This window comes from Lactuca saligna, chromosome 7, assembly GCF_052625555.1.
Source record: "Lactuca saligna cultivar CGN05327 chromosome 7, ASM5262555v1, whole genome shotgun sequence".
NCBI classification, from domain to species: domain Eukaryota; kingdom Viridiplantae; phylum Streptophyta; class Magnoliopsida; order Asterales; family Asteraceae; genus Lactuca; species Lactuca saligna.
Window position 1 is genome coordinate 173,672,647 of NC_136423.1, and position 72,089 is coordinate 173,744,735.

At 34.8% G+C, this 72,089-nt stretch overlaps 4 protein-coding genes across 5 annotated transcripts; all 4 read left to right on the forward strand.

Moving 5' to 3' along the window:
- Positions 1 to 25,945: 25,945 nt before the first annotated feature.
- Positions 25,946 to 27,623, forward strand: LOC145004603 (uncharacterized). Its single transcript, XM_078963554.1, has 2 exons — positions 25,946 to 26,420; positions 26,704 to 27,623. Exons 1-2 carry the CDS (start codon positions 26,130 to 26,132, stop codon positions 27,430 to 27,432), a joined length of 1,020 nt encoding a protein of 339 aa, XP_078819680.1. The 5' UTR covers positions 25,946 to 26,129; the 3' UTR covers positions 27,433 to 27,623.
- A 4,172-nt stretch (positions 27,624 to 31,795) lies between these two features.
- Positions 31,796 to 35,308, forward strand: LOC145004600 (Met-10+ like family protein). The gene is made up of 8 exons (XM_078963553.1): positions 31,796 to 32,708; positions 32,779 to 32,856; positions 32,997 to 33,283; positions 33,854 to 33,924; positions 34,060 to 34,202; positions 34,301 to 34,412; positions 34,519 to 34,631; positions 35,036 to 35,308. The coding sequence occupies exons 1-8, from the start codon at positions 31,890 to 31,892 to the stop codon at positions 35,177 to 35,179; spliced, it is 1,767 nt and encodes a 588-aa protein (XP_078819679.1). The 5' UTR covers positions 31,796 to 31,889; the 3' UTR covers positions 35,180 to 35,308.
- Positions 35,309 to 38,499: 3,191 nt separating this feature from the next.
- Positions 38,500 to 39,955, forward strand: LOC145005882 (universal stress protein PHOS34-like). 2 transcript variants are annotated; one of them, XM_078964994.1, is made up of 3 exons: positions 38,500 to 39,311; positions 39,511 to 39,553; positions 39,725 to 39,955. In XM_078964994.1, coding segments are annotated over exons 1-2 (708 nt in total). In that variant the 5' UTR covers positions 38,500 to 38,605; the 3' UTR covers positions 39,513 to 39,553; positions 39,725 to 39,955. The 2 variants fall into 2 exon arrangements, with proteins under 2 accessions (XP_078821120.1, XP_078821122.1); XM_078964996.1 differs by lacking the exon at positions 39,511 to 39,553 and having other exon boundaries at positions 38,505 to 39,311.
- Positions 39,956 to 53,822: 13,867 nt separating this feature from the next.
- LOC145004753 (G-type lectin S-receptor-like serine/threonine-protein kinase At4g27290) lies at positions 53,823 to 57,795 on the forward strand. Its single transcript, XM_078963739.1, has 7 exons — positions 53,823 to 55,122; positions 55,219 to 55,338; positions 56,011 to 56,168; positions 56,472 to 56,679; positions 56,769 to 57,006; positions 57,095 to 57,245; positions 57,326 to 57,795. The coding sequence occupies exons 1-7, from the start codon at positions 53,853 to 53,855 to the stop codon at positions 57,632 to 57,634; spliced, it is 2,454 nt and encodes an 817-aa protein (XP_078819865.1). The 5' UTR covers positions 53,823 to 53,852; the 3' UTR covers positions 57,635 to 57,795.
- The last annotated feature ends 14,294 nt before the right edge of the window (positions 57,796 to 72,089 follow it).

The following is a 72,089-nucleotide window of genomic DNA, read 5'->3' on the forward strand; positions in this document are numbered from 1 at the left end:
TTTATATCAAAGATATTTTAGATAAAATAATATTCTTATAGGGATGTTGATATATTGAAAAGTTTGACTAAGAAGTCAACAATCAACGCGAATATGATAATGTGAGGGTCAAAGTCTTCAACGACTCCTTTATTCAAATGGACGTAGCAATGGAGTGGGGAGTCGGTAGCCGTGGGGATAAAATTACGTGACCATTAATTAAAAATTAAACCAATAAAACTTGGGATAAAATCCTTGTATTTGTTGATTTCAACTTATAACCAAATCTAATTTACAAAAATTGTGGTTGACTTGACGTGTTCTTTTTATATAGTCCAATAATGATTTTTTTTTTTTAATTATTATTATTATTATTATTATTATTATAACTTGTAAGTCCATTTTCATCATATTTTCAGTGCTTAAAATAATAAAATAAATCAAGAGCCCAAAAATGAAACATTATTTTCATGTTCGTGGATTCCTTCTTCTCATTTGCTAATTCTATTTCCATTCCATACGATTCAAGATCTCATGCAATTTTGTGGCTACGCAAATGTGGAAAAATGATGTTTATTAAGTTTTTTTTTTTTTTTTTTTAAACGAAAATAATTTTATCTTATATGATGAATTAGTAAAACCGGCAATTGGTTGATATAGGATGGGTTTATCTTCAACTTATTTATTAATTGGGTTCGATATTTCAACTCAATTCAATCTATTTATTTAAATAGGTTGATGTTTTCAACCCAACTTTTATAAATTGGTTGTCACTGGATTGATTTATTTATGTAGTTTCCAACCCAACTTATTAATTTTTTATTAGAAAGTGAAATCATCAAATCACTTAATCAAATTTTCTTAAATAGATTAGTAGAATGTTGAATGAATAATTTTATCAAAATTTCTAAAATGGATTATTAGAAACTGAAATCATCAAATCAAATTATAGGATTATGTTTATTGTATAATTGTTTATCATTAGTTCATTACCACTTTATCATATTATTGTTATTAGTTAATGTTGAAATTCTGAAATTTGATTTAATGTTGCATAGATTATAATAGATTTTCAGAAACTGAAATCATATTATTAGATTATGTTAATTGTATATTTGCTTTTAAAAAAAATATGATTATTCCATTATCAGATTATCAGATTAAGTGTATTACTTGAATGTTGAAAGTTGAAACTAATGAACTTGTAGTGATGAAGTCTAAACAACCATTCAGTAGTACTGTTTATGTAATTTAATTTGTTACACGTTAAGGTTTAAGGTTTTTTTTTTTTTTTTTTTTTTTTTTTTTTTTTTTTTTTTCCAGTTCGTTCTAGGCAGTTGACTTCTCAGGACCGGCCCTGTCACCTAGCGTTTAGTTCAGATTTACAAAAGTGAAAACGGAGCTTGAAATGTAAAAGACATTGTTGAATAGGGCTGTAAACGAACCAAACGAACACGAACAAGATCTTGTTCATGTTCGTTCGTTTAAGTTAGCTGAACAACAAACGAACACGAACGGATAAACAAACAAGATTTTTTTGTTCATATCCGTTCATTTAACAAATTACTTTGTTCATGTTTGTTCATTTATGTTCGTGAACATGCTAAACGAACATAAACGATCAAATATAAACGAACAAAAAAAACACAATTGAACATAAAAGAACATATAATATAGCAATATAATAAAAAATAATTGAATATATATGAATATAAATAAACTTATACGAACGAACATAAACGAACGTAAACGAACATCATAAACGAACATTCACGAACATAAATGAACGAACGAGATCATTGTTCATGTTCGTTCATTTAACTAAACGAACGATAAATTTTGTTCACGTTCGTTCATTTATTAAATAAACGAACATAAACGAACTTGTCGCCGAACAGTTCACGAACGGTTCGCCGAACGTTCAGTTTGTTTACAGCCTATTGTTGAACACGTAAATGACGATGACTTTTGTGAAGGTAATTTTGTTTTCATGCGGTAAATCAAGGACATTTGAGATAAGTGTTCGCTTTACTATCGTATAGTTGGGAAGGTTTTTGTTTTCATACGTTAAATGGAATATTGGACAAAATAAGGAAGCCTAATTACAACCCATAATACTACTTTCTAATCCAGAATAAATATAAAGTATAGCTAGCAATAATTTAACAGTTTGACATTTAATAATTTGAAGTTATTAGTTTTTTTTTTTTTTCTAGTTAAATACAATATAGAAGATATAATAGACATCACACATGTCCCCTCTATTATGCTCCATTTTAGCCATCTTGTTTAATAGCGACAAGTAACAAAAGACCGATTTATTAATAAGTGATATAAATTTAAAGTCACAATTAGAACTTGTTGTATTAACTGTAATTGTTTAATGAGTGTTGATTCGTACAAACCTTTTTTATGATATATAATAATTTATGTTTTAAAATTGTTGTATAATATACAAAAAGAAAAAACTTATATTTATTCTGGTTTATAGAAACCATTGTATACGAATCTAACTTTGTTTTTTATAATATTTTAGATGTTGAATCATCTTATAATCATATTATTAATGTTAAATGATTCATTTAACATTTTTAGGTCATATAAATAAATTGTTAATATTTAACTTCGAGTATCAAACGTTTTGTATGTGAATATCACATGTTTTGCACATGTTCTTACTTTTAGTCATGAATTAGTAAAAATCTATTTAACGAGTTGTTTTCTGGTCACTTTAACTTTTGTAATGTAAAAAGGATATTGTTATAACGCATCTGGAAACTAGACAGTGTTACAGATTTTATTTTGAACGGGCCAATTCCTCATTATAATAATTTAAATTGAAAATATGAATGGAACGAATCAAATGAATTTCTAATTTCAAAATTTCTAATCCGTATAATTTTTAAACTATTTTATTTAAACAATCTGATGATTTTTTCAACAATATAGTTTATTATATATTTTTTGTCAAAAGTTGCTGCCGTCTATTTAAATAAAAAATTTATATATGAAAATGAAATCTGGTCCCTTCTTTAAGTTCATGAATTTCTTTTGTTGGAGGAAAAAGACTGTGCAATTAAGGGGTTACAAGCCAATCTTGAAAACTTGTATGGCGGTTTCTAGAATGTTTATTTTTGAATTAAACGGGATACATAAGCCGATAAAAGGGAGAAACACAGATTTTCAGTTGACCAAAATGGTCCCTTTATTATCGGTTAATCTACATTTACTCTCCTCGTGCATTTTATTTGTTATTGACGAGCCTTTGATGACTTCTATTAGACATTGTTGTCTTACCACTAACTTGATTAAAATGATTTAACTTCATTTTTATTTAACAAAATCTGGAGATTTTATGCTTTCGATGCATTTCATATGACTTTTCATATTGAGTTCACTGTTTTTATAAAATTATCCACCACAGTAGATGAACGGGATATAACACATTATAAATTGGTTTCGATTGTTATCGATACAAAACAAGATTAAAAAAATAATAATTCTTGTTACATACACTAACATTAAAGAACTTTCAGTCCAATGGTATCACGTATTATCTTCATTCTTTGAGATCGATGGTATAAATCATGAGACATATGTGATACTATGAGTAACTTAGGAGTAGATTATATATGACGTTCAAAAAAAAATCACATAACCAACAAGTTGAATATTGGACCTTGAGTTGTGTTGAGTATCTTACATCGGTGCGACACGGTACTATAAGTGGCTATATGCATAATGGCTCTTTTGGAGAGTTAATCTTGGGCACCACAGATATTTACATGGCTCTTTTGGAGAGTTAGATCCCTAGTTATGGTAAGCTTAGGATTCCTCAGCGGATTGATTATGGAATGGTAGCAAGTATTGGGATTTCTATTTATTGAGCATCAAGGTGTAAGCAGGATCGAAGTGGGGGAGAATCCTCCGAGTGTACAAGGGTAAGAGCACGTAAATCCAGAACGAGTACGTGATTTCTGAGAAGGAAAAGAAGTAGTTCAACGTTTGATGGATTGAGTGGTTAAGGGTTGGGAGTTTGAGAAACTCCCCATCAGTCCGTGCGTGTAAATGGTAATGGTGAGTATGTGGTACGGATTCCGGTAAAGGGTCGCCTGTAGGACTCGTGTGAGTCGGAATGGAGATGTTGAGGTCAATTAGCATGGGATGCTTTCGTGTTAGCAGTCAGTGGCAGAAGCAGCATGTAGAGCATGGAAAAGTGGCGGGAGAGCCTCGGCTTTCTTCAGCAGCAGTCATTGGTGGAAAGTGATGTAAGATTTCAGGGCGGCCGTAGCATTCACTAGCAGTCAGTGGTGGGAAGTGTTGTCAGACTACGGGGCAACCGTAGCATTCCGTAGTAGCTTCGTCGGCGGAGTCGGGGCGAGGCCCTTATCCCCTAACATTCAGATAGGGATCGGGAATGGGTGAGAATGGTAAGGAGTTGCCTGTATAGCCCTTGAGAGGTGAGACCTTGGGAGAGGCCGCTCTAGGATATAGTCGGGTGAGACCCGTGGGCGAGGCCCGTATGAGAATAGCAGTATAGGTGAGACCTAGAGCAGGGTTGCTCAATAGTATGGTTGGGTGAGACCCGTGGATGAGGCCCGTGAGTTTTAGCAGCACAGGTGGGACCTGGCAAGGATCTTAGTGTCTAGATGAGAGGATCGGGGATCCCAGGAAATTGTAGTGCCAGCATAGTGGAATAGATTTAGCAGCATAGGTGGCGGAAGTTTCTTCGAATGTCGCTGGGAGCGACTAGTGGTTGTGTTGAGTCAGCGATCGGTGAGAGCCGGTAATGCAGATATTGATAGGTTGGTAGGGACCAGGGTGGTCTCAGTTCATCCGGAAGCCAGATATGGAATAGTAGAATTTTCAGTCAGTAGCAGTGCGAGTATGCAACGTATGGTAGGATTCAGTCAGTTGTTCGTGGGGTGCGCGACACCGAATGGTAGTAGAAAGAATGCCTAGTGGATACTGACGATGATGACCTGTACTGGGAGTAGCGGGAGTAATAGATTTGGTGGAGACAGGGTCTTCACAGTGGCGGAGGAGATAGGTGGTTATGGAGCATCGCCTTGGGAAGGCAAGGAAATCGTGCAAGGAAAGAAAGGGTGAACCCCTACGGGGTCAGTGTAGTATTTGGAGATTATCAGAAAGATTGTCGGTTGAGTGAGTTGCGTTTCCAGAATGTTCAGGGTCAGGATGGACCCGAGATTATTATCTGTAAGGATTGACATTGGTCTGAATGACTGAGCGGAAGGCCAGCGAAGGTAGGCAACTCGTGTTAGAAAGAATGGTGGGGTATTGGAGGTAGATCGCAGTCGGTGGATCGTAGCAAACTTCGAGGACGAAGTTTAGTTTAAGTGGGGGAGAGTTATAACACCCAAAGTTTAGAAAGCCAAGAAAAGAAAAAAAAAACCCAATTTTAAGGGGAGACTCGGCGAGTCCAAGGAGGGACTCGGTGAGTCCGAGCGGGATCCGGGTTGAGGAGTAAGCGACCGACTCGGCGAGTCGGCCAAGGTGACTCGGTGAGTCTGGTCTGAGCGAGGAAAACCCTAAATCCGGGACTTGGTGCCTATTTAAACGTCTCATTCTCTCCCCTAGGGTTCCTTTACTGCCTCTCTAACACAGAACACTAAACCCTAGCCACCATAATCCTTTTGGAGCAAGATCTACCCTTGGTGAAGCTTTTTAGAACTTGAGAGAGAAGATAGTCATAGTGGAGCAAGAAGGGGGCCTTGGATCCAGAGTTGGTGGAACATTTCTGAGCATTTAAAGGTAATAAATCGTTACCTTCCCTCTTTTGTTTAATAGATCAACCTTGGCTATGAGATTTGAGGCTTTTATGCCATGCTTAAGAACTATTTCGAGTTAGAAGCCCAGATCTGAAGTTGCTACTCCATATCTGAGTGTATCTTGGCCTAGAAAGTCATAAAGCATCTGTTCTTGGGTTGATAGTGAAGCCTCTTTGTCTTAAACCCTAGTTTGGATTGTTTTAAGCCTAGATCTCTTTATCTACACGTAAAGTTTTCCACTTTACGTGAGGGATAGGCCTTAGAAGTATGGATCTATGAGTTGGAAGCCCTGTTTGGCTCGAAAAGCCACTGCATGGATTAAGGACTGAATAGACTCGACGAGTCCTTTGAGTGAACTCGACGAGTAGTATGAAGATGGAGGCGAACTCGACGAGTTGGATGAGCAACTCGATGAGTCTATTGAAGATTGCCTTGGACTCGGCGAGTTTGTTCTTGGACTCGGCGAGTCAAGTCGCGAAACCCCAAACCCTTCGAGTCAAGGCTCAGATTAGTGAGTTGAGTGGGGACTCAGTGAGTTGGATAGGACAGAACTCGGAAATCAGTGAACTCGGCGAGTCAGTAGGCTGACTCGGCGAGTAGGGTCAACATGGAAGGTTGACTTTGGCCAGGACTTTGACTTTGATCGGAGTTGAGTTACTTGACTTTTAGATGACTGTCAGGCTAAGTGTCGCTTTGTTATTGGTAGCTCGGAGAGTTAGAGGAGCAGCGTTTCAGACGGTGGTTGGTTAGCAGTCCGAGGGTTACCAGCAGAATTCAACAGTTCAGGTGAGTTTCCTTCCAGTAGGAACGGGTCTACGGCCACAATGCCGACCTGTTCAGTTAGCAGTAGTTTCCGGACTTCGGTCCGATGCAGTAGTTAGTATGTTTGATGCCTTCGTGGCTCAGACAGGATTTATGTGTTATGTGTTATGTGTTATGTGTTCCGGGCTATGGCCCGATGCAGTATGCAGTATATGTGTTCATGCTAGTTGATATGTTATACTATGCTATGTTCAGTCAGCTTCCGGACTTCGATCCGATACAGGGGGCAAGGCCCCAGTTAGTCCGGACTTCAGTCCGATGCAGGGGACAAGGTCCCAGTCAGTTTCCGGACTTCGGTCCGATGCAGGGGGCAAGGCCCCAGTTAGTCCAGACTTCGGTCCGATGCAGGGGACAAGGTCCCAGTCAGTTTCCGGACTTCAGTCTGATGCAGGGGGCAAGGCCCCAGTTAGTCCGGACCTCGGTCTGATGCAGTGGGCAAGGCCCAGTATGTGCTTTATATGTTATTGTATGGTATGTGGTAGTTTGGGGGAGCTCACTAAGCTTCGTGCTTACAGTTTCAGTTTTTGGTTTCAGGTACTCAGTTTTCAAAAGAGGAGCTCGGAGAGATTGCAGTGCACCCACCATAGACAGCTAGCCTGGGATGTTTTACTCTGATAATAAGTTTGTATTTCGAATTAATGCTATGAAATTATGTTATGACTTATGATACGGTTTCTATAAATATGGTTTTAGTAATGTTTTAAAAAGAAAATTTTAGTCGTGATATTTTGGACGTTACAACTTTAAGTCCCAAAAACTAACTAAGGTATCCAAGATCCTTAATGGCAAACTTGTGATGAAGACGAGAAATAAATGAAGAAATCATGTGTTCTTTATTTCCAATTAAAATAAGATCGTCAACATAAACGAGAAGAGACATGATACACGATTCACTCTTGAAGACAAAGAGAAATGTATCAGATCTGCTGCAAGCAAAGCCATTTGCGAGAAGAAAAGCACTCAATCAATGTAACCACACACGTGAGCTTGTTTAAGACCATAAAGAGTGTTATTCAATTTTAAAACATGATTAAGAAATCGAGGATCAACAAAACCCGGTGGTTGTTCCATGAAAACAGTTTCATTGAGAAATGCATTTTTATGTCAAGTTAATGAAGACGCCACTTATGAATAACTGCTAGACATAAGACAATACGTACGGTGGAGGCTTTAACAACAGGACTAAATGTGAGTGAGTAATCTAGACCCGGAACCTAAGTGAATCCTTGAGCAACAAGACATGCCTTTAATCGTTCAACCGAGCCATCAAAATGAAACTTCGTTCTATAACCCATTTGGAGCCAACAACATTACTCAAGGTTGGGTGAGGCACCAAGACCTAAGTGTTGTTGCGATGTAATGCATCCATTTCATCTTACATGGCGACAAGCCATTTTGGATTTTTGGAAGCGGACTTAAATCCTTTGGGGTCATAGTGAGCAAATAAGGCAGAATAAAGGTTATGAGTGGTCGTATGAGCTAAATCGACATGATATCGTGGTTTAAAAATACATGCCTTAGCACGAGTGATAGCTTCATTTTATTTACTTCTTTTTATAGTTTATTTTAGTACATTTCATTCGCATTTTAGTTAACTTTCATGCATATTTTCCCTTTTGTTATTTTTATGACCATTTCGGGGTACTTTCTAGTTTCTTGAGCATTATTGCAGATTTTCTTGGAAACTAACGGAGCGGCACTCTTGCGAGGCGATTGGGCTTGAAGGGAATTGGAGATTTCATGCTTGATGGCTATGAAGGTGATTCATGGGGTGGACTTGTCAATTGCTTGAAGGCTTGGAAGAATTGAGCTTTAAATTTGAAAGATGCGGGAGAATTCTTGAGTATGCAAGATCAATATTTGGGAGTTTGCGGAAGTTTTGAGTGATGTGGAAAGACAAATTGGGCTCAAATTGGAGAAACATTGAAGAAAAATGGGCTAGAAGCTGATTGGACTCGAACTGGGCCAATGGATTAGCTGTGGGGGCCCAAGACTTGAAGAAGCCCAAAAATTCCCGTCAGTACCCGTGGCCCGCGTAAGATTACCTGCGGCCCGCGTGGATTCCTGACAAGGGCAATTTCGGGATTTTGCTTAGAGCTCTATATTGGGAAGGTTGGTGTGCCCCTTTAGGATCATCTTGGAGATCTGATTTTGAGACTTTCTCTCTGGAGTTTGGAGCACTTTTGGAGGCCAAGAACACTCAAGAACATCTTCTTTTCACCTCTTGAATCTTGTCAAATGTTTGGTACAATCTTATCTAACTTTGTTCATTTGAGTTTAGCCATGCTTGGCTAAACAAATCTTGGTTGACTTTTTGTTGAATCCTTTTAACTTTTGTTGGATGTTGAAGAATCTATGAACTTGTTCTTGAATCTTTATGGAAATGTTTTGTGTTTCATCATATTATCATTACTAGTATGTTTTTATTCATGAGTTTAAATATGTTTGTGGTGATTAGTTGGCTAATTTCTTGATTAAGTAAATGATCCTCAAATTAGCAAGCAACAAGTGATTTTTGTGTTGTTTTTGCTTCACACAATCATAAAAACAATTCCTCCAACATGGTAGTGAAAGCAATTGACTCCTCTTGGATTTGGTGATTTTTTGGTTCTTAATGCTAGTTGACTTTCACTAATTACATGCTATTTGGAATTAGTGACTTTGACTAAGGAAATTGTTATGAGCTTCTCTAGCCATTTCAACAATTAAGAAAAGTCTAGGTAATCTCAAGCTCCTTGGATTACTATAACCAAATTAAGGATTTAAATCAAAGTATTGCACTATTGGATTCTAATGATATGTTCATCAAAAGTCAAAGTAAGGAAACTTTAAGTCAACCATCTCTCCCTTATTGATTTTACATCAAATTCTTATTTTTGTTGCAATTGTCTATTTAAATCATAGTTAATTCTAGTTTGTTTCAAGTATTTCAAAACATCAAAACCCCTATTTTTAATTTATTGTCATATTCCAAGTATTTTTACAAAGAGATTTTTCATAGAGTTATAAATTGAACCAATATCCGTGGATTCGATCCCTTTACCACTATACACTATTTTAGTGTGTAATATTTAGGGTTATTATTTGTGTTGGCCTCGACAACCACCAACGAGTCACCATATGATAAGTGGAACCAATTGCAGATGGTGGTATGGATGAGGATGGCATAGGAGTTTAGTCAATTTGAAGTGAATCATGTGAACCAGATTGTACAGATGGTGGCGGTTCATGAAGGGTAAAAGTCGTGTGAACTAGAGACCCAGATATAGATGGTGGCGATGCATTTGATGACTCATTGATTATGTGTTGCTCATCATTATGATGTGTAGGAATCTGATCTGAATAGGAGGAACAAGGCACTAGTGGGGAAGTAACCGAAGGAGAATCAACTTGAGTAACAATAGGGTGAATAACTGGTGTTGGAGTGTCATCTAGAAAGCTTGTTAACAATAGTTGAGAGTGATCTGTAAAAGATGATATACCCAAAGATGGAAAACAATCCTCGTTGAAATGAGCAGGCTATGTCACATAAATATGAGACGTAGTCGGATCTAAGCAACGATAGCCTTTATATGATGAATTGTAGCCAATAAAGATACATAAGATGCATCGAGGAGCAAGTTAGTGTGGTGCATAGTCTCTAAGATAAGGGAACACAAGACATCCATAAGTTCAAAAAGTACCATATGAGGGCGTTCTTGAAAATAGAAGCTCAAATGGAGATTTGTCGTCCAAAACTTTGGTGGTCAATCGATTGATAATAAAAACAGCAGAGCTAAAAGCATCTACCCAGTAGGTGGCTATAACATGAGCTTTAAAGAGCATTGAAAGACCCATTTCAACAAGATGAAGATGCTTGCGTTCCGCACGCCCTTTTTGTTGCGGCGTGTAGGGGCAGGAGAGACGGTGAAAAGTTCCATTTTCATCAAAAATAGAATAGGTTGTATGATTCAGGAAATCAGATCCTCCATCACTCTGGAACAATTTAATCTTTCGGCCAAACTATGTTTAAAAAAACTTGATAAAATTAGTTAGAACCGAGTAAAATCCAGATTTTGCTTTTAATGGATAAAAACAAGTAAAGCGCGAGTAATCATCAATAAATACCACATAATAAATATAACGGTCTCTAGAAATAACAGGTGTAGGACCCTACAAATCACAATGAACCAAATCTAAAGGTGCTCGAGAGAATTTATTATTAATTTCAAATGATAAACAATGTTCTTTTGAAACCTGAAAAGATGAACAAATGGTTGGTTTTGGTAAAACCGATGTAACTGAAATACAACCTATCTTATTTAGAAAATAAATGATATCAAATGTTGCATGACCGCGATGTCTATGCCAAATCTTGTAAGAAGCTCAAACAGGTTTGTGAGAATCCACAAGAAGAGCTTGAAACCCATCATGAAGCACATAAAGACCATTTTCATATTTTCCTTACGCTAGCACCTGTTTCGTTGCCCTATCTTGAATATGAAAGAAAGGTTGAGAAAATAAAACATCTACAAGATTATCAATGGTAAGTTTACTGATAAATAAAAGATTCTTTATCAAATGAGGTATAACCAATATGTCACATAATTTAATATTAGTATGAACTGAAGAGGATCCCATATAAGAGATAGGCAAAGATTTAACATTACCAAACGTCACTTTTGCATCACCATTATAAGGAGTGACATGTTGAACCGTATTAGGATAAGGAGTCATATGAGTAGTCGCACCGAAATCGACATTTTGGGTGGCATGACATTGAGCATGGAAAGCAAGAGCAAGGTTTGCATCCAAGGTAGGAGTATCCTGAGAGGCAAAAGATGCAAGACTCGGACAGGTGGTTGCATAATGACCATTTTGCCAACATAATTGAAAATGAGGAATATGTCTTCCACGTCCCCTATCACTAAAATAACCCCCTCGATTTGAACCAAAAGAGCGACCACGAACACAGTGGTGTTGAGATGTATACTTGGAAGTCTCGGTAGAAAAAGCAGCAGGTGGAGTAACAGTAATAGAACCATGTATTGACTGTAAGAATATCTCATGACTCTCGGATAGTGAAAATATATCTTGGAACAATGGTCATGTATTAGCAGCCCGAATAGCTGTGGAAAAAGGTTCAAAAAAAGGGTCCAAGACCACATAAAAACAATGAAGCTTATCCATCTCATCCACAATTTGCCCGGTCGCAGAGAGCTGGTCATAAACACCCTTGAAACAATGACCAAAAGCAGAAACAGAACTATTACCTTTGGTAGTTTGCCGAAGTTGATCACGGATATTTTGAATCCTTTCAACTGATGAGTTACTATATGCATATTCAATAGCTAACTAGATAGAGCGAGAAACTGTGAGGTCAAACACCTTAGTGGCTGCTTCTTCGATGAGGGATTCAGGGAGAAGAATTAGTTCACGTTGATCCTCATCAAACTAGAGAGAGTATGCGGGGTTCAGAGACTCTTTATCATCAGTAAGCAGCGTAGAAGGTGGCAAGGAAGAAGACCCATCGACATGTCCCAAGATTTTTTGATATGAGAGGATTGGAATCATTTGGTTCTTCTATAGATGATAGTTGGAAGAAGATAATTTGATAGTAATCATATACAAAACAGTAGCCATTGGTAAGGTGTCATCGATAAAAGAGGAAGAAGAAAGGGCTACCATGGTTGCGGCTAGAGTTACAGACGGAAAAAAAAGAAAGAGAAGAATCAGAGAAAATTTTTGGTTGATACCATGTGATAATGAGAAAATTCAACCTCTCCAATATGGGAGGTGATGTATTTATATTGGATAAATAAATATACAAAAGATATGGACAAATATTGTTTACAAATAAATATAATCAATTCTATATTTTATTCCTAATAGATCTCCATTTAGTACATATCCTTAATTAATGTGCTATATTGTTATATCATTCTAAAAAGCGTAATTTGATACAATAAAGTTTCTCATATACTCATGTTTGTAACATTATTATCATAAAGTCATTTTAGGTACTTAAAATCCATATCGATTCCAAAGGGAATTTAGGAGTTGTTTGTTTTTTTGCAAAAAAAACTCTTCTGATCACTTATTGTTGCGTGATGCAGCACATACACAACACTTTTCATCTTGCAGCATTTTGTTTTTTAAACAGCTCCAAGCTTAAAAACCTATGCGCACTTTAGCCCTATACAGCAGTGAGCTTACATCTTCCTAACCTAAACCTTAAAAAAATAATGGGACATAACATTGAAAAAAAACGCCGCTCATTCAAATAGATCCCATCGTTCTTCTTTTCTCATCGATTCATCACAACTCACAACTCACAAGTCGTCGATCATCGTTGCTCGTAGCTTGCAGATCTATCCTCGTCGTCGTTGTAAGCCCTTCTCGACGACATCTTCCTTGTGACATCAAAGGTAGGTTTCTTTCTGGTTTACGATGTAGTTGTTGATATAACTGATTTTATGCTCCTGAGTTGTTATTTATGTTTTCTAAAATCGTTTTAGTTGATTTTGATGGGTGTTGGTCATAAGACATCCTATGTGCTCATACAAACCCTAATGCTTCGATCTAGGTTTCTTTATTGTACATGCTTTGAATCCAAGACTATAAACCCTAATTCTAGCATTCAAGTAATCATATTAATATGTAATTAGGTTTAAGATGTTACCTTGATTGTTATGTAGCAATAACAATCCCAAATCTCCTTGTATTGACTTTGGAAGGCTTAGAGTCACAAGTGTCACGCCTCTAATGGTTCACAAACACCATAAGCAAGAGGATGAAGAGGAGAGAGGATGGAATCTGCCAAAAACGTGTAGAAACCCTAGAAAGAACATTAGCCACGTTTTTTATCCTTAAGGGGTCTTTATATAGTTGGGCTATTAGGGTTATCTAACAAGGAAACCCTAATTTGGATGCTTAAGCCCTAAGCAACCCATAGACTCCTTTAATTAAGCCCATGGACGATTTCCTTATGGGTTTCCCATTAGAATTCGTCCATCCCTTAATATAAGGCAATCCATGACCCAAATTGCAATTATCTTATAATTACAATTCCAGTCCCTTAAGTTTAATTAATCTCTTTTAGTCACAAAACTAATTACCAATTAATTATTGACTAATATTAATTAAACAATTTATCCTTTAATATATTATTCCCATAATATATTAATAAATCATATTTAATTCTTTCTCTCCATAATTCATCCTATCAAGTTGCTTTGGTGAAGGCAACCCAAAAGGACCATGCACCATCGGGTCAAGTACATACCAAAATAGTTATGGACTTAGACACTAATCCAACAGTCTCCCACTTGGATAAGTCTAACAACTATTTTGCGTATGACTTCAGATCCTGATCTGCAATCGTAGCTTTCCAAAGCCGCTGTCAACTCTGATCATATCAGATACGCGTGTCCTTAGATAAGGGATCATATATTCCTCCATTCTAGATATCGTATGAGATATGATTTCAAATCATTCTCTTTGTACTATATCTCGATTTCTGATTTATGACGACAGACTAATTGAACAAATCAAATTAGCCCTAGCCCGGCCGAGCATTTACGTTTGTCATCACTAAACCATCGAGGGGCCCAAAGATATCGCTTTTTATTCTTTGAATAAAAGGAACAGATAAACTTTGATACAATGCTTGCTTTCACTCACTAACCAAATCACACACAACAATATGTTTTATAACACCAAGTTACTTGTGCATTTACATATTATCAATGTGCAACCGATTAGCAAGATACAACTCACACATCTCGGTTTCAAGAATATAAGATGTTATCGTCTCACTAATCACTCGTGGAGTGATCCAAGTGAGCGTGGGTTTAATCCAATGCTCAAATCATATTCATAAGCACTCATGAACGTTGCAGCAAACATTTGCTTATGTCTAATACTCTTCTAGACAATCCACACACCAATTCACGACAGTCTTCATTCATATCTACTTCCAACATATGAATGACTGTGGTCCGTTCGAATAATTCGATTATTCTTAATAAACTCAATTATTCTGGAAGTCAACACATGCAAGGTGAAACACAAGAATAATACTAATCCCATATGGCCTCAAACCTTTGAGTATAAATAAAACACGTTTTATTTATCACCATATCGATTACTCATTATTTGTCGTTTCAGGTAATCAACTTTTTACTTGAATTCCAACACTTGTCCCTGATGGGTTTTAGCCATAAGAACTTTCCTATGTGCACATGTAAAACCCTAATGCTCGGATCTAGGCTTTCTAATTAAACATGCTTTGAATCCAAGACTTCTAATGCCTAATTAGGTTAAATAACAACATTGAAATAGATCTAGAACCATACCTTTGAATTCCTTGTTGATCTTGTTGTCTTGGAGCTTCTAGAGTCACAAATGTCACTCCTCTAATGGCTTACAAACACCAATAGCAAGAAAGATGATTTAGGAGAGAGGAGAGGGGAGGAATTCGGCCAGAGTGTCTCTACTTTAGATGGTGTATCGAATTCCCTCACCCCTAGGGTCTATTTATACTTGTAGACTCCTTAAGGATTACAGCTTTAACCCTAATTGGATAACTTAGACTTTAAGTTAATCCATATCCTTTCCTTGATAACCTTATGGACGATTTTTTGGCTTATCCAAGCCCTAGAAATCGTCCATCCTATCTTGGATAAGGATTTATAGTCTAAAGTGTAACTATCAAACAATTGACAATTTATACCCTCTTATTTAATTAATCTCTTTAAGTCACCAAATTAATTCCAATTAATCTATGACTTATATTAATCAAATAACCATATATTATTCCTTATAATATTTACTCTCTCTTAACAAATCATCCATCAAGTTGCTATGGTGAAGGCAACCCAAAAGGACCATGCACAACCGGGTCAAATACTTGCCTAATATAGTTGCAGCCTTAGACACTATTCCAACAGTCCCATGCTCCTAGAATGCACACAATGTTTACCTATGGTTCTTACTTTTGTGAGATAGACAAATTGAACATATTTCCAATCATTCTCATTTTACAACTCCAAATCCTTTTTCATAAGTGTAAGAATATCAAATTCTTGCTACTTATAGAATATGCTAGATTCTAACACTTTATGCAACGATCCTTTCATAATGTCACTGCACCAAAGTCACAAAGACTATTGCCAATGATATTACAAAGTCCTCTAACATAGATTGTTACAAGACAATTCCTTAGATATGCTGTCTCTCACTCAAAGTACATTCCTTTGAACATCCTTTTGCATAAAAGTTTCTAATCTAGTCATAGATTTTCAATATTTACTTCCCAATATGGACATGCTTCCATATTTTCCATATGACAACTTATTCTTAATAGAATCTTATCTATTCATAATAATGTCAATATGGTCCATCCAATACCATGCTTCCAACTACTCACAAGCAACCAATCCTCGTCGAACTTTGGATTGTTCTTTGATAGTTGTTTAATTATTTTAGTCAAAACCGATTCTAGTCCCTTTTCCCTCTAAATGCGCTAGACATTTGGAAAATTTAAGAATGAAACATTAAAGCATTTGCAATCGATCCTATACCCGAAGCGTATGGGACACGATGCACATTGTTTTATTTGCTATGTTCTCAAAATTCGAATTGTGAAGAGAAATGTCGTAATCATAATCGAAATTTTAAGAACACACTATGTACCTTTGACTAAATCTATTAACGTTTCACAACCTAATCCTTTAGATTTGAAATGAAGCATAATATTCTCTCCCTTAATTATAGCAAAACAACTTTACAACCCTTACGACTTTGCAAGGTATAACTCTTGTTTTTCTATAATTAATATTGCCAACTTGCAATACTTTCCATAACAATCATACAATCATAACTTTTATGCTCCCACTATCATGATGATTACTATAAAACATAACACTTATGCTCCCACTAGCTTCGACATGTATTCATAAACATCTTAACTTTCAGAAAGACAATACCTATTGAATTTCTTAAGTCCATGTTTCTAATACTTAGTGCTTTGATAATCTTTTATCAAGGCTTCTTGAACTTATACACCTTTGCCTTAGATAGTTCATATGTGTGTCTTAACAATTAAGACTAATTGCCAAACCTCACAATTCAAATTATGGAAAGGGATACCGTAACCATGATCGAATTCGAGAATGCAATTTTACAATCAATATCTTCTTAAAATCTTTCTTAGTGAAAGCATTTCCTCACAATCATTTTCATGAAGGAGGAAATCTTATGACACTTAGATTTAAATGGTGTATTTGTTCCTATCCATGTGAATTTGTTAAAACCAATGTTTACGACAAATTCAAACTCATATGGACCGAGCCTTTTTTTTAATCTTGATTTCTTGCCTTATGGTAGCACAGCTGCCCACCACGTCTTCCAACTAGTTAAGCATCTCACCTTTTTCCTATCAATGTACCTTTCATTGATCAAGGTGCTTTGCCTTTTATGCGTTCAAAATGAGAACTCATAGGAATCATATGCATAATTAACTCAATTGGAATAGCACAGAAATAAAATAATGTCAACACGATAGGTTGTAAACCTCAACTCGTGTGCTAGAGATGATCAATAAGGTTTATTTGATTTGTTCTTGAAACCTTTCAAGACCATTAAGACTCCCACTGACTCCTTGACATATAAGATTCTCTTGTCATATAACCATTTCTTGACAAACAAATATTCAAGAGTTAGTGTAGCTTTTATCAAAACACTTCATAAATTGGTCCTAGTCGGTCTTTGTCTTATTCAAGACATCACAACTTTCCACATTTGATGAATGTTATAAACCTTTAATACTTTTCACTCATTGCCACAATCTTAACTTTAAGACTTGTTATTAGAACGAAGTATGATAGACTTCTTGATTTTTCCATTTCTTCAATTCTTGATTCCTCTTCTCAAACATACAATTGTACTAAGACTTACTTAGAGGATCAATTAAGATGTGGTTATTAATCATTAAGATCTATCATAAAGCATAAAAGCTACTCTCCCTTCTTCTTAGAATGGAGAAACTTTTATTTTTCTGCCTACTTGATTCTTCTTATTCGTTCTACTATTGATCTAAACCCTTTAATCAATTCAGAATTACACTTAATCATATTTACTAAACCTTTAGTAAATCATGACGAATGTCTTTGTTACTCTTATGGTGGACTTTGATCAACACGCAACTTTGTGTACTTGATCTCCTAGTCCTTCACTTGATACTTTGTCAATGAATTAGTCTAATTTCCAAAATATGAAATTTCTCATTCATCGTGCAACCAAGTTGCATGATTCCAAGTTTCTGTCCAATTGAAACTTGGGCGATGAGAAACTCTCCCTATTTGGTAAATTCTTGACTTTCCATAACACAATAAGAAACAAATCATTATTGCTAATAATTTTAACAACAATTTTTCATACACGTCATTGTAAGGATAAATAAATAAAATTTAAAATTCAAAATTTATTTTATTGCGGAAAAATTTTGTCCTTACAATGTAATTCATTGAAAAACTTATGCTAATACATCTTTCTTAGCAATCTAATTCTAACTCTAAGTAGTAGCTCAAGAATCTAATCTTATCACATTATGTATTCAGAATCTAGAATGAAGCTTAAAAGAGTTGGTCAATGGATTTTACCTAAATTAGAGCCATATGTTTCGACTCTCCCATCTCTTAGATCTCTTAGGTAAATAGGGCAACTTCGTCTCCAATGCCCCTTCTCTTGGCAATAAAAGCAAATTGACTCTTTTTGGAACATGACATGGAACTACTTCAGACATCACCTTTCTCTTATGATCAATCTTTTCAATCATAGCATGTCTTTCGTTGCCATTGTCTATATCCATAGAGGTCTCGAAGGCAGATTCACCAATCAACTTTGCTTTTCTATTGCGCCAAACCATTGCTGATTCAGCAGCAATAAGCATATAGGTGAGATTTATAAGGGTCACGTCGCGGTTCATCATATAGTACTCTCTTACGAACTCACTATATGAGTTATGAAGTGACTGAAGAACCCAATCAACAGCCATTTCCTCACAGACAACGGATCCCAACAGTGTGACTTCATCCCTAGGACGTCTGCACACACCGACTTTCCTTCTTTATGTTCACTTGCCAAAAGGGCTTGAGTGATCTTGAACTTTTCAAGCCTTTGAACTTGTGGGTTAGGGAGAATAATTGGAGGAGGAGGAGGAAGTGAAGCATGATCTCTTGTTCCTCGATCGAATCGTGGAATATCATCTTCATGTGGAATGCTTGTTCCACGGGATTTGGGAAGACCATAGTTGTCGAACTTTGACATCTACAAAACGGGAGAAAAACGAATTCAAGTTAGTTGATAGATTGAGTCCTTAGTAAATAACTCAAATGAAATACTAAGGCCAGGACCCAACACAATATTCTACAACTCGGGAGAGGGATGCCGTAACCCTAATTGCAGAATATTTGAAGGTAAGTGAATGACGATTCACTAATTTCCACCATGAAAAACGGAAAAATAAATTTAAGTTTTAAATCTATGAAAACTCCTAGATGCTTTGAGATTCATTGAACTTTCAATGGCATGTTTAAATCTCGATATGCCCCTCTTGTTTGTGACTGGGATGCCGAGGATCACAAAGCGGGTGTGAATAACCATGCAAACTTACATGGTGCCCTCACATGTTACAATCACCTATTCGATGTGCCGGTAAACCACATACGCTCCACCGAACTATGACAAACATTGAGTCACCCTTTGCTATCTTTGCTTAGAACCATTTAGTGTGCCGGTAAACCACACACGCTCCACTAACATCTTCGCAAGGGCACAAAGTGTAATTTCATGGAATTGCATCAATTCACTTTTGCCTAAGTAACTAAGATTGGGAATTTGCAAAACATTTAGTTACTTTGTATTTCATTATACTTATAATGGAAGGTTTCGTCCTATCCTACCCGTTCGGCTAACGACCCTCCACTAGTCAAGAGTGCGGTGGGTAAGAGTGGATACCCATTCAATCGCCATTTTATAGGCAATTTCCTTAAACACCCTTTATAGACCAGCTTCGTGAATGAGGCCTACTAACGGTAAGACTGACTTTTACTCATACATATATATAATGTTAGACTTTTAATGTTATATATAGTATAGGGTGCATTTTATACTTTTAAAATACTATGTGGTTAACTTTAACAATTACACTTTTAATTCAATTAAATGGTTAACCTAAACTTTTATGGATTTATTAAATCTCTTTTACTTATACTCCTTAATTAATTAATAAAACCATAAGGGTGTATTTGAACTTTTCAAAACATTTATAGGGTTTTAGAATTTAACATTCCTAATTAACTTTTAATCAACTTTTAACTTCCAAAACTTGAGGGAAAGTTTTGAAACATTTCAAAACATTAGGGTTAGAATTTAAATATACATCAAAATTAAACCTTTTAATCAAAATTTAAATTCCAAAACTTGAGGGCAAGTTTTGAAACCTTTTTCAAAACATTAGGGTTTTAACTATTTAAATTTCAAAACAACAAAACTTTTGGGTTCAAATTTAAACTATAAAACCCAAAGGTTAAAATATGAAACTTTTCATAACAACAAGGATCAAATAACAAATAATCTAAATTAACATTTAATCACATAATTATCTATATTTGATTTATTTAATGATTTCTTGCAAAACAATTTATCAATTTAATCAAAATAATCAATCAATTATCATATAAGGAAACAAATATTTTATTAATTGATAATTATCTTTAATTAGATCAAGGATATAGTCATATATATCATAAAATCGGATTTATATTGATCTAACATGATAAGGTAACTATCCTAATGCAAAAACAGCAAGAAATCTCGAGATAAGCACTATCTGACGATTTGACTTGTCGAGTCAAGCCTAGACTCGTCGAGTCACCCTGGACTCGGCGAGTTCAGCTATGGACTCGGCGAGTCCAACCTCTTGAACACCTAAAATCGAATTTTTTTCAGATATACAATGCATCAATACAATTGAAACCATCCTAGGCTCTGATACCACTGATGGGTTTTGGTCATAAGACATCCTATGTGCTCATACAAACCCTAATGCTTGGATCTAGGTTTCTCTATTGTACATGCTTTGAATCCAAGACTATAAACCCTAATTCTAGCATTCAAGTAATCATATTAATATGTAATTAGGTTTAAGATGTTACCTTGATTGTTATGTAGCAATAACAATCCCAAATCTCCTTGTATTGACTTTGGAAGGCTTAGAGTCACAAGTGTCACTCCTCTAATGGTTCAAAAACACCATAAGCAAGAGGATGAAGAGGAGAGAGGATGGAATCTGCCAAAAACGTGTAGAAACCCTAGAAAGAATATTAGCCACGTTTTTGAGCCTTAAGGGGTCTTTATATAGTTGGGCTATTAGGGTTATCTAACAAGGAAACCCTAATTTGGATGCTTAAGCCTTAAGCAACCCATAGACTCCTTTAATTAAGCCCATGGACGATTTCCCTATGGGTTTCCCATTAGAATTCGTCCATCCCTTAATATAAGGCAATCCATGGCCCAAATTGCAATTATCTTATAATTACAATTCCAGTCCCTTAAGTTTAATTAATCTCTTTTAGTCACAAAACTAATTACCAATTAATTATTGACTAATATTAATTAAACAATATGATTTCTCCTTTAATATATTATTCCCATAATATATTAATAAATCATATTTAATCCTTTCTCTCCATAATTCATCCTATCAAGTTGCTTTGGTGAATGCAACCCAAAAGGAGCATGCACCATCGGGTCAAGTACATACCAAAATAGTTATGAACTTAGACACTAATCCAACAGATTTGTTATCAATGTTTGCTAAAATCTTTGTTGAAATCATAAACATATGCTAGTTTACGTTGATGTTTGATGTAGTTGTTGCTATAACTGATTTTATGCTCCGAATTTGTTGTTTATGTTTGTTGAAATTGATTTGTGATTACTTGTTATCATTGTTTTCTAAAATATTTGTTGAAGTCAAAAATATATATGCAAGTTTATACTGATTTGTTGATTTTGTTATATAATCTTTGCTTATATTGATTTGTTGATTTTATTATATAATCTTTGCTTGTATGGTTTTTCTTCTGATTCATGATGCATTGTTGCTGAAATATCATCAACTTAAGTTCTTCTTATGTTGAAACGCCGTTATTCTTTGTTGAAATTATTTAGTTTCAACGATTGAAGTTATTCTTATAAGGTTGTGTTTTCTAAAGTATGAATTCCATATGTTTTTTTTTGTTATTAGCAATAGGAGATAAACATACATGGACCAATGAGTAGATAAATTTTTTATTGCAAAATTGAATTAAAGAAGTAAACATTGTGGGTAGAAAATGACTAATTTGGCACAAGCACTCATGGAACAAATTAGGAACATTTATTAAGGAAAAATATGGCATGGATTTGACTCAAAGACAATTGAAAAATGTTTTTTTTGTCACATATTATACTATCATTCAATTTTCAATATCATTTTGTGATTATTTTAAATTAAACTTTTTTCATGTCATTTTATGGTTATTTTTCTTTTATTAAGTTCCACATTATAATAATTGTAATAAACATAATAAAAAATAATATCAATTTCATTAATACAACTTTCTTTATAATTTTAAAATTCCTAAAGTAAAGCATAATTATTTCTTTTGTGTATTTGTTAAATTTATTTTTTAAATGAGCACTTTAATTTCAATAAATCAATATATTTTTTTATTTCTCTTAGGAAGGAGGGAATCATGCACGAGTTAAGGGGAATTTATTGGAGGTACTTGTGGTATCTCCAAAGAACCATCCATTATTTAGTGGGTTAAGAGTGGTGGGTTGAGTGAGTTTCATATGCGGATTCAGTAACCCGCTTCCAACATTTTCAACTTATGAAATAATCAGTTGTACATTAGGTATCAAAACTTATACCAAAACAATTTTATATGTTTTTAGCCAGTTTGTACATTTTTAGTAACTATTTTCATTGGCTTGGGTGTTCTAAAAACTATCTCATTCTAATACTTCCATGAAGCCCAATAGACATGAAAAATTACATCAAGACACTTCATTTGTAAGTTGGTAGTTGGGTGCAAACGGGTCGAGTCTAGCTTAAGCGTGCTCAAATCGTTTAATATTTTTATGCTCATGCTCGAGCTCAGCTCGTTTTGAGTTTTATTGTGATGTCCCATTTTCACAACCAAATTTTTTATTTTTAAATTAGGTAAAAACATTATTTCCATAAAACCAAGTCAAGCAAACCATAAATATCAAAATACAATCATCCCAGAGTATCATAATAATACGAAATCATAAAAGTTGTCGTTAAGTGTGTACAATCAAGCTTTGACCTTCCCACGGTCATATGAAGTACTCAAAACACATTTAAATCCACAACTATAAGCACGAAGCTTACTGAGTTCTCTAAAATATCACATACAACACATCATAATAAACAACTATGGGCTATCAACAACTTTGGGAGTATCAACAATCATGAGGACTATCAGCAGTCCTATGGGCTCACAACACCTCTATGGGTTATCAGCAACCCTGCAGACTATCAACAGTCCTGGAGTTACCAACAAATCAATAAATACACATAACAGTAATCAACAAATAAGACTCAGTTAGTCTAGCATGCACCCTACTATGACATACATAATATAGTGAGAAGACTCACCTTGTAAATAGAAGACTAACACAATAACTCTTTGACAACGAAGACTTGTACTATGAATCATCAAATCATCAATATAGAAGTACCCTCTTAGTTTGCTCCGTAAAACCCTCAAAATAACCAAAAGTCAGCCTGGTCAAAAAGTCAATAGTCAAAGTCAGCCCCAACTTACCTCCATATCATGGCAGCTGCACGACAAAACATTCGTGGTGACACCAGCCACTACGTCGTGGCAAGTAGACTACCACATCGTGGGAACTAGTCTCTCACATATTAATGGATTAAGCTCTTAACCCTTAACCCTATGAGTTGGTCTCTTACAGATTAATGGATTAAGCTCTTAACCCTTAACATCATGAGCTACAAATCTCATATCTGAACCTTCCCAATGTCTTGATGGATAAAGCTTCCAAATTTATCCATTATGATATCCCAATAAGCCAAGATCTCAAGTCCTAAGATCTTAATGGTTGCACCCATTGCATGGACACCAAACAAAGTCATGAAAGTCCCCTTTCTAACCACCACCATGGTCCAGAAGTTGTATAAGGCACATAAAGGTTATGAAGTTCACTTAAACTCCAAGAATAAGAAGATATGGACCAAAAAGCTCATAAAATGACCTAGAACTAGATCTAGAGAACTAATGAGCGATGTGAAGACTTTATGCCTCCAAAAAACCAGAAATATGATGAAGATGCAAGATCTAAGCTGGAACAAAGCACACAAGCACCAAAATGGACTCCTTCTTCCTTCAACCTTCACAAAAATGGCTTCATACTCTCAAAACATACATATGGAGCCTAGGGTTTGGATGAGGTATGATCTTAGAGGGTCAAGGCTGCCAAATGAAGCAACCCTAAGAGTTAGTGCCTTTAAATAGAGCACAAACCCGAAGATCTAGGGTTTTTCACCAAAGTAGTCCCCCCATTGTGGCAAAGGCGTTGTCATGTCGTGGCACTTCGTGGCTCCACGTTCTTAATTAGACGATGCCATGTCGTGGGTCCTTAGCCGCCACGTCGTGTCTCACCCTAAAATCCCCAAAACTTATATTAAAGTAAATTAAACTTGAAAAAAAAACAGTACCTGAAAAATGGGTTAACAGGTGTTACATTTATGGCATAAAGCTCGGGATCGGAAGAACTACACGGATTTGGGCTCAGCTTGTATATAATATACCAAAATTCCTTAAAATATATTTATTAAAATACGTATTTATTTTAATATATAAAAATAAAAAAATATTTTATTATTATACATATGTAAGCTTGTTTAGGCTTACAACCTAATCAAGCTTAGGAACACACGCTTGAGCTCAATCTTATTTAATAAACAAATTTAATATTAAGTTCGAGTTCGTTTAAAATCGATCTCAGATTTAGTTTTTAACAAGTCGATCCCGAGTAGTTAACGAGTATCTCGATTCATTTGCACCTCTAGTTGGTACCTGAATTCGATTTTCACATACCAATAAATTAGAAATAACCGGTATGTCAAAATTCCACCAACATGCCGTTTAAGACAAATGGATTAATGGAAATAGCAAAAGGGCACGAGATAAATAAAAACAAGGTCCAAGGTTTTTTAGTGTGTGAATCACACATCACATTCAATAACTTATCCAATTATATCCCCCCTTTGTGCAAGTTTTCTTTTGTTGGTAATTATAAAGCTTCATCCGATCAAGCTAACACGTTAAAAATTAATTGAACTATAGTTTGCGGCAAGAAGTAAAAAATACAATGAATGTGGAGAATTTGTGTTGTGATTTTGATAATTTAAGTAGTAAGTTTGGTGGGTATGAATCATTTTCATCCCTTTAATACCTAACATCATCTCTCTTCCATGAGTCACTTGTCAAATTTTTTTTCCCATTTAGTCAACCATATCAAAATACAAGATATCAAAGCAAGATTGTACAACCATGTAACGATGAGAGAAGAAGTAGGATAACGAAGAGGAAAACCCTTGGTACTGGGACACCAAAAATGGTGTTCCCATCGGTACCGAGCCCAACAACCATCCTTCACCGAGCCATCATTTGGGCATATTGTGTACCCTCATAGTAAATTTGAAAAGATCTAGAATGTATGCGGTGCCGTATGAGATTATCTTTTGAAAATCCTTAGTATATTGAGGATAGCTTTTAGTGAGTTGTCTAATAACATCGCTGACGATAGCTACTTGCATATATGTAAAATTAGCAGTACAACCATATATTTTGTTTATGCTTCCGTCACGTAACAACTTTAGCACGTCTTATGATTATGTCTAAATTATGCATGTTTCAGATATGAGAGTTAACATTACCTAAATAAGCAAAATGTGATATAGATGGTATATAAAATCATTGAACTTTTCACAAAACTTACAAAAAAGCCAATCCATTTAAAAAAAGGCAATTTAACATGGTACATATTCTTTGTTGATATTACCTAACATAATAGGTTTTGGAAAATGCAATGACTTTAGACTTTAATAACAAAGTTTGAAACATAATTGATCAACTATAGATAAGTTAAAGCGTGTTGTTATTTATTAATACATGACCAAAAGTGTCATAATGGTATAGTATAGGGGTAATATGTGTTACATCGGAGTTATTTAAATATAGAGGTTGGGGGTGGTGGGAGACTGGGAGTTGAGGGATTTGTAAAGAAAGGGGAAGACGAAGAAGCGGCAATTTCGGCCACTCTCGCTCTTGTACTTTGATTTCTCATCAACGTTTTATCTCTCTCTATTTCTTTCCCTAAATACATGCAACCCTAACAATTCGATCGATTCCACTCTTTCTCTCTCTCTCTCCCTCTCCTCTCTCTCTCTCTGGGGCTATGGCGGATGATAAGAGAAAGAAGAAGAGAGGGAGAAGCAAGGTTTTCAGGTCTTGCTTTCGGTCCTCCGCCGCCGATGAAGCGTCTTCATCTGGTAATAAATCAGATGGCCTGGAAACCAAAAACGGACGGTTGGGAAAACCGGTTTTGGCGGGGAAAGAGTTGCTTCCGGAGGGGAAGATGGTCAACGGTGGCGTCACCGATAGCGGCGGTGATTGCGTTGTGAAACGTCCGTCTCGTCGACGACGATTCTCTCGTGTACTTAAAGCCGTCTTGTTTGATTCAATGAAGGTTAGTTCTTCAATGTTCAATCGCTTTTATAAAAAGCGTCGTATTGTTTGTTTTTTTATTCAATTATGTTAACCGATTGATAGAAGTCAGCGCAATCGTATTGTTTTTCCCGCATTTTTAGAATTAATCTCAAAGAGAGTAATCCGCGTTTGATCATTTCTGTTTGAGTCTTTGAACATTCATCTTCTGTATCTTCTGAAATGATATATAGGTTCATGCTTTGTTATATCAATCGATTTTTTAACGTATTGACTGATGTTTATCTTCATTTTTTCACCGACAGACGAAGAAGAAGAAGATTCGCAGAAGTTCTTCCAAATCTTCGATTGCTTCAGATACGAGCGAGTCGTCTTCTTCATCAAGCGAGAAAATCGGCAAATCATTTGAAGACATTAATGCATGTAGTAAGGAATGTGCAGATTTGGAAGATTCTTGTAGTCATTCAAATCTATTCTCATCTTCTTCCCGAACAACTCTTTCCTCAGCCTCTACCTCATCCTCTTCCTCCATTAATTCTAATTCCCGATGGTCTTCTGACCAAAAATCATCATCCCGTTTAGATTCAGTCGATAACAGAGATTCTGTTCCATCAAATTCATCAATCTCAAACAAATCAAATCGTATCAACTCCACTTCTCGATCATCTTTTGAGCAAAAAGTATCTTCTGCAACAGATACACCCATCATTTCCATTTCAAGACCTTCCTCATATCAAAAGGAATTATCCCGACTGGATTCGAGAACTTCGGTTTCATCCAAATCCGATAAGATCAAAAATGGAAGCATCCACTGGTGTTTATTTCTTCTCTTTAGCCTAATTGTACTCGTGATTTGGGGCAGACTCTTCTCCATTCTCTGGACATCAATCTCGTTTTACTTTGTGCCTCGCCCCCGGCTAAAACGAGTCAACTCAGTACCCACCACGACCGAGTTTCTTGATTTTGACTCGGACCAGTACAAGAAAAAAGTAATCATGGCTGGATTGCTTGATAGGACTCGTCCGATCCGGTAACACTACAGGAAAAATATCAGATCAGTTTGTAGACTGTACGGAATCTGTATAAAAATGTGTAATGTATAAAAACTAAAAATATTCAAAGGAAAATTGATAAGTTTGATTTTCATTTTGTAATGGAAGAAAATTTGGAATCCTTTTCCACAATTATTATATTCATGAAATGATGGATTGATGGATTTTGATTTTGTCTTGCAACGGTTAAATGTTGACGTATGTTGATTTTGATGTGGTAATTGGATTTGATTTTTTTTTTAATATATAAAATTGTATGTGATTTTTTGTATATCAAAAATAAGATTATTTTTTTTTTTTTTATATAAAAAGGTCAACGAAAATTTGGTGTAGGTTGTAAAGTAGGTGGATACTTTGTAAGATTTTTTTTGTTTCCTTTTACATGTTTTTTTGCTTTATACTGAGTTCTAGATATCACCTGCTCCAGTTTGTTTCTTTTTTGGGGTAATGTAATAATTAATAGTGAATAATGACGACTTGTTGCTTACTCTTTTCTTTTTATTCATTTTTTCGACATGTAATAATTTTGTTTTCTATTGAAGTTTTTATCATCTTAAATAGTAAATTGGATAGATATTAGGTTAAATGATATAAGTCAAATTGAGTAATTTTTTTTATTATGTATCGCAAGTAATAAATAATTTTGTATAATTAGGAAATCTGTGATTAAAGTCAGAGTAAAATTGAACTTTTTAAAACTGTTAATTGTGAAATGTAACTTTTAATCGAAATTTACAATATTATCTTTTGGCAAGAAGCAACTATATTACTAAACACGTTTTTTTATTGGTAAACATAATGGGAACTCATTACATTACTTAAACATGCAAACATAAGGCATATCTATTGTAAGTGTAGAAATGGAATGAATTTAAGAGAAGAAGATTAAAATAATTTTCTTATTACATGCAATCATATATTAAATCGTATACACACATATACAAGCGCCATACTTGCTAACCTATACGTAGCAAACCAACTAACAAGTAACAAAGTTAATACTACCACTAACTAACTTAACTGTTACTTAAATACAACTACAATATCCCTCCTCATGATATATCCCCCCTCAAGATGGACTTGTAAAGCACTGTGTAGAGCCATCTTGGTCATAACTGGTAGCATCTTGAATCGATGAAGTGGCTTTGTGTTTGTGAATATGTCAACTAATTAATTGAAAAATGGTTTATATAAGTATCACTGTATCAACTTTATAGTTCTATGTCTTTCAAAAAAAAACTTTATAGTTCTATGCAATACTTTTTCACGAACAAATGATAATCAAGATGCCATTTTTTATGGCATAATTGGTGTCATAAAGAACCAAAGCGCGTCTTGAATTGTAATGCCAAAATAACAAAGCAAGTGTTGTGGTCTTGAATGGTAATGCCAAAATAACAAAGCAAGTCTTGTGGCCATATAACTTCACTTGTGACAACAATAGCTCGATATTCAACCTCAATGGATGATCTTTAAAAGTTGTCTAGTACTTTGATTTCCATGAGATCAAGAAATCACCTGTAATGACAAATCACCTTGTATATTGGCAACCTACCCAATCAATCAGAGCTATTAAACATCTGAAGCTAAAAACATGATTTAAGCGTATATGAAAATCCTTGTCTTGGGTTATGTTTTTAAAAATCATAATAACTGGTCGGCCACATGTAGATGAGGGATACTAGGTTTGATAACAAAGTTAATATATAAACAACATAACATGTCGACATATACAATAACAATCAATAATTAACAAATACATGTAGTCCTAAAGTCTACCTGTCTAACATATATCCAACAACACATGTAGTTCTACAGATCTCCCAGTCTAATCACATAACCAGTGAACACATAATCTCAACATAACATCACACAACAAACCAGGATATGTAATCCAATGGGTCGGCCTTGGTGCCTTCGACCCATAAGTATAGTAAGGAAAACTCACCTATCAGTCTGAACAGATAGCTGAATAGGTCACTGCTTCGAATATTAGCTCTACCAGTCACTTATACATCAAATAGTGACCAATCTCAACTACAACTCAAAATATCCTTAAGTTAATCCTGGTCAAAGTCAAAAGTTAAAGAAGTCAACCGAGACAACTTAGCTGAGTACGCCCATCATACTCAGCTTGTACGCTCGTCGTACTACACGTCTTGACCACGTAGCTCCCATCGCGTACGCATGACGTACTCCCATGTACGCCCATCGTACATTGTCTGAATACATTCCTTCCTTTTAAGGGCTTATTCCATAAAGTCACTTTGTCCAAATACAGATCAAGTCCTCAAATAATATCCATAATCATAAAGTTTCCAACTTTATGATCTTGCATGAATATTAAGTTCTCAAGACCAAAAACCGTAACTTAATACAAGGTCTAACCACTAAAGAGCATGCATGGTGTGAAACTAAGGTCCAAGATTGCATTTTTAGGACTCTGAACACTTAAAACGTCTGAAAGGACAAATCAAATGAATTGGAGTAACCCATACTCAAATACATCAAGCTTATGGGACCAAAATGAACACAAATCCATCAAGATTAGAGATTTTTACCTCCAAGTGGTGCAAAATGATGACATGCTTCTGGATCCAAAGTGCTCCAAGCTTCCAAGATGTTCTCATTTCATTCTCCTTCTTCTAAGAACACCAAAACACACACTAATGGCTCAAAGATGCTCTCAAAATGGATTAGGGTTTGCAAAGTACGAAATGAGGCTGGAGGCTGATAAATGAAGGGGTCTAAAAGAGTTAAGGATGTTTAAATAGGGTCCAAACCCTAAAAATTAGGGTTTGACCCCTGACCACGTACACCCAACATACTCAACTGGGTGTATTTTCCACTTAATTGCCATTTGTGACTAATTTGCAAATAATTCTCATACCAAGGGTCAAAAATTAAAATACTTGGAAATCGAGATGTTACAATTATCTCCCACTTGAATCAGACTTCGTCCTCGCAGTCTGCTCCCGTAGATAATTATGAATAATGAATTCTTGACCCACTAACTTAACCAATGGAGAATAACCATCACTACTCTTCCTGAAATTCAAAAATCTAATATCTTGTTTGACTCCCAAACAAGCAAAATAATCTCGGAACACCGTCAATACGACTCCACTCTCAAACTCGAATCATACGGAACCCTTCGGACCCGAATCTCCTTGATGATGCCACTAGTAAACAGAACCTCTGACTATTCACTGTTGTTGAACCTTCCATTCGAAAACAAAGCGACTCCCAACACGAGTATCAACTAAATAGTCGTTGAAGTGAACGTGAACAATGTCAACATATTCTACACACTCCCTTTAACCACTTCGAAGTCAAGGCATCTTATAAAGAAAATTTGATAGACTACTCGTAAACCCGTAGCTGTCAACAACAACCCAATAACCTAAGAATACTTAACACAACAACTATCTTTCTCTCCTTAACTGTAAGACCAACCTTCCAGTGAGAACTAAACAACCGAGAACTCTAAACTACAACCACCAACCAACTCCACCAATATACTCTCCGAAACAGGGAACCCATCAGTTCTAAATTTCATAAACCATACTCTAAGGCTAATGATTAGTCATTCGTGACAAATCATCACCGATCCACTGCTCCCACGAGCTTAATAAGGGTTCATCCAAGAATTTTGCGTTGCATACAAATCCCTCATCAGATCAGGTGTATCCCCACCTGATAAAATACTCGAGACATTCAAATGAACTTCGTGACTCGAGATTCCATAACCGATACCCAACATTGGTAACCAAACTCTTGATAAGCAGCCCATAAGAAAACGGGGTTCATAATGCAAGCACTCAAAAGAGACTTCCGATGTACAACTATTACTCCCAACAACCTTTTGAAATTCGTTTATGGGCAGGAGCTTGAAGAACTGATGAACGAACCCTAGATTATAGGGGTTTTTATTTTTTGGTTTTAAATTCTTTTTATTGTCAACCCTTAGGTTTGGATCCAGATTTTTGTGTTCATATATGTGTTCTAAATTCGTGTTCTTGTTCTTGACACGATTTCTAAAACCCTAGAAATCAAAAGCTAAAACTTATGAACAACACGATTTGGAACAATTTTTAAAATACATGCTTGTTTTTTCAAATTCACCGGAAAATTCATACATTCGCCGAAAGATTCATATTTTTGCTAGAGGTAGCTGAAAAGTTCAAATTGACCGACTAAACCTATTATAGCCGATCATAATATTATTTTTTAGACATATGAAACCAATTCAATGGTAATTAAAAAAAAAAAAAAACCTTCCTTATCTCACCGAGTCATTTTCCTAAAATATAATCATGACCCTACAAACTTTGCCACTATATTCTGGACTATGAACTAAAAAAGCTTGTTTTTTTCCGTTACCATGTGAATTCCAAACCTCGAAATTGAATCTTCCCGGCAAAATCATATTCTATTCGATGTTCACCAAGTTCATGCTCCGACCATCTTCCTCTTTTTCGCTTCCCCTCTCTCCTCCTGTTACACCTTTCTTCTCCAAGCCCAGCACCGCCATCACTTTCCGTCGCATCGCCGTCGTCTCCGCTGCGCATTCCCTTTCTGTGACCCTTGATGAAACTCACCCTTACGGGCCTTCTTTATCCAAAGGCCACCAACCCTCTGTGGAACCCAAATCGCTACATCAAGATAACGAAAATATATTCGATGAAACCCGTTTTATTCGTGTTTTTGACATTACTGCAATTCGGGTCTCCGCCGATCGATGCTACGCCCTCGAAAGCCAACTCCGTGGTCATCTCTTGAACTGGCCTCGGATTCGGAACATAGCTAGGGTTCCTGGAGACGAAATTGATGGTGAATTACAAAAGTATTTCAACTCAAATGACGGTGAGCCCTTAGAGTCTTTGAACCGACGAATTTACGGAAAAGCTGAGGGAGATGGGGAGCCATTGAGTCCAGTCTTATACAGAGATAAGCTTGCAAAAACTTTCAATTCGAGAGGTTATGAAAAATTCAGGAATTTGGCTAAGTTGTCGAGGCCAAAGAGGAAGACTAAAAAGGAGCCGAGTCAAATCAGAGAGCATAAAAGTAACGAATGTTATTTATTAGACGAGGTTGTGGAGAATGATGCGAGCGACCATGAGAAAGGGGAGGATTTGAGTGGGTTACTTGGAGACGATGCCTACAGATTAGGGAAATGGAAAGGCTCAACAAGGTTATTGCTTTTGGATGAGAAACATGCATATAAGTCGTTCGATGAAATGCCTGAAGCAATTAAGGTATTCATTCCAGCTTACTTAACCTGATTAATGAACTTATGATATGTGTTTGATCATCTGTTTTCTTCAGGCATGCTTAACGGGATCACCATTTGAACTTGTGAGATGCAAGCTGACTTTGTATTACAGTTATTGGCAAATGAATGAGGTATTTAAAACTCCCAACTAAATTTACTTTTCTGCCCCTCTATTTCCCCGATACTGCACTATAGCTTTCAACGTGACTTCCTTAATAAAGTTACTATCTTGGAATGTTTTGAATCATGTTTATTTATGCAAAAACTGCAGATTTTAGAGGCTTTGCTTCCAAAGGGTATAATAGTCCCTTCATCCTTTGAGACTGTGGGCCATATCATCCACCTAAACTTGAGGGAAGAACATCTTCCATACAAGAATCTTATAGCTAAGGTTGTTTTGGACAAAAACAAGCCAAAAATACAAACAGTTGTCAACAAGATTGATTCTATCAATAATGACTTTAGAACCATGTCACTTGAAGTTTTAGCTGGAAATCATTCTCTTGTGACAAGAGTAGTAGAAAATGGACTTCATTTTCATGTTGATTTGGCAACCGTGTAACTTTTCTTTCTTAAATCATTCTCTTGTTTCCCTCATTAACTCCCAACTTTCAGTAAATCACAGTTTTTACAGTTTTCGTCCGAAAATGTTTCTTTTTGCAGTTTGATCCTTATTACAAGTTTTCATATAGGTTTTAGTCCCTGGACCATTAATGATTAATCTATCTACTCAGCTGTTAATTTTTTTGAAATGACAATTTTGCCCTTGTACCAAAAAAAACTGTATACCATAGGTATCAAATTTCCAAATTTTTTCTATTTTTTTAATCAAGAGTTATAACATTTAGAGTAAATTACAAAAATGGTCCCTGTGCTTTTCTGATTTCAACAATGTTTAGTCCAAATTTTTTCAAAACATACACTTTTGGTCCTTATGGCACTGATTTCATCAATTCTAGTCCTTGTGTCTTTCCAATTGTGGTCCTTGTTTCAAGGTTTGAGGAACCAATATCCGTATCAAACCCTGAAATACGGACCAAATACGACAAAAAAAAAATCAATTTTGGACTAAACATGGTAAAAATCAGAAAGATGAGGGACCATCATTGACCTTTCTACATTATGCAGGTACTGGAGCTCAAAATTGGCAACAGAAAGGCAAAGGCTTTTAAATTCTTTTACAAGGAGTGATGTTGTTTGTATGTTTTTTTCAATCTTGATCTTATTACCTATTGAGAAGAGATGCTGATGTCATATTAAATATTTATGATTTTTGTAATTTTTATTTTGTTGATGAAAGATGAGAATAATCTGAATTCTGAATTCTGAAACAGGTGATGTTTTTGCTGGGGTTGGTCCTTTGGCTATATCTGCAGCTAAAAAAGTTAAACATGTTTATGCAAATGATTTAAATCCTCATGCTATTGATTATATTGAAAAAAATTGCGTCCTCAACAAACTTGAAAGAAAAATTGAGGTTTGTATCTAATTATTTCACTTTTTTTTTTTTTAATGTTTTTCTGTTTTGAATTATTTATAAAGTAACATGTTTATATATATATAAAAAATTTGAAGGTATTTAACATGGATGGAAGAAGATTCATTGATGCTATTTTCAAGAGTCAAAGTTGTCGACCTATCACACAAGTAGTCATGAATCTTCCCAAAGATGCAGCTGAGTATCTTGGTATGTTGTATAACAAATAACACGGAAATCTTTTTTTTTTATTTTTTTATTTTTAAATATTTTTATTCAGGAGTTTTATTTATTTTTGCTGATTTGAATTTGGCAGATGCATTTAAGGGAATATTTAGAGATATGGATATGAACAAAGAGTTGATCATGCCAAAAATTCATGTCTATGGATTCTCAAAAGCTGAAGATCCAGAATTCGATTTCCATGAGGTTTGACATATAAAATTTAGCTCAAAGTACAACATAAAACACTATTTTTTTATATTTCACTTTTTTTTTTCCTCGCAAAAATGTTAATATTTTGCGAAACGACCAATGTCATTTTGCATTAAAAAATAAGTTCTTTTTGTAGCGTTTTGAAACCTATTGTCAGTATAAAGTGATTTCGCAAGGTGGTAATATATGCTACTGATTGTTACATTTTTGCGTTAAATGTTACATATCAAAACCGGTATTTAAAAAAAAATGGAAAAAAGTATGACGGTTGAAATAATTAAGTGTCTAAAACAATAAAATTGTGAGAAAACGTTGTGTTACGATTTACATAAAAGAGTAACTATTTGTTGATAAATTTTAATATGTATATATATATTTTTATTGGTGGTGTTAATTAGCGGATAAGAATTGCATTATCGGAAGTGGCATTTGAAGTAAAAATGCATAAAGTACGTCTTGTTGCCCCCGGAAAATGGATGTTGTGTGCATCATTTGTTCTCCCTGAGCGAGTCGCATTTGCTGATCCTATCTTGGAAATGTAATTTGAATTCTATTTTAAAAAGTGAGATAATTTGTAGATATGTTTTTATTAGGGCTAATTGAATTCTATTTTATTGTATTATAGCATCCAAATTATAAATTTGCCTTTATCATATTTTACTTTTTTAGTATTTTATTAGATTATTCTACTTTGATAAAATTGTCCGTTTTTATACATTTTTTTCCTTGTTATTATTCATAGAAAAAGTTACCAAATTATAGCTGTGCAAATTACGTTTGTATTTGGATGATGTTGCTGGTGATAGATTTTCAAAATGAAAAATTAAATATTTTCCTACTCAAATAAGATTACAACTAGGGTATACTATTAATTTTGTCTCTCTTAATCCACTCTTTTGTTTTGATTTAGTAAGTAAGAAGATAAATATAAAGAAAATATATGAGATATTTGATTTCTCATTGAAAATATAATCTTATATGAAGATAAGGAATTGGGATTTTGTAATAAATAAATAAGTGGGAAGTAGTTAATGATAGTTGAATATGAAAATGAATAACCATAAAAGCCAAAAACACTCTATACCATCTCAAGGTAATTGATTTTAAACAATTTTTGTTTTATGGATATAATATCTCACCTTAAACGATATTACAAACAAGTGAACTTCAACTAATTTAGGAGTTGTTTATAGTATTTTTGTCGTTTCAAAAAAAGTTAAATAAACTGTTTTGAAATCAATGCCAAAAACACCCCATAGTATTTCAAGGTAATTGATGTTAAACAATTTTTGTTTTATGGATATAATATCTCACCTTAAACAATGTTACAAACCAATGAACTTTAACTAATTTATTTATTTTATATTTGAATATGAAAAAGAATAATCATAAATGTACTTAAATTAAGGGGGTGTTTGTGATTGTTTATTTAAGTGTTTTGTTAGTTTACTTCGGTTTGACATACTTGATAATGATTTTATTTAGTGTTTGAATGAAACTCAAATATTTTTTTATAAGTCAAAATCTTCTAACTTATGTAAAACAATTTATAACTTATTTAAACCAAATTATCATATAACCTCGTCATAACCCTATACTTTTATATACATATATCCAAGAGTATTTTTTTTGGACATTTTATGTGAGTAAATAGAAATTGCCAAACATTGAAAATAACTTATTAGTTTATTAACACCGAATAAACAAATAAAAAAAAATTATAAACAAGAATTCCAAACACTTAATGTTTTCAATTGTTTCGTTTGATTATGTGAGTAGTTGTAATTTTTTATTTATTTAATTTTCTTTACCAAAAATTAATCTGTGAATTAATTAAAAAGAAGGTTTTACATAGACATAACGGATAAACAAGCAACAAGCTGTGCCGCAACCCCTTTTTGAATGACAAAATTAATTTTTTTTGAAAACAACATTTGTAGATCTTGGAGTCATAACATTACTATGCATGACCCGTTGGATTCTATTGAGTAGTTGCACAACTTATGACGTAATAAAACCGAAAGTATCAAATGCAAAAAGTATAAACACGTGTTGATTTTCCATGCACACTTTCTTATGTTTTGTTACTTTGCATGATACAACATTTAAAAGAGTTTGCTCTACAGTGAAAACCCCACTCCCCAAGCTCACAGTAATTTGAATATTCAAAAACTTTGAAAAATCACTATTTGCATATGTATAAAAGAGGTATTGAATTTTGATAATTTTCTTTTGGAACAACATGATTTTAAGATAATTTTAGATTGGTTTACATGTTAAATTTATTACAGATTACGAAAATAAATCCTTTCTGAAGTTTGTTATTTCTACAAATTCGTTTGTATAATTTATTATAAAAATTGAAAGTTTTTACCAAAATTGTATTACGCGTATATGAAATAATTAAGAAAGAGAAGTCTAAGGCCTTTCGTACAATTCCTCTAGAATATTCGTTACCTTCCTTGACTACTTCCACCGGGGTCAACATCGTGGCATCACTTGGAAGGTTCCCTTTTGACAATTACAAATTAGGTTTATAAACAACTAAATGACTCATGATATATGTTTGAGTTAGGCATACCTTTTCATGATGGTATACATGTTTACCTTTTTCTATAAGAAAGTTGCATAATAATATATTGTTGTAAAAAATAGCTTTACTCATTATAGAAAATGTTAGCGGAAAATGGTTTTGTTAATTGAATTTGTTGGTAGTTATTAATTATAATTGGGATTACCTTTGAGACACATTGATTTTAGTTTTATCTATAATGTGCACTTGTGCATCACCTTGAGACAAGTTGATTTTAGTTTTATTTATAATGTAAACTTATAGGTGCAAATGTGAAATTTAGATAAACTAAAGTAGTTTTGGGAATGGAAACATGGGGTTTCAAGACAACGCCTCTGTTGAAGTTCCAAGGGGCATCACCTCGGGCAGGATCTAAAGTCTAGAAATATGATCCATGTGTAACGGATATATCCATTCGATAGTTTATTGCCAAAAATTTAACTGTTGAATCATTTGTTGCTAACAGACGTGACTTTCCTTCCAATTTCAATAAAAAATGAGTGGCGTAGATACAAGATTTCGGTTATTGCATATTACTTTTCGCTATCGTTATTCTATAAGTTTTAAGTTTTTTTGTCTCAAGAACATAAAATGTAACATGGTATTGTGTGTTTAGAATTTCAAATTTTGCTTGAAATCCACATTGAAAATTTTGGATTATACAAAATTTGGTTTCAAACCCCAAGTTATAGTGTCAAAATCATATAATTTGAAAAATGTTTTCACATATAATACTAAAATTATCCATGTTATTGTTGATATTGCAACCCTCATTTCTAAAAACTTGTGTATACGTCATCTTGCCGATACGATTGAACCTAACCTAAAAGTTGAAACAGACTTTTGCTGATATTTCGACAAACTAGTTACATTTTCAGTTATGATTATGTTTAAAAACCAAAATTAAACACAAATTCAATAAGTTTTATGTGTTTAATCTTCGTACGTTTATTGTTTCATCATTATGAGTCGATTACAAATTTGCACAAAGCTCTTACACCCACTTCTTATATCGTTGTGGATTTTTTTCGTTATTACACCAAGTTAATATCTAGATCTCGTTGCATTAAGTGGTCTAGAATAATTTTTATAAATAATTGAATAGTTTAAAAATATTAAATACAACCTAGTATGTTTTATAACTTTTCTATATTAAAATTAATTAAAATATAAAGTGTGTACTTTTTTTTAATAATAAATAATGAAAAACCAATCAAAGAAGGTAGGTGACGGAACGTAGTTTTCACGTCATAATCTTATCCGACCCGAATAAGTTGCCTTAAACCCCTCTATTTTATTTTCGTTAAAACCCCCCAAAACATCTCCGATCTATTCGCACATTCTCAATTCAACCTTCTGTCAACGATCCACAGCCCTAATTCTCCACTCCGAAATTATGCAACCCCAGAAAACCCTACCGGAATCCGACTTACCGTCGCTCGCCGCCATCAAAGTCAAGTCATCATCCCCTCGTTTCCGTCCTACCAATCCTTCTGCCACCGAAACCCCCACTGCCGGGGCACAACGCAGGATAGGTATCGCTGTCGATCTTAGCGACGAGAGTGCCTTTGCTGTAAAGTGGGCCGTCCACCAGTATCTCCGCCCCGGTGACGCCGTCATCCTGATCCATGTCCGTCCTACTTCCGTCCTTTACGGCGCTGATTGGGGCTCCGTTGATCTCTCCATTGTCGACACTGACAATGAGGAATCACAGCAGAAGCTCGAAGATGATTTCGATACTTTTACCACTACGAAATCCGCTGCCCTAGCGCAACCTCTGGTCGACGCGCACATACCGTATAAGATCCATATCGTGAAAGATCATGACATGAAGGAGAGGCTTTGTTTGGAAGTTGAACGCCTAGGGTTAAGTGCGGTTATCATGGGAAGCCGAGGTTTCGGTGCAACAAAACGCGGAAGCGATGGGAGGCTCGGGAGTGTTAGCGATTACTGTGTCCGTCACTGTGTGTGCCCGGTGGTGGTTGTGAGATATCCCGATGAGAAAGATCCCGCTGCTGCTGTTGAGCCGGTGGTTTCGGTGGCAACAGCCGATGATGAAGAAGATGACCCTGAATTCCATGATGCTACCGATGAACGAAAATGTTAGTTCCCCTTTTACCTTCTCTCTTAACGAATTCCACTTTCTGTGTTTCTAATGTTTAACTTAGTTAAATTATGGTATGAACTATCTACGAGTCCGATGAACATCTTTCCACCATTACCCACAAATAAACGACCAATTTGATAGCATCTGTAGGCGATTTTCAATTAATTAATCTTGTACAATCTTATTTATGACAGAAACATAGATGGAATGGTCTCTGTTTGAATCTTTCATTTAGAGGTAAGGACTAAAAATCGAATCTAATCAATCCATCCATTTTATATATCACAAGATCCAGTGTGTATATAAGTTTATGAACACTTGTAAGCTCCATTAAACAAATATGTTTCTTGTATAAGATTTGAAGGTGTTCTTGAATAATTTAGTTGGGATTTGATGTACCAATTGCAGGATGACCAGAAGGCATTGCAGTGTGCAAAGTCGAGGTGGGATTTAGTCATTTTTTAGTGTTTGGATTTGAATGGATGTCGTATATGATGAGGTAGCAACTCATGCTAGGTTTTTTTTTTTTTTTTTTTTTTTTTTTTTAATGATGAGTATGTTGTGTCTATTATCAGTTATTTAACTGGATCTATGTGACATAATACTTGAATGTAATATAACTATGTCTTTGATTATGTATCTTCAAAGATTGTTGCTATTGTTGAATTTGAAGGTTCCATGCTGGTTTTTGGATTATTTTGGGGGATAGATTTTCATAAAGACTTATTATGTTTTCAACCTTTTACTCAAAAAGCCGATCACTTTACTTATTTTTTTTTAGGAAAAGTCAATTGACATTTTGAAAAAAACTTCAGTTTATACATTGTGATTTTAAGTTTTTTCTATGGCAAAATGCAGAAAAAACACGAACATTTATCTAGCGGCATTCAGAAAAAATTCTTATATTTTGTTTTTATGCAGAAAAAATTCTTATATAAGAGTTTTTTTTTTGAATGCTGATAAATAATTGTTTGTGTATTTTAGCATTTTTTTTTTTGTTTTTGTTTTTTTGTGCTGTTCAGGATCTATTTTAAAATTTTATTTCTCGATGGTTTTCTTTTGAAAAATTTCCTTTTTTTAGGAAGTCTTTTTGAGGAAGAAAACTATCCCTCAAAGTCTTATACAATTCTTGGAATTTTTAAGTTGTATGTTGAATATTTATTAAAATGCTCCTTGGTAGCCCAAAACCGGTAATGTAGCATGTTTAGAACAAAACATTTTTAATAAATTTTTAATTCTGATACAAACCTGGTATGTAACTTCTATTCTTTTGGGTAATCAAACCTATATCGGTATCTACTAAATCAAACAAATATCTAAACTCACCATTGTAACATGTATTTATTTATGTATTTATCTTTTTGAATAATCAAACATATTTTACTTAGACCGAAGAGAGCGGTAACATTTCTAGTACACTGCCACATAATTTTGTTTATGGTGCAACGTTATTTTTTATGTTGCCACCTTGCTAGTTGCTAGCATCCTTTCTTTAACATTTCATAACGAGTGGTAGCATCCTAAACAAATTAGATTTTTTTTTTTTTTTTTAACTTTTTTTTTTCAAACTTAAATACATTATATTTTTATAAAACACAAACAATTCAGTATTAATCAAGAAACTAGCTATACTTTATAGACAAATTTACCTTATTTTAACAAGGATTAATAGCCATTCGTGGGATCTGCGAGACCCACTCCTTATATCTGGATTCATTCGTAACACGAAAGTCCATCGAATATACATTGACAATGGTAGTTGCTTCGATATACTCTAAGCATTGTTTTCGGCAACTACCAGATGCGTGGAAAGAGGGGCTACATCCCCCAACCGGTGGACCATTGGTAGGATTCATCGGACACACGCACAACTTGTGGCCATTGGGTACTATTCGGCTGCCCTTAACATTGGCCAGTTATGACGAGAAAGACCAAATCACAAGAACGATCAAATTCTCTGTGATACCAGCATAACACAATATTCTGCTCGGACGATCATCAATCTCCTTATTGCAGCTCGTACCATCGACGATCCACGACATTGTTAAATTTAGCACACACCAGGGATTAGCAATGGTCCTTGCCATAAACACCAGGGCACAACATTGCTACCAAATCATAGCCGCCCCAGAGCTTGTACGTGCACCAAAGAAGTCCAAGAAGGAATGTTCCACTGAACAACACTAGATAAACAGAGAGTACCCAGAATAGCTTGTGCGAATCGGCACTCACCTATCAGACGAGACCAGGGCACGACTGGTAGCACTCCTATAGCAATACTCCACCGTTTTCTCTTGGAAACCAACAAATCTGACAGGCATTGATCGACAGGTTATAGAACACAACCTTAATATCACGCCTAAAAGCAATCCGGTTAAACAAAAAAAGAGAGGCCAAGCGGAAGAACGGAACAAGGCAATAAATGCAGAAGTGACCGATCTGGTGAACGCCGGCATACTCAGGGAGATAATGTTCCCAACATGGATAGCAGATCATGTCATGGTAAAGAAAGCCAATGGGTGATGGCGAATGTGCATTGATTACTCGGACCTTAACAACGCCTGCCCAAAGGATTGTTATCCTCACCCAGAGATTGATTAGAAGGTCCAATCGCTTGAAGGCTTTCAGCTCAAATGTTTCCTTGACATGTACAAGGGTTACCATCAAGTACAGATGAAACGAGAGGACGAAACAAAAACTGCCTTCCACATTGAAAAGGGGACTTTTTGCTACTAGAAAATGCCGTTTGGACTAAAAAATGCGGGTGTTACTTATCAAAGGCTCATGGACAAAGTATTCGCCGATCAAATCGGTAGGAACATTGAAGTCTATGTCGATGACATGGTAATTAAGAAGTTAAACCCAACTAAGTTCACATTTGGAGTTGAGGAATGGCAATTCCTTTGGTACCAGATATCCAAGGGAGGAATTCTGCTCAATCCCACCAAAATCCAGGAGTTCCTCGAGTCGAAAACTCCTCACAACCTCAAGGGCGTGCAAGAGATTAACGGTAGATTGACGACATTGGGAAGATTCATCGCCAAATCCGCAGAAAAAAAGCTCTCCCTGTACCAAACACTAAAAGGGTGCATAGACAAAAAACAATTCAAGTGGACAGACAAAGCGGATGTAGCATTGCAACAAATCAAAGACGCCCTACACTAAGTACCGACTCTCGCCTACCCGCTACCAGGGGAAAACACTACATATGTATCTAGTCGCTTCTGAAGAAGCTATCTCCTCTGTGTTACCAGTGGAGAGGGAAGTTAAGCAGGTTCCCATCCATTTTGTTAGCGGGGCCCTACAAGGACCAAAGGTCAATTACTTGGCCTTGGAAAACTAGTCCTTACCCTGATATACGCCGCCAGGCAACTACGGAGGTATTTTCATGCCCACAAGGTGGATGTTCTGACCAGTTACCTAATAAAGCAAGTTCTGCTAAGGCCGGAAAAGTCCGGGCGCCTAGCCAAGTGGGTCATAGAGTTAGGCGAACATGATATCCATTATCACCCCCGGACTAGCATCAAGGCCCAAGCCCTCGCAGACTTCCTGGTCGAAATTCCAGACACCATTATGGGAGTGCCAACAACGATCTCCATCAACCCACTTGAGCCTGAAGCTGGTGAAGAACTCTGGAAGTTGTACACAGATGGCGCAACAAGCAAGGAAGGTTCAGGAGCAGGCCTGATCCTATAAAGCCTTAAGGGTGAAGAAATCACTTATGCACTGCGATTCGATTTCCAGGTATCGAACAATGAGGCAGAGTATGAAGCATTATCAACATATAAATAGTACATTCTATTAGACTGCAATAGTAAAATTCTATTAGAATGCATTATCAACATATAAATACTAAAATGTTATCTGAATACAACAGTAAAATTCTAACAGAATTTATTACCAACATAAAAATGACTAACGAAAACCATGATCTAAAGACATGTTTTGTAGATTTTTATTCTACCAATTTATTAACGACCAAATGAATAAAAAAAATTAATAGATTTATCCTCTCAATTTATTAACAATTAAATGAATAACAGACTATGTGATTTTGGGCTTAAGTGTCACACTAAAATGTCAAAATTTCAAAAATAGTCCATGTACTATTTAAAATTATGTGATTTTGGTCCAACACGTTTTGATGGTGCGAGAGAGAGGGTGATATATATATATATATATATATATATATATATATATATATATATATATATATATATATATATATATATATATATATAAGCTGAGAACGAGAGAATGAATCTGGGCCACTCATTTCGAATATGTCGCTTAAGCGCTCCAGCGTACCGTACCGACTGAATAGATCATATTCACATATGTGTACGCATATTCCTATATGAATACGTATGTTAATATATAAATAATTATAACGAAGTGATTATTCACGGGTGGTGATAGAGGTGACAGTTGTTGGTGGTGGTTGGTTGTGGAGATGGTGGTGGTGGTGGTTGTGGTTGGTGGCGGAGGAAGGTGGTGTATTCATATATGAATATTATTCAATCCTTGTCGGCCAGGTACGCCTGAATATTTTGCGGCAAAAATAAGTGATTAGTTGATAATGATTCCCCATTTTCATAATTTTTATTTTCTCAATTGAACTTATCTCTGTCTTTCTCTCTCTCTCTCTCTCTCTCTCTCTCTCTCTCTCTTTCTCTCTTTCTTTCTTTCTTTCTTTCTCTCTCTCTCTCTCTCTCTCTCTCTATATATATATATATATATATATATATATATATATATAATTAAATTAAAATAATAACAAAATTAAATATAAAAATTAAAAAAGAAGTAATGAAAGACATATTTTTCATTTCATGAGGGTTGGATCAAAACCATACAAAAATCCCAACCATAAGGATAAAAACCATATAAGGTATTCTAAATTGGAGCACAAATACATTATTAAATTTTTTGGACCAAAACCATATAATTTTGTAAGTACAAGAACCATTTTTGTATTTTGTCTACTAAAAAAATACTTTAATACTAAAGTATCTAAATCGTAACGATCTTATTTTAAATTAAAAAATGTTCCATTAGGCAAAAAAAAAAAAAAAAAAAAAAAAAAAAAGAAACCATATAAACATTTTATTTTACACAAAGTTGTCAAATTAGAAAAATTTGTTATTGTGAGATCCAATAATCCATTTTTATAAAAAATTTAGAGAAAGACAAGGACACAACAAAGTTGTCAAATTAGAAAAATTTGTTATTGTGAGATCCAATAATCCATTTTTATAAAAAATTTAGAGAAAGACAAGGACACAACAAAGTTGTCAAATTAGAAAAGTTTGTTATTATGAGAACCAATGATCAATTTCTAATAAAAATACAGAAAAGGAAAAGAAGGACAAAATAACACTACATTTAACAACTTTTCCAAAATTTTCTAACAACAAATGCCACGTATTAACAAAAAAGACAAAATTGCAAAAATAGTTCCTGTGATATACAAAATTTTGGGGTTTTAATCAAAACCACAACTTTTTTTGATTGGTGGTTCTTTTGAGCTAGTTTAATTGCGTTTTTGGTCCCTCAATAAACTGAAAAGACTATTATGCCCTTATGATATATTTTTTATGCTTTTTCTTTTTAATTTAAATGAAAAATAAAATAATTACCTAATTTAGGGTCCACCTCTCTCTCTCTCTCTCTCTCTCTCTCTCTCTCTAGTTTTCTGTGAAATCCAAAATGAGTCAACACCCTCCTACTCCTCCAATCAACCCCTCGTCGAACTCATCGGAGCAGCAAGAAAACGAAGCAGCCGTAGCTACCGTCGACTGCCATTACATCCCACCACCACTACAGTCTACCACCATCGCCTTACTGCCATTGGTAAGTCTGTTCAAGATCGTATATTTCTCATGATAGTAAATCCTTGAAACCAGATTAATTATATGAGCCAATGATAATCAATTAAGTAGATCAATGGAGAAAATCTTCATCCTTGGTGGCAGAGAACAGAGCAAATATGAAGTTCTAATCCCATCATCTTCTTTTGATTTCATCCAAAAATTAACCCAAATCAAGTTTCTTTTGGGTTTAAAGTCGCCCCACCGGATACCTGCATATGGAACTGTGGGTGGTGACAGGTGGTGGTGGGGACTGCCCACCACAACAACGACGACGAGTAGTGGTAGCACAACAGCTCCGTTGCTTCTGTCTTCCCAATATAACGGTGGTAAAAGAGGAACAAAGGAGAAAGGATTGGGGTTTGTTTGGGGTTGCTTAGATCAACAGAAAAGATGTTGGAATCCTAAGTCTTGGGGTCCAACCAATCTAATTTATGGAAAGTTTAGTTTATAGCAAGTTGGTCATAAATTTCCTAGTCTAATACAAGTTGGTTTGTTAGGCTATATATACGTGTCCATAATCGAGTTTATGATTATGAGAACAGAATGTAAAAACATTGGTTTTGAGTGATTTTCCAATTAATCAAAGAGTTGTTTTGGTTATTTTGTTTTGCATTCTTGTTTTCAAAACTTTAATTGGTATGAGAGCGAGTTGAAGACTGTGCCGGTTTGAGAGTCGGTTTCAAGAATACCGTAGCCTTTCACTGTGGGCCAGACGCAGCGGGAACCGAGTTCGTTTTAAGGGGGTGTGGATTGTTTTTGATTATGAGTTGAAGCATCTCAACAGCAGCCTCGGTTTTTCTTGATTGGGCTGGTTCTAAGGTAGAGAGAGACCAACCGGATGCACAAAATAAACAGACGAGAAGACGTCAAAGCGGGTGACTTTGATTCGGTTCGTTTTGCGAGTGACGGAAGACGGTAAATGTGGTCGTGTCCTAGTCTTGTTGTTAGGTGGAAAGTTGCTCTCAGAACAAGCTTGATAAAGAGGTTGGGGTGGTGTAAAGAGATAATAGGATGTTGATCGGGTTGAAGAATTCTCTAGAAGGACTTAGAGATTCGGGGATGATTGTTGGAATCTTAAGTCTTGGGGTCCAACCAATCTAATTTATGGAAAGTTTAGTTTATGGCAAGTTGGTCATAAATTTCCTAGTCTAATACAAGTTGGTATGTTAGGCTATATATACGTGTCCATAATCAAGTTTATGATTATGAGAACAGAATGTAAAAACATTGGTTTTGAGTGATTTTCCAATTAATCAAAGAGTTGTTTTGGTTATTTTGTTTTGCATTCTTGTTTTCAAAACTTTAAAAGAAAAAGAGATCGGGTGAGGCTGGAATGGTTTTATGGTGGGCGGAGATGTAGCTCTTCACGGTGGAGTTTTGTGGTCGAATGGAGGCTAGCAGGTGGTGCAGTGGCTATCTCCATATTGCCGGAGGTAGCAGCCCCATTCTTGTTCATTGAAATCGGGAACAAAAGAAAGAAATGGGTATACGACTCGGAGAGAGAGAGAGAGAGAGAGAGAGAGAGAGAGAGAGAGAGAGAGAGAGAGAGAGAGAGAGAGACTTTTTTTAATTAGTTAAATAAATAAATAAGAATTTAGATTTTTAAAAAAATAAAAGAAATGAAAAACAAATAACCTAAGGGTATTACAGTCATTTCACTATTTAGAGGCATAAAAAACGTAATGAAACTAGCTCAAAATGACCACCAATTTAAAAAAAATCATTGTTGGACTAAAACCTCACAAATTTGCAAACCACAGGGACCATTTTTGCAATTTTGTCTAACAAAAAAAGGAAAGATGATGTTACTATATTCAAATTAGAAAAAAATTTGTTAATTTAATGAAAAAGAATCATTTAATCATGATGACTTGTAAAATAGGCCATGGTGGTCATGGTGTAATTTTTTTTTTTTCAAAATACAATGGCTTTAATAGAGAAAAAGTAAAATATAATAGCTTGTACAGGAAAAAGGCAAGGGTCTCAATGTCGCCGATAATGGTAATAGCGTGACACGTTGTCGGTAAGAAGCCGCCACTACTGCTTCATCGCTATTGCTCAATTTGTCGCCGCTAAAGAGAATATTCGCCGCTAATGCTTGTGTCGTCGGTAATACTTCCTGTCGCCGCTAATGATGAAGTTGCCGCTAATGATAGTATTGTCGGTAATAACAATTTTCATTTTTTATTTTTTTTCAATCAACGATATTTGTCGCCGGTAATAGTGTCGCCGGTAATTACATAACATCCGATATTAATAGTGTCGTTGGTAATTATATAAAACAATCAAACGTTTTATAATTCTAACAAGTAGGAAAGTGTGGCAACAAGTGTAATTTACAAATAAAGCTCTTCCCTACATACTATTATCTCCGTTCCCATTGTTTCCTCGATTATTATGTGATTGAAAAACGAGTAAAGCTCATCCTTAGATGTCGGTTCATTGTGTATTGCCCGAAGATTTTTCAACTACATAATAAATAACAACATATATAAACTTATAAGTTAAATAATCAAACATAAACAAAAACTATCAAAGTACATTGCTATTTTTAAAAGTACGATAAAAAGCCAAAGTACATTGCTATTTCTTGCACTTGGGACAAAAACCCAATTACCAAAGTTTTTAGCAAATAATCACCACAAAACAAAAATTACCAAATCAACATGCATATTATGATGCCAAAGTAGATTGCTATTTTTAAACTAAGACAAAAAACCGAAGTACATTGCCATTTCTTGCACTTGGAACAAAAACCCAATTACCAAAGCTTTTACCAAATAATCACCACAAAACCGAAATTACCAAATCAACATGCATTTTATGATGCCAAAGTAGACTGCAATTTTTAAACTAAGACAAAAAAACCAAAGTACATTGCTATTTCTTGCACTTGGGACAAAAAACCCAATTACCAAAGCTTTTAGAAAATAATCACCACAAAACCAAAATTACCAAATCAACATGTATTTTGTGATGCCAAAGTAGATTGCTATTTTTAAACTAAGACAAAAAACCAAAGTACATTGCTATTTCTTGCACTTAGGACAAAAACCCAATTACCAAAGCTTTTAGCAAATAATCACCATAAAACCAAAATTACCAAATCAACATGCATTTTATGATGCCAAAGTAGATTGCTATTTTTAAACTAAGACAAAAAACAAAAGTACATTGCTATTTCGTGCACTTGGGACAAAAACCCAATTACTAAAGCTTTTAGCAAATAATCACCACAAAACCAAAATTACCAAATCAACATGCATTTTATGATGCAAAAGTAGACTGCTATTTTTAAACTAAGACAAAAAAAAAACCAAAATACATTGCTATTTCTTACACTTGGGACAAAAACCTAATTACCAAAGCTTTTAGCAAATAATCACCACAAAACCAAAATTACCAAATCAACATGTATTTTATGATGCCAAAGTAGATTGCTATTTTTCAACCAAGACAAAAAGCCAAAGTACATTGCTATTTCTTACACTTGGGACAAAAATCTAATTACTAAAGCTTTTAGCAAATAATCACCACAAAACCAAAATTACCAAATCAACATGCATTTTGTGATGCCAAAGTAGATTGCTATTTTTAAATTAAGATAAAAAACCAAAGTAGATTGTGATGGTTGCGATGGTTGTGAAATCGATGGGAGAGCAGAAGGTTTATGACCGATGCCTCTGATATGGCCACGTCGCTCTCCTAATACTTTCTCAAAAGCAGCTCTTTCTTGAATGGGTGTTAACTCACTTTCACCTTGGGTTTGTTCTAAGAGCTCTTCGACTGACCGATTCCGTAATTCCCAAAAGTGAGTAACAATTAAGTATAAATAAACACCTAATTATATGATACAATTATAATTAAATACTTATATATTGTTGTTTCGCCTTGGTAGTAACAAATACACCATCCCTATCGGTTTGAGCCTTGCGAAACGTTTCTACTCTCTTAAAGTTCTGTTGAACATTAAAAATTAGATTGTATTTTAAATAAATAATTACATGTATCGGATGTTACCTTCTTATAGCAAATACTTCTATACGAAATCGACCCCCCACGATTCACGTTTGTTTGCATTTTACGGACTTTTTTGTTCCTATCTGATGCAATTCTGTGTTCGTCCATTTGGAAATACTCAACTGCTTTCTTCCAATTATCAACATCCATACCTTATGGAGGGTTGACTAATGCTCTCGCGATATTATCATACCTCCGACTGCCAAAAAATATTCTTTTGCATCAACTTTACGGTCTCGATAACCTTTTAACAAAGCTGCTTGAAAACTCACTGTCAACATATTAGCTTCTATATCTTGGTACATCTAATCCAAATCAAAGTTTGTCTACAAAAAAAAAAGTTAACCAAGTAAAAACAATGGTCATAATTAACCATATAAAATATTTTTAAATAAATAATTACCCCTAGTTGTTATATTGCGATGTCCTTTATTACAGGGAAACATTTTTCCATGTCCATTTATTAAAAGGGACCATATGCCACATTGTTTTTCCAACTTCTCGTGAAAACATGTCTTTCGGCTCTCCTACGAGATCATATGTTATATCCCTATCATAATCAATGGTAATTGGTTTGCCCTTATTCTGTAAGAGCGCTCTTTCAAGCTTTATAGTTTTGGCTTTGCCTCAGGCTTTCCTACGTGGACATTGCTCAACTATTAATATAATAAAAAAATATTATAAACGGTATTTAATTTATAATAATTGAATAAAAATAGTAAGTAAAAATTCATAATAAGACTTACGGTCCTGATCATGATGACTAACATCTCTACCACCTGGGAAAGGTGGGTCCTAAGCTCCATCACCCCCGTGTCCACGACCCATAACAACAACCATGATATACACAAACAAAAACCATATTGACATTATTTCCTGAAAAATTATAAGATATATAGATACAACTTTTATTACACATACACATTACATAGAAATAACATTTACATTGGAATAAACATTTCTATTTAAACTAGGAATCCAAATAAAGTTCATATTACAAGCACGTATTAGATAAGAACTATTCTAATCAGAATCTTCCTCATATCCTTCAGTGTCTTCTTCGGTATCATAATCAGAACCCATCTCATCGTAACCAGTCTCGCAATCAGAAACATCATTGACTCTACCAGTTGGCGGAGGAACTTCAGTTGCACTTTTACATCAACAATGACTCTAAGAAAATTTTGAAAGTACATGCTGAAATCGAAAAAAAGTGGAGCATCGGATGAAGAAATATTTTGAAGTACGTTGACATTGTCTACATTTTCGTGTCAGCAATTGTCAACATTTTCGACAATTAGCGGCGACTCGATTAGGTCTTTAGCGGCGACTATTGTCGCTGGTATTGCTTCTTTGCATTCCTCGAGTATCCTAGCCGTTGGATTAGAAACACGATCGGATGGTCTTAATTTACCAGAACGTTAAAGTGCGAATCTGTGTCATGGGCTATTAGCGGCGACACCTACCTTTAGCGGCGACAATGTGATATGTCGCCGCTATTGGTGTAACCGCTAACGAATATGTTTCTTGTAGTCGTATGTTAACATCATTTTCATGGATAACTTCAACTGAGGTTAAGGTAAAAAAACACATTTTTATTTTCATGGAGTTTTATTGATTAGTGAGGATGTGGAAACACTGCAGTGAAGGAGACATACAACGCGTGACCCCATGAGCATTAATTAAGTGGTGTTAAAAATTTTCACATTCGATCGACTCAATTGTCGATATATAGTGGAACACAATGGATCTTACTATTGTAAAATTTGCTCCCTCATCATTCAAGGTTACCAGACGAACATTGATTATCCTCAAACGATATCTCAAATATGACTGTTTAAAATATTAATGGAAGATAACATACTTTAATTAATAAAGAAAATATAAACGAACATTGCTTTACAATAAACAAAAAAAAATCGATAACGTTAGAAAAAAGTTATATGATTGACATAGATTTTCTTATATAATTGATGTAAGAATGTTCTGTTGATATGTACCATTTCTCTAGAATGTCACCAACAATTTCGATATTTTCAAACCAATTGACAAAATCTTGGAAAACTGATTCCGATAATTCGGGGCTAATGCATGAACCACATGTTAATTATTGCAAATGGTGTTATTATAGCAAGCAAGGGTCCACCACCTCCAATCAAAATGAGCCATTGGTAATCATCTAACCACAAGTTAAGTTAAGATATGTTTGTAAAAACTAGTATGATACTGAAATCTAAAACCAGAAATTGTATTATCTGTGCATAATTTAATGTTCTATAAAAATAGTTTTAAGATGAGAAATTAAATTGATTCCTACTTTTTATACCTACATATATTCCTACCCATTAATATAATGATACGTATCATTATTCTACCATTCAATTTAATTTGATTTGATATATTTCTAATATACTTTTAATGAGATAGTTAAAAAAATATGGAATGTTGACACTTGTAATAATATTAATGGGTAGTAATGTTTGTAAGCATAAAATGTAGGAATCAATTTAATTTCTCTTTTAAGATTTTGGAATGTGTAAAGTTATATAAAATCAAAAACTAAAAATTAATAAAAGTTAAAAGCTCTAAAATACTTTTGGATTAAAAGCTTTTTTTTTTTTTTTTTTTTTTTTTTGTAAAAATAAAAGTTAAAATTGTGTTATTACTATACAAACTTTTTCTCTCTAGAATTCAAGATTTTTATTTATATAAAAATCAAAAATAAAAAATCAAAATGCTTTCAAAAGCTCATCACACTATTTTTTCCACACAATTTTCTTTCATAATTTCAAATTAAGGTATATCATAGTGATTATTTTAATAGATGCATTGATATAACAAACTTTAAGTTTTTTTTTACTACAAATACAAAACGATACAAAATTTTTATATCAAGCTATGCATGATTTCATGTACACGTATTAAAGTTGCGTTATTAAGTTGAAAACTACATAACATCTTGCATGTATACATATGTCTTCATCAAAAGTCTATTTAAAAATTCAAGTCGATATAGTCACATGCAAAAAAAAGTCGGTCATAACTCATAATCTCATAACCACAAATGCCAAAGAACAGTCTAGTGCCCTTCACCATAAGTCATCCACTACTCATGAAAAGACCAAAATGCCCTAGACTTAAGACTACAATGTTCTAGGTTGAGGTAAAATGTTGTTACGTATTAGTTTAAAATACTTAATTTTTTTACATAATGAATTTAATCCCATAAACTATGTCACATATGAAAAGAGAGACACCATAATAGACTTTCAAGGACAAAATTTTGATTTAAAATGTAAAATCGATTTGAAAATCTTTACAGATATTGTATTGTATTGGTTTGATATGGAGAGTCAAACCGTGGAACGTTACTCTGAAAAGTCAAATGGATTTAAAATGATGAGAAAAGCTCAATGGTTGAAATTGGTTTGAATTATTCAAAGCCTCACTTTTAAATTCTCATGTTCATATTTGTAAACCTTTTTCATTTTTTGGCCTTTGGGAACGCGTCAAGATTTAAAAAAAAAAAATAGACAATGAGACGTGGGTTTACTACACTCCACTTCTGTATGTTCATTATTCACAAAACTCCAATTTTTACGATCATTCTCTCATCCACCTATAATATGAAACTAGGAGACTGAATTATTACATAACCAAATATATACTATTTTTTAACCAACAATTTTCAAATCATGACAAACATCCCCATTGCTTATAAATTCCATAAAATAATATGGTATTTTCCTGCTTACACTTATCTTATATTTACTTATTACTTGTAATTAGTATATACTTATGTTATCCTTATGTAGCCACTTAAGGCATTTATAACCCTGTAGAGTGTAGAGTTCAATGGACATGCTACATTATTACCGCATCACTAATACATATACAATTTTACTTTTAAAACTCACAACCCATTAAACATCTAATATTAATCTTCACTTCTTGAAGTACAATTTTTAAGTTACAACAATAACAAGGTTTAAAGCCAATTAAAGAATACTCAACTCCATCTACACTTTAACAATGATTATAGACATTATTCAGTGGCAAATTCGTCGCTAAAACCAATTACGGATTACCAACAAATTTATATTAAATTTACATTTAACGAGAAAATTTGAAGAATAATCTGTGTTATGTGTTACCTCTCACTCTACTAGATCTCCCCATGCATCACTTTATTCTCTCCATTTAATGATGATTAAACTCCTCAAAAATTTTCATATAATCACCTATTCTCCATTAAACACATGTTTAATCATAATAAACACGTGATTCAATTCCTATTCTCAATTTTGTATATCACAACTCAGCCATGTTCCATTATCGTTTTATTGTCGTAACTTAAAAATTGTATTACCTATGGAGTCTAATTCAAGTTAAAACTAGTTGGCTAGGGTTGTCTTTGCCTCCAAAACCAGAAGATCCGAGGATGTTTAAAAGTCTATTTTGACCCCAAATGTACACTGTCCTTCAAATAAAAACGCAAAAGCTAATTTAAAGAATGAAACTTAGTCACGAGGGGTATTTATGGTAATCCAAATCCAAAAAGTCAACTATTCAAAATTTCAAAACTACAAAACCAAGTATTTGTAAATGTCAAAAAAACGAATCATCGTCACCCACCTATCAATATGGCAGCCTTTTCCTTCTTCCTGTTTATCGCCACCGTTTCAACTCTCTTCGCCACCTCATCATCAAGCACAATCACCGTCAACCGCAACCTCACCGACGGCCAAACCATCATCTCCGACGAGGAAACCTTCAGAATGGGATTTTTCAGTCCCACAAACACTTCAACAAATCGATATTTCGGAATATGGTACAACAAAATAACCGTCACGACAGTCGTATGGGTAGCCAATCGAGAAACTCCACTCAACGACACCTCCGGCGTATTGTTTCTCAGCGATAACGGAACTCTCACACTCCTTAATCGTACAAAAAACGTAATCTGGTCGTCAAACTCGTCGGAAATCGGAAATAATCCGGTAGCAAAACTTCTCGACACCGGAAACCTTATGATAAGAAACTCCGGCGATACAAATCCGGATAGTTACATATGGCAAAGCTTCGATTATCCCGGAAATACCTTTCTTCCAAGTATGAAATTCGGGATTGATTTTGTAAGAGGAATAAACAAGAACCTCGTAGCATGGAAAACCGAAACCGATCCTTCAGCAGGTGAATACACAAACGGGTTCGATCCCGAAGGGTACCCGCAGATTCTTCTAAGAGCAGGTTCAGAAGTGAGATTCAATTCTGGTCCATGGAACGGATTACGATTCAGCGGGATGCCAAATTTACAACAAAATGATATCTACACATTCGGATTCGAGCTGAATTCAAGGGAACTTTATTACAAATACGAGCTTGTGAACAACTTCACAATTTCCCGAATGATTTTGAATCCAAGTGGTGCGATTCAGCGACTCATATGGATCGAAAGAAGGCAAGTATGGGATCTTTATTTGACTGCACAAATGGATAATTGTGATCGATATGGATTATGTGGTCCTTATGGTGTTTGCAACATTCGTGAGAATCAAGCTTGTGGGTGTATGAGAGGGTTTGTTCCGAGGTTCCCGGATGAATGGCAAAGAGCAGATTGGTCAAATGGGTGTGTGAGGAAAGCTGAGCTGGGCTGTGCCGACGGCGGCGATGGGTTTGTGAGGATGGCCGGAGTGAAGTTGCCGGACACGAGAAAAACTCAGTATAATGTGAGTATGAATCTTGAAGAATGTGAGAGGATTTGTTTAAGGGATTGTAATTGCACAGCGTATTCGAGTATCGATGTTAGAACAGGAAGTGGGTGTTTGATTTGGTTGGATAAGTTGATGGATATTAGGGTTTATGGTGAAAATGGGCAAGATGTTTTTGTGAGAATGGCTGCTTCGGAATTACGTAAGATTGGAATTTGGAATTTGATTTTTTTTTTTTTTTATTGGTTGAGTTTTAATATTTTTTTTTATTGAAATTTTAAATTTCATTATGTGACAGATAGGAATGCTGAAGCGAAGAGGAAAGTTAGGATTATAGTGATTCCGGTGCTCGTGGGATTTGCTGTGATACTCGGATTTTGCTTGTTTGTTTTCTACAAGAGGAGGCAGAAGAAGAAAGGTAATTCCTTTAGAGGTTTACTATAAACTTATATTTTTTATAATTAAATTAAAATTTTTGTTTTATAAAAGTATAAATATAAAAGGATAGAAAAATGTGAATATAATAATTAAATATATTGAGAAAAGATTTTTGTAATAGTAGAGATGTGTTGAAGTTTAAAAATCAACCCATTATGGGAATGCTTAGAGTGTATGGTTGAAAATAGATGAAAATTTGATAATAATAAAAATCATTATTGTTTATGTTTTTTATATGGTGGTGGAATTTTTCATAATGCTCTCTATCTAACCTCTACCATGTTGGATTTAGGGTCATTTTGTCCATCTTATATATTAAACCCCATTTTATTGATTATATAGTGGTACACAATTTTCACTATGGAAGATTATTTTATAGCAATTGAACAAAATAAACATTAGTAGTCAAACCTTTTAAAAAATAGAGGTGCGTAGGTGGAACAAAAATGAAGGTTGGTTACTATTTAATTACAACATTTAAAATTTGTTGCCACGTCTCAAATCTATAATCAAACTTGTAAACAAGTTATACTTTATATTTTTACACAAATTAAACAAAATTGAAACTTGGTAACTATTTAATGACATTAACCCTATTCAAAACCTTTAACTTTTTTGTCTCAATAAAGATTATAATAAATTATCTCTACAGGAATAACTAATCTTGTTCGTGAAATCAACTTTGCTATTGATAACGAGAGGGAAGATTGGGAATTGCCAGTGTTTGGATTCAACACAATAGCCAATGCAACAAACAACTTTTCAGATGAGTGTAAACTCGGAGAAGGTGGTTATGGGCCTGTCTATAAGGTTTGTTTCTTTTCTAAACTGAATGAACTGTCTGAATCTGAAACAGACTAAATAAGCATTTTACTCTTAAATTTTAACGATATTCATCATTTTTAACGTGGAAGTAGTTGGGAGGCGAAAAAAAAGGAAATAGGTAAATGGTTAATGTCTACGGATTAAGTGCTTAACTTATTAAGCCCATTAAGTTAAAAAGAAACAACTCCTTACTCGTTAAAAAAATCTACCAAATCCACAGTTTATAAATGATTTGATTTCTACAAAATCTCTTTAGAATTACTAAATAAAAATTATCATGATTTACAGGGAACATTGGAAGGGATAGAAATTGCTGTGAAGAGACACTCAAGAAAATCAAAACAAGGACTAGATGAGTTTCAGAATGAAGTTAAATGTATTGCTAAACTTCAACACCGAAACCTTGTGAGGCTTTTAGGATGTTGCATTGAAGAAGATGAAAGGATGTTGATCTATGAATACATGCCCAATAAAAGCTTGAATTCATTTATTTTTGGTGCGTTTCTCTTTAATCCTCACCACTATTCTTTACCTTATCTATTAACGTCACTATATATATTAATATGGCTGATAATATTTGAACAGATGAAAGAAAAAGAAAGACACTTGATTGGTCAAAACGCTACACTATTATAACCGGAATTGCAAGGGGTCTTTTGTATCTTCATCAAGATTCCAGATTAAGAATCATTCATAGGGATTTAAAAGCTAGCAACATATTGTTAGATAAAGATATGAATCCAAGAATTTCAGACTTTGGTTTGGCAAGAAGTATGGAAGGAAGTAAAACAGAAGCAAATACAAGAAGAGTAATGGGAACATAGTAAGAACTTATATAAATGGATAAACTTTAATCTTTAATTACACCTAATAAAAAACTAATTGATTTTTGTACATTTTATTTCTTGTAGTGGCTACATGGCACCAGAGTACACCATTGATGGGATTTACTCCACTAAATCTGATGTCTTCAGCTTTGGTGTATTGGTGTTAGAGATAATAAATGGAAAGAAAAATAGAGGATTTCGTCATGCAAATCATGATCTTAATCTTCTAGGACACGTAAGTTTCAATTTTCAACACGTAAAAGTCTTGAAATATTTCATTTTTTTTTATGTATTAACATGACATATGTTGGTTAGGCATGGAGGCTGTATAAAAATGGGAAGCAATTGGAATTGATGGATGACACTATTAAGGGTTCATACGTACACACACAAGTGAAGAGAGCAATTCATATTGGTTTACTATGTGTGCAAAAGTATCCTGAAGATAGACCAGATATGCCTTTGGTGGTTGTTATGTTAGGTAGTCAAATTCCGTTACATGAACCTAAACAACCGGGTTTTTATACAGAAAGAAGAAGACCACAAGAAGCAGATTGTTCATCTAGTAATCCTGAATGGAGTTCATCAAATCACTTATCTGTTACGTATCTTCAACCTAGATAGAAATTGGTATAAGTGATTTCTATGTATATCTGTCTAAGTTCTACACAAACAAGCTACACAATTAGACTTGTTACAATTGTTTTAAAATAATATTTGTAAAGAACAACTAGAAATTCCATCGTCGATGAGTGTATATAAGATGATGCTTCTGTTCATTGAAATTCATCGGCAAAACAGGTGGTGGTTTAGCGATTAACACAAATTCAGAGTTCGGAAGATAGTCAATTTCCAATGTTCTTACATATTCGCAGTTAATGATACGTGATCTCGGGACAAAATGTTGTCATGAATTCATGATCTCAAGTAAGACCATGAATAATAGGTAAAAGTTTAATGAATTTGAGAGGGTTTCCATGTGATTGCAATGCAATGCAAGTAAGACTAGAGGGAATGGTGTGGTGCAGTGAAATTCTCTTGTTAAAGTAAGAATCAGGAGTTTGGGGAAAGGAGTGGGATGATATGGGAAAGGTTATGGTTGCACAATAAAAAAAGGGTAAATTACACGGATGGTCGCTGTGGTGTAGGGTAATCTGCGTGCTTAGTCCCTAAGAACTTTTTTAACTCGGACGGTCCCTATTTTATATTTTTGTTGCACGCTTGGTTCCTATCCGTTTAGAAAGGCTAATTTACCCTCATTCATTCCCTTTTTAATTAAATTTTTATTTATTTATTTATTATTTATATCAAAAATAAAATAAAAAGAAATCTAAACCTAACACTTCTCATTCCCATTTTCTTCACCGATGTTTCTCTTACGCCACGCTTCCACCTCCAGCTAACTCCCCCACCGTCTACCCCTCCCCTTTCAACACATCGACGTCTTCTCTCTCCAATGTTCCCGATGAGTGTAGAATCGTCGTCCCCAACATCTATTGCTCCAACCACTAGCTTCTTCCGCTCTCACCAATCCCTTTGTGTAAATCTGCTATCAACAATTCATCATCGTCTTCTTCAATTCATCATCTCCGATCACTGATTCACAATCGTGGAAAGTTGTATCGAGTAGATTCGAGTATGGTGAAATAAGATTTGATGCAGGTTTTTTACGAATCAGGTGGATAGGTTTACTTTAGTTCAAATATTTGAAATCAAGGTTATGTATGTGGTTTGTTATGAATCTGGTGTTTTTTTGATTTTTGTGCAATTCGAAATCCATTTATGTTTCATTAGCTTGTGCACAAAAGTAATGAAGATCCTTTTTAGTTCTCAAGTAAGTAATTATAGTAACACAAAACACCCCTATGGTATTTTAGACTTAGGTTCTGTTATAATGTTCTCATTGTAGTGGTGTTGGTAAGTTTTTAGACTTGTTGACACATCACAACCATTCTTGGGTATATGCTAATCACTCCTCAGAATAACATAGTTGATCAGGCTATGCCACTCCCAAGACTGACCATACATCCCCGAGCTTACCTGTGATATTCAACAATCATAATACTTTTGTTCTTGTCATTGTGACACGGATTTTAGTATGAATGCAGGCACGTATACTTTGTTAAATATTTTATTATTTAAAAGTATGAACTCTCAGATAGAGTGTTTTAATCCCAAATGTATTTATAGTTAATATATCTTTTATGGGTTGATATACTTAATACACTATAAACAATGCTCTGATACCAATCTGTCACACCCCAAAACCAAGAACGGCGGAAACGTTCCGGGGTGGAGGACATCATGGAATGTATCATAACAATGCAAAGTAGTAAACAAGAAACAAAATCATCCATTGCATTAATAGTATAATTATAGTTACAAGTGTTCTTTCATAATATAAGACAACATAATGAATAATCAAAATAAAATAGGAGTCTTGATTTCTCTGTCTTCACAAAACGTGGTCGTCGTACCTGTCTATTTGTGACCTGAGAATACAAGTTATTTTGAAAGCGAGTATCAGCCAAAAAGCTGGTGAATTCATAAGTATTAATGTGTCTTTGATTTGTAAAACTGTAAAGTAATGACTTGTAAACCTTTGGAAAAAGATTTTATAAGTATGAACTGTCTGAAAGCAGTTGAAAGCGTTTGAATACCCTAGCAAATTCTTATGATTCCTATCAGTATAAAAAGTAGCCTTCTACCAAGGCCCGAATGTTTTAAAAGTAGTCTTCTACCAAGACTTGTATGGAAAGTAGTCTTCTACCAAGACTTGTATGTTTTGAAAGTAGTCTTCTACCAAGACTCAAATGTATGGAAAGTAGTCTTCTACCAAGACTCGTATGTTTTGCTATAACAAAGATGGTTTTCCCCTCTATAACTACTATTTAACAAAATAAAGTCTACCTTTCCGTTTATGTGAATATATCAAAATAAAAGTAATAGGAAAAATAGAATCATGTAAGTGTTATCCTTTTGTATTAGGATTAACACGACATCACGACTAGCGAAATGTATAACCTTTGAACATCCGTAGATTGTTCAATTTTCCTCTATAGCTGCAACAGGTTTAAGGAATGGTTAGTCCCGTAAAGTTACTCCTAATATGAGTATTAACCGTACGCATTCGTAGATGGTCATTTACCTCTGTAGCGAACATTAGGCTAAAGGAATGGTTAGTCTCGTAAAGGTACCCCTAATATAAGTAATAACCGTAGGCATCCGTAGATGTTCATCTACCACTGTTGCTAACAGGTGGGTTCCGGAATGGTTAGTCACGTCTAGACATCCCGTTGAACTGGGATGGGCAGGACAATCTACACTTAATGTACTAGTAAATCATCCTAGTGAATCTTGGTACAAGTATCCATGTAAGTGTGTACAAATAAATCTATATATGTAAATGTATATATGTAACATGTAATGTATAGTATAGACTCATGAATGAACTGACTCTGGTGTAATTTCCTTGTAATAGGAATAATGTTTTATATCTCCTAACTATCCCTATAATAGTTAACTGGAAGGTAATTGATTATCCAAGCAGGTTTATACACCCTTGTTACACAAGAGTGTGGGAAACTGAATGAAGGATGAAAACTATAATAGCAATACATATATAAGAACATAAGTATATAGATATAGTTTTGTACAAGAAGGTAAAAGAAATGGTTTGTATGACATTTATGAGTTTTGAACAGTAAATAACAATGACTTGATGTCATTGTAACAAACATTTCAAATGTAATACTTTTGATAACATGGTATTTTTAAGATAGAAAACCATTTCACACATCACATTTTGAAGTATGTGAAATCTACTGGATGAAAACACAATTATAAATACATATGAGTGATTTAATAACATGTTGTTTTCTACTTGTATTCCCCCCTATTAAGGCATTTAAAATCATTTAAAACGTTAATTAAGGGGTAGGAACTCACCTGTAGCAAGTGGATCGGAAGGAAGTGTCAGATAAGTGCTTGGTGTCAAGTGAAGACTTAGACACGCACAAAGATCCTAATAACATATTAAGACATATGTATATAAACAAATAGTCTTTAAACAACTAATAAAGAATTCAATACACTCTAGGACATGACAAACACTTGGTATAAGTTATAAGTGCTAAGGAGTGCATCTAAGTGTTGTAGGGAAGGACTAGTGTGTTTGGGGTTCAAGGAACACTTCTAAATTGAGTTTACTACCTAAAGACCAACACCCCTTGAGTTTACGGTCGTAAACTCTTGAGTTTATGGCAGTAAAATCCTAACCTTTTGACCATTTGCTGCTTTGAAGACTTCTAAGCCAATCTAAGCATTCCTACTTCATTTTTAAGCCTTAGGAAGTGTTGTGTGGCATCAAAACACTCCTTAGTGGTGTTTACGGTCTAAGGACCATTTCTCCATGAGTTTACTACCTTAAACTCATAAGTTTATGGTATTTGGGTTTTTCAAGTCCTTAGCTCAATCATGGCAATAGTCTAGGCTAGATTTAGACATAAGGAATAACTATGGGACTTTTATGGGACATTTATACAACTTTTAAGGTGTTTACAGTTTTGGGAGATCCCCAAACCGTAAACACATATGAATGTAGGATTTTTGTGCTTTTTGTGTGATAGATTCATCAAGGATGGATCTAGACAAGTCCCTAAGGCATTGTGAAGCATCTAGACACCCTAAAGCACCCTTTGGCACTATACTTGGTGTTTACGGTTTTATGAGCCTCCCAAAATCGTGAACACCTTGTTCTTGGTGTTCTTGGGACTTTTCTTTGGTATTTATATGTGTAGCAAGCTTTAAATGTCTCTAGGATAGAAGTACTTACTTTGTGGAAGCTTGAAGTGAACTTAAAGTCCAAGAACACTAATGTGTGTTCTTGGTGTTTTGGAAAACTAGTTAAAACACATAAATGGATGGATTAAAGGATGTATAATCACTAGATTAAGTGTTATACTAACTTGAGAGGGCTAGAAACACTTACTAGATTGATGATTTTGAGCAAAAACGTGGATGATACTTGAGAGAGTTTTTGGAGTTTACTCTTTTGGGTAAAATGAAAAGTGATCTACTTTGGGGAGTAAACTCATGCTTAAGGCATGAGTTTACGGTTTTTGAGGGTGTTTACGGCCCAAACATAAATTTTTGGCCGTGAACTTCTAAGCTATGTGGTATTCGCGATTTTGAAATTTCAAGACTCGAGACGGCCCATTCGTTCACCCGTTTGTTTAAAGATTAATTATTAAAATAATCAAACGAACTTTAAGTTTTTCAAAAACCAATAAAAGTGAACTTGACTTATAACTTGAAAGGATTGACTCTTGGGTTTTACCGAATGAAGATTTCGGGTTGTTACACCATCCCCCATTGTCCAGAACTTAACCCACGAAACCCTAGATCATTTGGTGAGTGTGTTATTGATGGGTTTTGGTCATAAGACATCCTATGTGCTCATACAAACCCTAATGCTTGGATCTAGGTTTCTCTATTGTACATGCTTTGAATCCAAGACTATAAACCCTAATTCTAGCATACATATAATCATATTAACATGAGAATAAGTTTATAGTGTTACCTTGATTGTTATGTAGCAATAACAATCCCAAATCTCCTTGTATTGACTTTGGAAGGCTTAGAGTCACAAGTGTCACTCCTCTAATGGCTCACAAACACCATAAGCAAGTGGAGAAGGTATAAGGAGAGAAGTGAGAGGTTAGAATTCGTATCTAGGACCTCTTGGGAAGGGATACACGAATTCATGACCCTAGGGGTGTTTATATAGGTGTAGAGATAGGGTTTCAGTCATTATCCTTATCTAGTTGATTATCCATTAAGCAACCAATAAGATAATCCTTGAATCCTTATCATACTCGAATTCTAAGGGATTTACACCTCAAATTCGTTCACCATATATATAAGATAATCCTTACCTTATTTTGTAACTATCACATAATTACAATTCAGCCCCTCTAGTTTAATTAATTACATTTGATCACAAAACAAATTCTTAATTAATTATTGACCAATATTAATTAAACAAATATGATTTCTCCTTTAATATATTATTCTTATAACATATTAATAAATCATATTATCCTCTCTCTCTTTATTCATTTCTCCAATCAAGTTGCTTTGGTGAAGGCAACCCAAAAGGACCATGCACCATCGGGTCAAGTACATACCAAAATAGTTATGGACTTAGACACTAATCCAACAGTCTCCCACTTGGATAAGTCTAACAACTATTCTGCGTATGACTTCAGATCCTGATCTGCAATCGTAGCTTTCCAAAGCCGCTGTCAACTCTGATCATATCAGATACGTGTGTCCTTAGATAAGGGATCATATATTCCTCCATTCTAGATATCGTATGAGATATGATTTTAAATCATTCTCTTTGTACTATATCTCGATTTCCGATTTATGACGACAGACTAATTGAACAAATCAAATTAGCCCTAGCCCGGCCGAGCATTTACGTATGTCATCACTAAACCATCGAGGGGCCCAAAGATATCGCTTTTATCCTACCTTGGATAAAAGGAACGGATAAACTTTGATACAATGCTTGCTTGCACTCACTAACCAAATCACACACAACAATATGTTTTATGACACCAAGTTACTAGTGCGTTTACATATTATCAATGTGCAACCGATTCGCAAGATACAACTCACACATCTCGGTTTCAAGAATATAAGATGTTATCGTCTCACCAATCACTCGTAATACAATTCATGGAGTGATCCAAGTGAGCGTGGGTTTAATCCAATGCTCAAATCATATTCATAAGCACTCATGAACGTTGCAGCAAACATTTGCTTATGTCTAATACTCTTCTAGACAATCCACACACCAATTCACGACAGTCTTCATTCATATCTACTTCCAACATATGAACGACTGTGGCCCGTTTGAATAATTCGATTATTCTTAATAAACTCAATTATTCTGGAAGTCAAAACATGCAAGGTGAAACACAAGAATAATACTAATCCCATATGGCCTCAAACCTTTGAGTATAAACAAAACACGTTTTATTTATCACCATATCGATTACTCATTATTTGTCGTTTCGGGTAATCAACTTCGCATTTGAACTCCAACACTTGTCCCATGCTCCTAGCATGCACACAATGTTTACCTATGGTTCTTACTTTTGCGAAATAGACAAATTGAACACATTTCCAATCATTCTCATTTTACAACACCAAATCCATTTTCTTAAGTGTAAGAATGTCAAATTCTTGTTACTTATAGAATATACTAGATTCTAACACTTTATGCAACGATCCTTTTGTAATGTCACTGCACCAAAGTCTCAAAGACTATTGCCAATGATATTATAAATTCCTCTATCGGAGATTGTTACAAGACAATTCCTTAGATATGATGTCTCTCACTCAAAGTACATTCCTTTGAACATCCTTTCGCATAAAGTTTCTAATCTAGACATAGATTTTACTTCCCAACATGGACACACTTCCATATTTTCTATATGACAACTCATTCTTAATAGAATCTTATCTATTCGTAATGATGTCGATATCGTCCATCCAATATGGAAACACTTCCATAATTTCCAATACTATACTTCCAACTACTCGCAAGCGACCAATCCTCGTCGAACTTTGGATTGTCCTTTGATAGTTGTTTAATTATTTTAGTCAAAACCAATTCTAGTCCCTTTTCCCTCTAAATGCACTATACATTTGGAAAATTTTAGAATGGTCAAACATTAAAGCATTCGCAATCGATCCTATACCCGAAGCGTATGGGACACGACGCATAATGTTTTATTTGCTATGTTCTCAAAACTCGAATTGCGAAGAGGAATGCCGTAATCACAATCGAAATTTTAAGAACACACTATGTACCTTTGACTAAATTTATTAACATTCCACAACCTAATCCTTTAGATTTGAAATGAAGCATAATATTCTCTCCCTTAATTATAGCAAAACAACCTTTCAACTCTTACAACTTTGCAAAGTATGACTCTTGTTTTCTATAATTAATATTGCCAACTATGCAATACGTGCCTTAATAATCATACAATCATAACATTTATGCTCCCACTATCATGATGATTATTATAAAACATAACACTTATGCTCCCACTAGCTTCGACATGTATTCATAAACATCTTAACTTTCAGAAAAACAATACTTATTGAATTTCTTAAGTTCATGTTTCTAATACTTAGTGCTTTGATAATCTTTTATCAAGGCTTCTTGAACTTATACACTTTTGCCTTAGATAGTTCATATGTGTGTCTTAACAATTAAGACTAATTGCCAAACCTCACAATTCAAATTATGGAAAGGGATGCCATAACCATGATCGAATTCGAGAATGCAATTTTACAATCACTATCTTTTAAAATCTTTCTTAGTGAAAGCATTTTCTCACAATCATTTTCATGAAGGAGGAAATCTTATGACACTTAGATTTAAACGGTGTATGTGTTCCTATCCATGCGAATTTGTTAAAAACCAAAGTTTACGACAAATTCAAACTCATATGGATCGAATTTCCTTAATCTTGATTTCTTGCCTTATGGTAGCACAGCTGCCGACCACGTCTTCCAAGTAGTTAAGCAGCTCACCTTTTCCTATCAATGTACTTTCCATTGATCAAGGTCCTTGCCTTTTATGCATTCAAATGAGAACTCATAGGACTCACATGCATAATTAACTCGATTGGATTGGCACAGAAACAAAATAATGACTTCATGATGGGTTGTAAACCTCAACTCGTGTGCTAGTGATGATTGATAAGGTTTATTTGATTTGTTCTTGAAACTTTTCAAGACTATTAAGACTCCCACTGACTCCTTGACATATAAGATTCTCTTGTCAATAAACATTTGTTGACAACCAAATATTCAAGAGTTAGTGCATCTTTTATCAAAACACTTCATAAATTGGTCCAAGTTGGTCTTTGTCTTATTCAAGACATCACAACTTTCCACATTTTATGAATGTTATAAACCTTTAATACTTTTCACTCATTGCCATAATCTTAACTTTAAGACTTGTTATTGGAATGAAGTATGATAGACTTCTTGATTTAACCATTTCTTCAATCTTTGATTCCTCTTCTTGGACATACAATTGTACCAAGACTCATTAGAGGATCAGTTGAGATATGGTTCTTAATCATTAAGACCTATCATAAAGCATAAAAGCTACTCTCCCTTCTTCTTAGAATGGAGAAACTCTTATCTTTCTGCCTATTTGATTCTTCTTATTCGTTTTGCTATTGATCTAAACCCTTTAATCAATTCAAAATTACACTTAATCTTGTAAGTATAATCATATTTACTAAACCTTTAGTAAATGATGACGAATATCTTTGTTACTCTTATGGTGAACTTGATCAACACACAACTTTGTGTACTCGATCTCCTAGTCCTTCACTTGACACTTTGTCAACGAATTAGTCTAATTATCAAATATGAAATTTCTCATTCATCATGCAACCAAGTTGCATGATTCCAAGTTTCTGTCCAATTGAAACTTGGGCGATGAGAAACTCTCCCTATTTGGTAAATTCTTGACTTTACATAACACAATAAGAAACAAATCCATTATTGCTAATAATTTTAACATCAATTTTTTCATACACGCCATTGTAAGGATAAAAATCAAAATTTATTTTATTGCGGAAAAATTTGTCCTTCACAATGCAACTCATTGAAAAACTTATGCGAATACATCTTTCTTAGCAATCTAATTCTAACTCTAAGTAGTAGCTCAAGAATCTAATCTTCGAGAAACCAATCGAAATCCATTCCTTCACGGTTAGATTCTGCTCACTTCTTCCCTTAAGCTTCTTTTCTTTTCTTTGATCCTTCTAAACATCAATTGTAATCTTATCACATTATGTATTCAGAACCTAGAATGAAGCTTAAAAGAGTTAGTCAATGGATTTTACCTAAATTAGAGCCATACGTTTCAACTCTCCCATCTCTTAGATCTCTTAGGTAAATAGGGCAGCTTCGTCTCCAATGCCCCTTCTCTTGGCAATAAAAGCAAATTGACTCTTTTTGGAACAACACATGGAACTACTTCAGACATCGCCTTTCTCTTATGATCAAACTTTTCGATCATTGCATGTCTTTCATTGCCATTGTCTATATCCACAGAGGTCTCGAAGGCAGATTCACCAATCAACTTTGCTTTTCTATTGCGCCAAACCATTGCTGATTCAGCAGCAATAAGCATATAGGTGAGATCTATAAGGGTCACGTTGCGGTTCATCATATAGTACTCTCTTACGAACTCACTATATGAGTTAGGAAGTGATTGAAGAACCCAATCAACAGCCATCTCTTCACCGACAATGGATCCTATCATTCTTAGTCTATCAATGTGCGACTTCATCCCTAGGACGTGTGCACACACCGACTTTCCTTCTTTATGTTTACTTGCCAAAAGGGCTTGAGTGATATTGAACTTTTCAATTTTACAATCTTGTGGGTTAGGGAGAATAATTGGAGGAGGAGGAGGAAGTGAAGCATGATTTCTTGTTCCTCGATCGAATCGTGGAATATCATCTTCATGTGGAATGCTTGTTCCACGGGATTTGAGAAGACCATAGTTGTCGAACTTTGACATCGGGAGAAAAACGAATTCAAGTTAGTTGATTGATCGAGTCCTTGGTAAATCACCCAAATGAAATTCCAAGGCTAGGACCCAACACAATATCCTACAACTCGGGAGAGGGATGCCGTAACCCAAATCGCAGAACATTTGAAGGTAAGTGAATGACGATTCACTAGTTTTCACCATGAGAAACGAAAAAGAAATTTAAGTTTTAAATCTATGAAAACTCCTAGATCCTTTGAGATTCATTGAACATTTCAATGGCATGTTTAAATCTCGATATGCCCCTCTTGTTTGTGACTGGGATGCCGAGGATCACAAAGCGGGTGTGAATAACCATGCAAACTACATGGTACCCTCACATGTTACAATCACCTATTCGATGTGCCGGTAAACCACACACGCTCCACCGAACTATGACAAACATTGAGTCACCCTTTGCTACCTTTGCTTAGAACCATTTAGTGTGCCGGTAAACCACACACGCTCCACTAACGTCTTCGCAAGGGCACAAAGTGTAATTTCATGGAATTGCATCAATTCACTTTTGCCTAAGTAACTAAGATTGGGAATTTGCGAAACATTTAGTTACTCTGTATTTCATTATACTTATAATGGAAGGTTTCGTCCTATCCTACCCGTTCGGCTAACGACCCTCCACTAGTCAAGAGTGCGGTGGGTAAGAGTGGATACCCATTCAATCGCCATTTTATAGGCAATTTCCTTAAACACCCCTTATAGACCAGCTTCGTGAATGAGGCCTACTAACGGTAAGACTGACTTTTACTTATACATATATATAATGTTAGACTTTTAATGTTATATATAGTATAGGGTGTACTTTATACTTTTAAAATACTATATGGTTAACTTTAACAATTACACTTTTAATTCAATTAAAAGGTTAACCTAAACTTTTATGGATTTATTAAACCTCTTTTAATTATACTCCTTAATTAATTAATAAAACCATAAGGGTGTGATTTGAACTTTTCAAAACATTACTAGAGTTTTAGAATTTAACATTTCTAATTAACCTTTTAATCAACTTTAAATTCCAAAACTTGAGGGCAAGTTTTGAAACATTTCAAAACATTAGGGTTTTAACTATTTAAATTTCAAAACAACAAAACTTTTGGGGTTCAAATTTAAACTATAAAACCTAAAGGGATAAATTGAAACTATTTCACAAGATAATTCAAATCTAAATTACAAATAATCAAACTTTATCTAATAAAACAAGTGATTATCTAAATTTTGACAATTATCTTCTATTTTGGTAAGGATAATCACATAATAATGAAAAAATTCGGATTTTATCACAAAAACAAGTTTATGGTAATTATCCAAAACCAAAACAGGAAGAAAATCGCGAATCTGAGCTGTTAGACCCTTTGACTCGTCGAGTCTGGACCTGGACTCGTCGAGTACAGCTGACTCGGCGAGTTCACCAAGTGACTCGGCGAGTCAAACATTCAGAAACTCAAAAAATCGATTTTCAGTGCTTATTTCAATCAAATATGCATCAATACAATTGAAACCAATCTAGTCTCTAATACCACTGATGGGTTTTGGTCATAAGACATCCTATGTGCTCATACAAACCCTAATGCTTGGATCTAGGTTTCTCTATTGTACATGCTTTGAATCCAAGACTATAAACCCTAATTCTAGCATACATATAATCATATTAACATGAGAATAAGTTTATAGTGTTACCTTGATTGTTATGTAGCAATAACAATCCCAAATCTCCTTGTATTGACTTTGGAAGGCTTAGAGTCACAAGTGTCACTCCTCTAATGGCTCACAAACACCATAAGCAAGTGGAGAAGGTATAAGGAGAGAAGTGAGAGGTTAGAATTCGTATCTAGGACCTCTTGGGAAGGGATACACGAATTCATGACCCTAGGGGTGTTTATATAGGTGTAGAGATAGGGTTTCAGTCATTATCCTTATCTAGTTGATTATCCATTAAGCAACCAATAAGATAATCCTTGAATCCTTATCATACTCGAATTCTAAGGGATTTACACCTCAAATTCGTTCACCATATATATAAGATAATCCTTACCTTATTTTGTAACTATCACATAATTACAATTCAGCCCCTCTAGTTTAATTAATTACATTTGATCACAAAACAAATTCTTAATTAATTATTGACCAATATTAATTAAACAAATATGATTTCTCCTTTAATATATTATTCTTATAACATATTAATAAATCATATTATCCTCTCTCTCTTTATTCATTTCTCCAATCAAGTTGCTTTGGTGAAGGCAACCCAAAAGGACCATGCACCATCGGGTCAAGTACATACCAAAATAGTTATGGACTTAGACACTAATCCAACAGTTATCCATTCTTGAGTGTTTTGGTGTTCTTGGAGGCTAGAAGAAGAAGAAGAAGGAGATTGAAGGTTCAAGGAGGAACTTGTAGATCCAGAGACACCATCTCATTTCCATCATTTTCTGGTAATCAAGTCTTCATCTTGAATTATAGCCTCTTAGATCTATTTATGTCCACTTTATGAGAGTTTTGGTGCATGGAGCTTGATCTATGGGACATGGATGTACCAAGCAAAGATCCTTCAGATCTGGGGTCCCTAAGAGTGCTTAAGGCATAAAGGTGCCTGCTTTATGCCATTGGAACCCTCATGCAAGCTTTAAAGAGGCTATTATGGCCTTTTGAGCAACAATGGCCATGCATGGATGTAAAGGTGGAGACTTTGCGTTATATTTCAACCCTAGAAGATTTGACATGGGTCCTAGATGCCTTGTGTTCGAATGAAATCGTCTGAATAGAATTGGACTTAGGAGGACTCGACGAGTTGCTCTTAGGACTCGGCGAGTCAGGCCGTTTTCTATCCAAAACCCTTCTGATAGCGGGTGTGTGTTAAGTTGGTAGAGGACTCAGCTAGTTGGGTTCATTATGCACTTGAAGATCATCATACTCGACGAGTTCAAGGAACAAACTCGACGAGTCTAAGGCAATATCCCTAACTTATGAAGATGGACTCGACGAGTTCAAAGGTGAACTCGATGAGTCCGTTGAACAAGGGTTCCGACGTGTTTGAAGGTGAACTCAACGAGATCAAGGAAGATTCGGCGAGTAGGACCTAAGTCCAGAGTTACGTGTGGATTGTGGGACTCAACGAGTTGGTGGGTCAACTCGGCGAGTTGAGTCAACTCGGAACATTGACTTTGACTAAGTTTGAACTGGTTTGACTTTTGAGGGTATTGTAGTCTAAGTGTTTTTTGGGTATTGATAGTTCGGGGAGCCGAAGGATCAATAGTTCAGGAGTTGCCGATTAGTAGCCAGAAGTGTTCAGCTAGTCTTCAACAGTGCAAGGTGAGTCTCCTCAATGTTTGTGTGGGTCTAAGGCACCAATGCCGGCCCATGTAGTTTATGAATGGTAGGAAGACCTGGGGGTTAGCCCTAGGAATTATGCATGAAAGACCAGGGGGCGGCTCCTGGCATACAATATGTTATTATGAATGGTAGGAAGACTTGGGGGTTAGCCCTAGACATTATGCATGAAAGACCAGAGGCGGCTCCTGGCACACAATATGTTATTATGAATGGTAGGAAGACCTGGGGGTTAGCCCTAGGCATTGTGCATGAAAGACCAGGGGTGCCTCCTGGCACACAATATGTTATTATGTATGGTAGGAAGACCCAGGGGTTAGCCCTAGGCAATACGTATGAAAGTCGTAGAATATGTTAAACCGAGAGCGTTCATAAAAAGAATGTCCAAATCTGACTTCGTATGAGGAAGTTATGATTTTTCTACGTTAAAGCGATATTTGGCCTTAGCGATCTAAATCTCTCGTTGATAGTAGTTCAACAGTAAAAAGACAGACGAAAATGGACGTCGGATGAAGAAGTTATGAGTTTATAACGGAGTTTTCCTGTCCCGGTCCACTAAAAATAATATAATAAAAATTAAAGTCAAAATTAGCCGACGGAGTCTAAACGAAAGTTGTAGAGCATAATCTCACCTACACGTGGATATAAAGAACATCGAAAATGGAGGTCGTATGCGAATATTATGCATTTCTGAAGTTCGGGGCACGAACACCAACACTGTGTCAGAGTTCATGACGTGAAAAATGGGTTCATGACGTGAACTTAGTGCTGACGTCTTCTGGAGCCTGACAGACCGAACACCGTGACAACGCACCTGATGATGTCCAAGGCCACGACATGAAATGATGGTTCACGACATGAAACTCGAAAAATCAGTCCTATAAATAGAATCGAAGGGCAGCCAGTTTTGGTTGCTACTTTCTTACTCTCTCTCTCTCTCTCTCTCTCTATATATATATATATATATATATATATATATATATATATATATGTATATATATATACCCTCTCTAAGCCATCTGGAAGCACCCCCGAAGCCCTGATATCATCCCGAGACCCGAAGCAAGTCTCGACACTCCAAAGATA

Coding starts and splice junctions, on each gene's coding strand:
- LOC145004600 (XM_078963553.1), top strand. CDS start 31,890: ATGTTCACCAAGTTCATGCTCCGACCATCTTCCTCTTTTTCGCTTCCC. Junction 32,857..32,996: donor GTTATTGGCAAATGAATGAG/GTATTTAAAACT, acceptor CAAAAACTGCAG/ATTTTAGAGGCTTTGCTTCC. Junction 34,632..35,035: donor CAGAATTCGATTTCCATGAG/GTTTGACATATA, acceptor GGTGTTAATTAG/CGGATAAGAATTGCATTATC.
- LOC145004603 (XM_078963554.1), top strand. CDS start 26,130: ATGGCGGATGATAAGAGAAAGAAGAAGAGAGGGAGAAGCAAGGTTTTC. Junction 26,421..26,703: donor TCTTGTTTGATTCAATGAAG/GTTAGTTCTTCA, acceptor TTTCACCGACAG/ACGAAGAAGAAGAAGATTCG.
- LOC145004753 (XM_078963739.1), top strand. CDS start 53,853: ATGGCAGCCTTTTCCTTCTTCCTGTTTATCGCCACCGTTTCAACTCTC. Junction 55,123..55,218: donor AATGGCTGCTTCGGAATTAC/GTAAGATTGGAA, acceptor ATTATGTGACAG/ATAGGAATGCTGAAGCGAAG. Junction 56,169..56,471: donor GTTATGGGCCTGTCTATAAG/GTTTGTTTCTTT, acceptor CATGATTTACAG/GGAACATTGGAAGGGATAGA.
- LOC145005882 (XM_078964994.1), top strand. CDS start 38,606: ATGCAACCCCAGAAAACCCTACCGGAATCCGACTTACCGTCGCTCGCC.